A 71,887-nucleotide genomic window follows, 5' to 3' on the forward strand; every position below is an offset into this window, starting at 1 on the left:
CAGGGCAGAACAAGGGGCAGCAGAGGGCACAGCTGCACAGCAGCCAGTGCTTTCAGGAGTCTTTGCAGCCATGGCAGGGCACAGAGGGGCTGCAGGGTGCTCATTTAACACAGCCAGGCTGCTTGGGGCACCTCCAGCACTGAGTCCAGAGACGGCACACTCAGCTGACAGCGCCCTCCTGCCTGGGGCAGGGGCATGGCCCCAGGTGACCAGGGGACATCCTGCTGGGCAAACACCTCTGCCAAGGGTGGCAGCACAGTCCTCGGGGGCAGCAGGGCACACCCCGGGTGGGTCACCCTCACCTGGGGAGTCTCCACAGCTCTGCCTGGTGGCCTCCTGGTGGGCTGTGCCTTCTGCACTCATCCTCTTCCCTCGCTCACCCAGCACAGCATCTGCTCTCCCTGCTGCCTGCCCCAGAACCCTGCTTTCACTGTTAGCCTTGGTGGAGACCCAGTGAATGCCCCAGCTTTCCCCTCTTTGTGACACTGCAGCTGTGGAAGCCCCACGTCCCTCTCTCTCTGACACCACACCAGTGGCTGCTCCAACCTTCCCCTGTCTGTGATACCACAGTGTTGGCAGCCCCAAAGTTCTCCTCTCTATGACATTGCAGAGGTGGCCAGCCAAAGTTCTGCTCTCTATGGCAGCAACAGAGTGGCAGTTCCAACATTCCCCTCTCTGTGACTCCTCAACATTTGCAGCCCCAGTGTTTCCCTGTCAGTGACACCCCAATGGTGGAAGCCGCAGTGTTCCCCTCTCGGTGACATGACAGCAGTGGCAATACCAATGTCCCCCTGTCTATGACACCAAAGCAATTGCAACCCCAGCGTTTTCCTCTCAGTGACACGACAGAGGTGGCAGCGCCAAATACTCTCCTGTCTGTGACACCACAGCAGTGACTCCCCCAACATTCCCCTCTCTGTGATACCACTGCATTGGCATTCCCAACATTGACTTCTCTGTGGCACCACAGCGGTGGCAGCCCCAAGATTACCCTGTCTTTGAGCCCACAAGGATGGCAGCCCAAACATTCCCCTCTCTGTGACACTACAGCAGTGGAAGCCCCAGTGTTCTCCTCTCTATGACAACACTGCACTGGCAGACCCAGTGTTCCTTTTTATGACACCACAGCAGCCGCTACCCCAACATTACCCTCTCTGTGACACCACAGCTGTGGCAGTCCCATTGTCCCAGTCTCTGTGACACCACAGCAGTTGCTGCCCGAACGTTCCCCTCTCTATGACACTTCAGCTGTGGCAGCAGCACCAGAACAGAAGCAGCAGCTGTGGAACAGCAGGAGTGCAGGGGTGGAGCAGAGAAGGAGCAGTGGAACAGTGGTAGATGAGCAGTGTTGGAGCAGCAGAGGAGCAGTGGTGCAGGAGCTGAGGAACCGTGCTGAAACAGCACAGCACAGCTTTTGAGCAGCAGTGGAGTGAGCATGGAAAAGGCGGAACAGTGGTGGCACAGGAGCTACAGCCATGGAACAGTGGTGGCACAGGAGCTACAGCCATGAAACCATGGTGGCACAGGAACTACAGCCATGGAACAGTGGTGGCACAGGAGCTACAGCCATGGAACAGTGGTGGCACAGGAACTACAGCCATGGAGAAGTGGTGGCAGAGGAGCTACAGCCATGGAACAGTGGTGGCACAGGAACTACAGCCCTGGAATAGTGGTGGCACAGGAGCTACAGCCATGGAGAAGTGGTGGCACAGGAACTACAGCCATGGAGCAGTGGTGGCACAGCCCCGCAGCTGTGGAGCGGCGCCTGAGATGCCGAAGCTGTGGGACACAGAGCGGCTCCCAGCGCTGTGTCCTGCAGGAGCCACCCCACACACACCAGAGCGATGCCCCTCAGGCTGAGCCAGAGCTGGGGGCAGAGGCAGGAATTGATGCCGGGCTGTGGAAGGCGTGGATTGAGTGCATTTAATGGTGACCTGGGGGTTGGATTCTGCTCATTGTGGCTGCTTTTGTGCTGTTGCAACCATTCCAGTTCATGTGAAGTTATGAACTCAGGAGAAACTTGGGACAAAAGGAATCAAAGTGCCTTCAGTCCTGCTGTCTTGGTTTGGAAAGACAGGAGTCTACTAAGGAAGGCAGTAGCCTCCCATGAAATGGAGAATGCAAACCTCCCTGCCTAAAAATTGCAACATATTTTAAATTAAGGGGCTCTCAGGCAAAAAATATGGGAGCAGGAAATAACAGTTATTTTATAGGGAAGAAAATAAAAGGATAAAATAAACAATGCAGTAAACTAAAACAACTATGGCAGAGTCAGAACACAACCTGACACCCTGTTGGTAGCAATCCAACTGGAAATGTGGCTGCAGTCCTCCTGGAGTGGCAGGTGTGGTTCTGTTAGAGCAGGGGGTCCTGTAGAAAAGGGTGTAGTCTTTCTCTGAGGATCTAGTGGAAGAAGAGGCAGCTGCTGTTCCTCTGGGAAATCCAGGGGAGAAGCTGTGCTGCTATTCCAGAATCTCCAGATTCTATCTGGCTAGAATGCTTAGCTGTTCCCTCTGGGCGGAGCATCTCCCAATGGGATGCTGTAGTTCTTACCAGCCGTGCAGTGACATTCAATAGCCTGTTATCAGCAGATGTCCCCCCAGGAGGGAGGAGTGGTTGTGGAAGAGATAAGGAAAACTGCCATACAGATGGCAAATACAATCCATCTTGCCTTGCAATCTGGGACATCTGCAGAGAAAGACATCTTGGTAGAAGTTGAATGATTTCTGATTTGGGAACTGAAGTGGGTCAATTATTGGCCTGTGGTTTGTTCTCATCCAGAAAGAATTGCCAAAGTACTGCAATTTGGTATTAAAAACCAGGAATGTGCCTCCTCATCTGGATATTGGCCATGGACTACACAGCTATTTGTGGTCAATATGGTAAGAAACCAACTAGAAATCTTTTCCTGATTTCACTCTTTCTTCTAGTCTCTGGGATTAGGCCTCCAACAGTCCTTGCAGGTCTTCTTTCCATAATCTGCTCCTCTGGAGTTGGGATGTGACAAATCAGCAGTGGGAAAAGGGAGGACAATGGACCATTACAACTGCAAACTCTGATTTTTATTGTGAGAAGCTCCGCCCAGAGGGAGGAGCCAAGCATTCCTACCTGGATACAATCAGAGGGCTGGAAGACCAGAGTCAGCCTTTTCCACTGGATTCCCGAAGGAAGACCAGGCCCAACACCACTACCACTGGATCTTCAGAGGAACACTCCACCCTCCTACAGGATCCCTGCTTCAACAGAGCCACACCTGTCACTGCAGGAGGACTGCAGCCACCGTTTATTGGGACTGCCACCCCCACTGTAACCCACATGGTGTCAGGTCGTATTCTGAATCTGTCAGTATTTTTAATTCGTACTATTGCGTTTATATTTCAATTTTCCTGCTAAATAACTGTTTTTCCCATTCCCATATCTGTTGCCTTAGAGCCCCATAATTTCAAAATTATAACCGTTCCGAGGGAGGTTGTTTACATTTTCCATTTCAAGGGAGGCTCCTGCCTTCCTTAGCAGACACCTGCTGAGACAATGCCCCAGGACACCCAGGCGGGTGAGGAGGAAGTCAGTGCCCCTTTCCCCCTCTCTTCTGCTCCATCTCCCAGCCCAGCACGGCCCCCGGCTGCAGGACAAACACACTGCCAATACCGTCCTGCCGGGGAAGCACTGGGGAGATCTCCTTCCCCTTCCCTCTGGTACAGAGGCACATCTCATCCTCTCTTTGTCCTTCCTCCACCAGAGCAGGAGCTGAGGATGGAGACCAGGAAGGAAAAATCCCCACAGCAGAACCTCATGGAAGAGGCTGTTTTGAGCAGCTCCATGGCACAAGAATCTAACAGAGAGGAAAAGCCCTGGAGATCCCACAGGAGGAGGGGCTCCAAACCCAGCCCAGGTTGCTCTGAGGAGGAAAGACCCACCCTGGGCCAGGAAGGTGGACAGAGCTTCAGCCAGGGCTCGGAGCTGGTGGTGCATGAGCAGCTTCAAGATGGGAAGAAGCCCTACAAGTGCTTGGAGTGTGGGAAGAGCTTCAGCCAGAGCAGCACCCTGATCCGCCACCAGATGATCCACACCGGGCAATGGCCCTATGAGTGTGGGGAATGTGAGAAGGGCTTCAGCTGCAGCTCAGAACTCATCAGGAACCAACGCATCCACACTGGGGAGAGGCCCTACAAGTGTCTCCAGTGTGGGAAGAGATTTCGGATCAGCTCCCATCTCATCCTGCATGAGCAGATTCACACTGAGGAGAGGCCCTTCCGCTGCCCTGACTGCGGGAAGGGATTCCAACGCAACTCCCACCTCATCATCCACCAGCACATCCACACCGGGGAGAGGCCCTACGAGTGTCCCCAGTGTGGGAAAAGCTTCTCACACAGCTCTACCTTGACCCGACACCAACGCAGGCACCGGTAAGGGAAGCCCTGCGTGTGCTCCAACTGCAGGAGGAGCTTTGTGCACTGGTGCAGCTTCATCCCCATGGGAGGACCCACATTGGTCAGAACACTGATGACCCACATTCCCAGTGATCCATGTTGGGAGGACACCTGGCTGGTTATCCTTTTGGCCCTAATTTTCTCTGATTTGTCTTTATCACTTAAAAACACCTGAAATGGGACTAAAATGAAAGTAATTGATCGAGGATGTCTAAAGTCCCGCCATTTAACAGGTATTTGAGGTGGAATTTATTGTTTGTGAACATTTGTTGTGCAGGATTTGTGGGTTTTTGGGGGATTTCAGCAAGTGTTCTCCATATCTTTGCACTCCAGAATTCCAGATAGATTGGTCTGTCACCTCAAAATGATTCAATCCCATTGAAAACACCTCCATTTTACCCCAAAATTGACCAATCCATGTCAAAATGCCTTATTCCCACCTAAGGAAAACTCAGTCCCATGATTGGGACTACTTGAAATCTACTTGATTCCACAATGTCCAGGGTGAGATGGGGTTGGAAGGAGATTGGGAGAAGTGGCATCCAAATTTGAGGGTGTGGGATTGGGATTGTGTGGGGCTGGGCGTGTGGCCTGTATTTTGATAGTAAATAAAACTTTCAGAATTACTGACTTCTGTCCCATGCATTTTTTGTCAGTTCCAGTTTGTTTTTCAGAGTGCCACCTTCGCAGCTGATTGCGTTTGTGCCCTTCTTTCTCTCCTGCCTTTCTTTGCCTGCTCTGTTTCTCTCTCAGTGTCTCTCTTGACCATGGGCAGCTCCCACCAAAGACCCTGACCCTGATTTATTTCCCAATCCAGGAGCTACAACAACCACGGGTGAAGCTATGAAGGCTGGCAGTGAAATGTCACTCTAAGATCTTGCTCCACTTGGCCTTTTTCTCCTTCTTAAGAGCTTTGCCTTCCAGGGCAGGAATATGTTTTCCTGCCTGGGAACTGGAATTCCCGCCCCTGGGAGTGTGTGCCATGGATCCCAGAGGGGCATTCCTGAGCCTCCCAGGGTGCTGCTCCTGCCGTGCCTCCCAAGGATCTGTGCAGGGCCAGGGGACAAGGTCCAGCAGCTCTGTTGGTTCTGCAGTGCCACAACGGCTCCTGGTTCCATGAGTTTCCATACCGCCAACAGCCGTTCCTTGGTTCCCATGATGCCCTGCTGTGTCACCATGGACATTTGGTGTCATGAAGTTCTTCAGTGTCACAATGGCCTTCTTGGATGGGCAGTGCCACCATGGACCATTGGCTCCATGCAGCCCTGCAGGGTCACCATGGACTCTTTGGTTCCATGAGGTTCTGGGGGTGTCTCCATTGTCTCCTTGGATCCACAGTGTATCAATGGACCACTGGATCCACATGGCCCTGCTCTGTCACCATGGCCCCTTGCTTCCATGGGACCCCAGGGTCACAATTGACTCCTTGCTTCCACGTCACCTCCTCAGTGCCAAAATGGCCCCTTCATTCCATGAGGAACACAAAAGTTTTGTAGCAACTTTGAAAAATCATGCTTAATACACCTGGGAACATCTGTTTGCATTCAAGAGAGAGGTAAAAGGTGAGGATGGCACCAGTAGCTTCATCTGCAACACAGATCCAGGGAAAGGACAGGGACAGAGAATTCAGCTGCAAGACTCAGAGAATTCTGCTTCCAGAGATCATGTATGCTCACACTGTCCCTTGTAGAAAGGTGACATCATTCCAGCCAGCCTGGACTGAGCACGTGGTTTCTGAGGTGAGTTTGTTTTTCAGGAAACCCACTCAGGCTTTTCCATTTGCTCTGGTTTGAAAGCAAAACCAGAGAGAGACTCAAAGTCAGAAATACAATTTATTAGGAAAAAAAAATCAAAAATCATGCAATAATACAAAAAAACAAAAAAACAAAAAAAAACCCCACTGATAAAGTCAGAATGTAACCTGTCACTCTACTGGTCAGGGTGTTGGTAGCTGTCCAGTTGGAATGGTGGCTGCAGTCCTCCTGGAGTGGCAGATGTGGTAATGTTGGAGCAGTGATCCTGTAGTAGGGTGTAGCCTACCTCTGAAGATCCAGTGGAAAAGGTAGCTGTTGCTCTGGGGAATCCAGTGGAAACACAGCTTGTTTTGTCCCAAACCCCAGATAATATCCGGGGGGCATGCTTAGCTCTTCCCCCATGGGTGGAGCATCTCACAATGGGCTGATATCATTCTATGAGTCATGAGGTGGTCCATTAAACAGAAATGGCTCCTGGAGGGCATTATCTCTGAGTCATGCAGAAAGGTATTGATGGGTTTATTAAGAGGAGATAAGAAATAAAACAATGCCCCTCCTGTTTCAACAGCTCTTGAGGATGGGAATAGAATACATCTTTATATTGTAACCTAGGACATCTCTCACCAATGGAAGGGTGAGACAGAATAACTTCATATTTGGCGTCATTTCGTGCTCTGCTGGGAGTTTCCTGAGGGCTGGTAGTGCTGTTGGCTTCAAGAACAGTTTGGGTAATGGCTGTGGGACTGAGGGCTGGGTAAAAAACCAGAACAGTTTTTATTCTTGTATTTACAGTCTTTTGCTACATGTCCAGTTTTCCTGCAGTCATAACAGTTTCCACTGCCTTTATTACATTCTGTATTGTGGGGAAGCACATTTGCTGCAACCAGCATTTAAATTGCACCCTGGCTGGTGGCCTTGGCTAGAATGGAGTCACGGTCTGAGACTGCCTGGCAAATGCAAGCATCAACAATCTGAGCAATGGTTGGCTCAGGGTCAAGGGGGAAGCTGTGAAGAACCTTTCTGCAGTCAATACTGGCATTACAGAAAGCTAATTTGCTACTAAGATAATCCTGGACCTTTTGATCAACTACCTGTTTTTCCAGGGCTTTCATAAGGTGCTTTATGAACTTGATATAGCTCTCATCCAAGCCCTGGTGAATCTAAGTGAAGTCAGTGTGGGGTGTAGAAGCATCAGGTGTTTGGAGGAGGGTGGACCATGCAGCGCCTTTGAGATCTTCCAGTATTGACTGGGGGATGACTTCAGCCTGATACTGCAGTCTAGTATAGTCTCCTTCCCTGGTAATGTGGTCCATTGTGAGGTGTTGTCGCCCTTCTTCCTCAACATAACCTTTTGGTAACTCATGAACTTTATTTATCCAAACTCCTTTCCAGAAAATAAATTCATCAGATGACAATATAATTTTCATACACCATTTTAAATTTTGTGGTACCATTGTGTGGGCAGTAAATGGCATGTCCAGCAAATTGTTAAAATAGGGAGAACCCCTCCCATAATCCTTGGCAGCTTTACTAAGTCCTTCATTTCCCTATGGAGGTAGGGAATCCAAGATTCAGGTGGCACCTGTGCAGTATAAGCAGGGGCCAAAACCTAAATGGGAATCTATTCCCTATGGATTCCCAGGAGCCAAAACCTAAATGGGAATCTATTCCCTATGGATTCCCATTTAGGTTTTGGCCCCACTTATACTGCACAGGTGCCACCTGAATCTTGGATACCACCTCCCAGTCCCCCTCCTTTGCAGCTTTTCTCCGCATCCTCTGCCAAGAATCCTTGGGCTCATCCTCACTCTCAGATAAGCTATCACTCTTTTCCTCTGTAGAGGAGGCAGGTCTGCTGGCAGAGGCGCAGGCCTTTGTGCCGACCGGCAATGCCTGGCGTTGAAGGCCTTTGGTAGCCAAAATGGCTTCCTTCTAGTTGGCCCCATGTCCGGTTCCAGTGATGTGGGAACTGGAAGAGGCTGGACTGGAGAAGGGGCCTGGAAGTGGAGAGGTGCAGCCCGCATTGGGGAGAACCTTTCTGATGATAGGGGAGGGACTAATGCGGCAGTGGAATTCAACATTAAGTTGAGACCCGATACAGAGGAGGCACCTGGAGCAAAGGTAAGAAATGGGGATGAAGGTGGGAGGGAATCAAAAATGGCGGTCTCTCTAACAGGAGTATTGCCATCTTGTGATTTATAGGAAGGAGGATTAGAAGTAGGGAATGCAGGAATGTGGTTGAGGGAATATCTCAAGGCAGCATGGCCACTGCCACCCTGAGGAGAGGACAGAAAAGGAGGGGAGACGGCAGACAGCAGATGGCTTGTCTGTGCCGAAGGGCAGGCTCCATCTCCCATCCTGTTCTCAGGGAACCTGGGTTCGGGAATATGAAGGGTGGCTTGAATAAACCAGGGCAAAGGGTTGGAACCATGCACTCATTAAATGATCCTATAAATTGAATGAAACAACAGATAAAATTTCTCAACTTTTAAAACCCCTTGTTTTTGTAAAATATAAAGCTTATCCCCAACAGCATCCCAAAATGATAACTGATAGATAGAATCAACAGAGATATCAGGAAGCTCCTCAAATAACCATGAACAATACCTTTTAAACTCCCTTCAGAAAACTAACTCCCCTCTAAATTTAAAACTCTCCAAAACTTAACAAAAACATCCTTTTCAGCTTGGGAATGAGTATTTCCCATAGCTGCCCCCAGTGGAAGAGGGAATGCCTACCCACAGGAACAGAAAATCAGAAGCCCAAACCGCTGGGAGCTCTTTGCCACTCAGTCTCTCACTCTCAGTCTCACAGGCACAATCTCCAGCCAAAGTGGGGCTTATGGGGCTGTCAGAGAAGCAGGTCCCATAGATGTTGAGGGGATTATCAACTTCTTCTTTAGCGAGATTAGATAAAACTGGAGTCTCACTTCAGTGTTGTGGCTGACCCGAAGGGGTACAGCTTCCAGCGACGTCTGGCTGGCAGGATCACTGCTGGAGACGCTCACAGGGACCTTAAGGAATCTGGTTCCTCTTTGGGCGCCATGTGTAGCATCATGGCTTTACTGAGGCCCTTGGAACGTCCAGCACTCATAAGCCCAAACCTCACTGCTCCCTTAGAAAGCTGACAGAATGAGCAGGATGGGTTTTCATATGATCTCCAGCAAACTGGGTTTATTGGTACAGGAACAGGCTACACAGCTGAACAGGGTCCAGGGACGAAGACAGGGTGTAGGCTGAGGGATCAGGGTCTTATATGGGGTAGTGAGGGTGGAGCTGAGGGTCAGGGTCCAATGGATATGGGGGAAAATGGTGCAGAGGAGGGGGTCAGATCTCAGGTCAGCCAATAGGGAAACAAGGGTTGAGGAATACAGCAAACTAGGGCAAATTGAGGGACAGAGAGAGAACATTCTAGGGCCAAACAAACGTGGGCAATAGGAGTTGAACTAGGGTAATTAGGCCAATGGGCCAATGGGGTAACCTAACATAACATAAATCAGCATGTGTCTGCAAAGGTCAATATGAGAAGAAAGCATCTCACCCTAACCTGAAAGACTATTCCTCTTATCTAGAACCAGTCCTCCATGTCTGGGGGATTGAGAATCTGATGGTAGGCCTCTGGGCCTCCACACATCCTCACAGCTGGCCCAGGGCAAGTCTGGAGGGGTCTTGGTGGCAGCTTGGGCTTGGCACACACTTGAGGAGGGTGTCTGTTTTCAACAGGGAGCTTAGGAGTTTTAGAGCGCTAAAAGAAAAGAAAAAAAAACCCTCTTTGCCTGAGAGCAGCCAGTTCTCCAAGCTAAGCTGATGCCAGGTGAGTGAGGAGAGACAGGATGGGATTTGGAAATGTGGAGCAAGGCTCTCCACACTGTGTCAGATCTCAAGACACAGCTTCTCAGAGCAGGCCAGAGCTCCTTTAGCAAATTCCCTGGGACAATGTCACTCACAGAATTCTGCTAACATTTCTTCTCTAAATAGAACCATACACCCTTAAAACAGGAATGTGGATTTATTAGAAGCTCTTTGAAACATTTCTCCATAACAATAGGAAAAAACTTCCTAGTGAACTGCACTACAGTAGAGGGAAATCAAGGCAAAACCATGGTTTGTCAGGACTTGCTTGATTCTAATGAGCCCCATGGTGCATTTGGAGCTGAGCCCTTGAATCTCAAGGTCTGAGAGGAGATTGCACAAACCTTTCCAGGAGTCAAAGACAGAAGAAAACCCCAGAGTGTCTCAAAGCATGAATGGGTCCCACTGAGGTCCCTCCCCAAACATGGTCCTCATGACTCCTTGGAGGAGAGAATTGGAGGCCAGATGGCACAAAAACCTCTCAGAAGCCTCACTGAGGAAAGGAAATTCCAAAGCACCTTAAAAACCATTATTACCTCAAAGTATTGGAGTTCCACTGAGTGTCAATACAAAGCTCTCAAGGGACTCGTTAAAGCAGATAACTGAGGCCATGATTGCACAAATCTCTCACGGAGTCTCTATCAAAAGGGAAGCACCAAGTACCTTAAAATAACTGAAGTACCTTGAAGCATTAATGAGCTCCACTGAGGGTTGTTACTGACAAAGCCTCTCCATGGACTAATTACAGCAGAAAATTGGAGGCCATGATTGCACAAAGCTCTCAGAGACTGCAAGGCCAAAGCAAAACCCAAAGTCCTTTGAAAAACCTGCAGTCCCTGCAGGGAGCATTCAGGAGCCCCCAGTGCCATTGCTGAGCAAGGCTCCCCAGGGACTCCTTCCAGCAGATCCTTGAGGCCGCTGGGATGTGAGCTAGGGGGGGATGCTGAAGGCAGGACAAGGGGCTGACAGCGCCCAGCCTGGATGGGGCTGTGCCAGGAGGCCCCAGTGTCTCAGGACAAGGTGTCTCCTCACAGCCCTTGGTGGCACAGACCCTGCTGTGCCCCTGGGCAGCAAGACTTGGCTTCTCTTTGTCCCCAGCTGTCATCAGTGCCTCCAGTTCTCTGCTCTGCCTGGGGCCTGGGGACACTTTCTCTGTCATGTCCCTCAGTGAGAGCCATTTAAAGTCAAAGAGATTTTGGAGTTGGATTCTGACTCGAAGTTCTTGAGAGGTTTCTTCAGCTCCCTCTCAGGGACTGATGTTCAGGGCATCAGCACAAAGCCCCAGAGGCTCATTATAGTCTTTGTGCTGTGTCTGTGCTGCTGAGCTGGGCTGGGCTCCTGGCCCAGAGGCAGCTCCTGGCAAGGGCAGCACTGCAGAGAGACAGCTCTGCCCAGGAGCAGCTCCTGTGCACAGCCCAGCAGGGCTGGGGCACTGCCTGCAGCCACCCCAGGCACAGCTCAGAGGCACAGAGAGTTTCAATCAGGCAGGGCTGGGAAGGGGCTGAGAAGTGCCTGGGGCAGAATCACTGCCAGCCTTGGCACAGGAATCTCTGGCTGCAGGAAAATGCAGCTGCAACTCCTGCAGTTATCTCCTAAAGCTGCAACATCCCAATGTCTGCTGACTCTGTGAGTACAACTCTGGGTATTTCTGGTGTAGGGGAGGTGAAATGCTCATGAAGCTCTGATGTACTGAGGGGTTCTGATTGTTGGAAAAGAAATGAAATTTAGCAGAATATTTATTATAGTGAGTCGTGTGTGAACTGGTTTGTTAAAAAGTAGTTTTGTAGCCGTTGAAATTGTGTGTTGGGTTTTGTGTGTTACCTAGCAGGTAGTCTTAGAGATTTAATAAATAATTAAACTAGTGCAAGAAAGTAAAAATGCTAACCTGTCTAGAGGCAGCATACAATGCTCTTAGAACAAGATAAGCAGAGGATTAATGATCTTGTTTGTGAACCAAGGAATGTATCACAAGGGGTCTGTGACCAGGCAAGGGGAACGGAGGACTGTTTCTTGGAGGCTAGGCAAGGGGAACGGGAAACTGTTTCTTGGAGACTTTGTTGTGAATCTCATGTATAAGAGGGAAGCACCCATATGTGAATTTGGGGGCTCGGACTTTGGGACGTGAGTCCCCCAGTTCCCCGGGCCCTTAATAAAGCACCCACAAAACTTATCCGAGTTTTGTGTCATTTGTCAATCGGGCAACAGTTTTCTGGCGACCACGGCAGGACTCCGAGGGATGCTGGGGCGGTTCGCGTCCCGATCCACTCCAAGCCGGCACCGAGCACTTCTCGGGGAGACATCGGTCGTGCCCGACCCCCCGCGCCTGTCGGACAAACTGCATTAAGGTAAGCCCGAAGGTGCTTTATATTGGAAAAAAAGGTGATAATGGGATTTGGATTTGGTGGTTGGTAAAAAGCCTAGGCTCCGGCCATAAGACGTCTAAGGACGCAGGACCGGAACTCGCCTCCTGTTTGTTTTAGGGAAGGACGGCGAGAAGGTATATTGGTTTAAAGGTATATTGGTTTATTGGGATTAATAGTGGAATTAAAGGTTGTAATATGATGTCTTTTAAAACTTTTAAAACCTTAGTGCAAGCCAATGGTAAAATACCTGGAAATACACCATTAGGTTGTATATTGAAACGGTGGAAAAGTGAGGGGTATTATCAAGAATTGGATAAAAGCAAAATGATAGATTATTGTAATCATTGGTGGCCTGAATATGAGATTGGGCAAGCGGGATGGCCGGTGAATGGTACACTGGAATTGGGGATAATGGAATCTTTGATGCAATTTTTAAGGAGAAATGAGAAATGGGATGAAATACCATATTTGGATTTGTTTTTCGTTTTATATCGGAAAGAGGAATGGCAAAAGGAATGCGGTATTTTTGTTTTAGAAGTGAATGATGAAAGGAAGTGTGTGGGATGTAAAGAAAGAAAGGAGCGTAATTTGTATCCTTCAGTCGAGGAAGATTTGTCTTATTGTATAGCACCTCCGAGGGTTCCGGTTGCTCCTAATGTGCCCCCTGCTCCCCCTGCGGATATAGCTATAAAAACGGGATCTAGCGAGACTGATAGTGATGGTGGTGATGGTGAAAAGAATGAGAGTGTTAAACGAACTCCGTTAGCAGGGCGGACTCGCAAGGGAAGGAAGGGGCAGAAGGGGCCACAGTTAATTCGCCGTTGAGGGAAGCTGTGGGACCACAGGGAGAAAGGATACTTATAAAGGTGCCTTTCACCCCCGGGGATTTAGTAATATGGAAGCAATCAGCGGGGAGTTATCAGGAGGATCCTGAAAGGGTGGCAAGGGTGGTTAAAATGGTAATAAAGACTCAGAATCCCGACTGGAATGATTTACAGGTATTATTAGATACTATAATGGATTCCACGGAAAAGGAAATGGTTATTAGAGCCACTAGAGAAAAGGCTCGTGAGGAAATTCGGTTGAGACAACTAAATGAGACAGTTGATGAATTGGTACCAAGTGAGGAACCTAAGTGGGACCCAAACTCTACGGGAGGAATAAGGGCTGTAAAACGATATCAGGAATTGTTGGTGGAAGGAATTCGGACAGGAATACCTAAGACTATGAACTGGTCTAAGTTGTATTCGGTCAAGCAGGACAAGAATGAGTCTCTGTCTGCCTTTTTAGAACGATTAAAAGACATGGCTCGGAAGTTTACTAACTTAGATGTAGAGGATCAATCAGGAAAACTTCAATTGGCATCGTTGTTTATGGGGCAATCACAAGAGGATATTAGGGAAAAGTTACAAAAGCTGGAAGGAGAGGATACTAGAAGTTTGGATAAAATGCTGGAGGTAGCGTGGAAGGTATACAACAACAGGGAAAAAGAAACTGCAAAAAGACAACAAGCTAGTATTCTGGCTGTAATGCAACAGGCAGGGGCAGGAGGAAGACCCATTAGGGGTCGAGGTCGGGGAGGAGCTAATCACGGACAGAGGGGGTTGCCAAGAGGTCGGGGAGGATTTGGGCTTGCACCTAACATGGGGAGGTTGGATCCAAACCAGTGTGCGTTTTGCTGACAATTGGGACACTGGAAAAATGAATGCCCGGTTAGAGGAGGTATGGGCATGGGAAACATGGGATTAAGGACAGGTCCAATGGGGAATGCCCCTGTGGGAGGATTCATGGGACAACCAGCAGAAGTCGCTCAAGCACTAGTTTTGGGAAACTATCAGAATCAAAGCTGACTAGAAAAGGATTTAAGGGTAGTTTTAGAAATAGATGGAAAGGATCAAGAATTTATGGTAGACACTGGAGCTACTTATTCTGTACTCAATAGACGATTGGGACCTTTGAGTGACACAACGGTACAGGTGGTGGGGGCAACAGGGAAGCTAGAGGAACAACCATTTTTACAACATTTAAATCTTAGGTTTGGGGGGAAGGAATTAGATCACCAATTTTTGTATATGCCAAACTGCCCCACACCCCTTCTTGGCAGAGATCTGTTGTCCCGACTTAATGTGAAAATAATATTTGAAGGGAGAAGGGTGAAATTGGAAATACCTGAGGAACAAATAGCAGGCATTTTTGTAATCAAGGAAGTGGATGCCTCTCCTATTCCAGAAGAAATTGAGCAGGCTGTAGTACCCTGGGTATGGGAGTCAGGGGTCCCCGGAAAATCTAAAACTGCACAGCCAGTAAAGGTGGAACTAAAGGAAGGGGCCCGACCAGTGAGGATAAAGCAATACCCCTTGAAGCTTGAGGCAAGGAGGGGAGTAGCCCCATTAATTAAACAATTTTTGGCTCAAGGAATATTACAGGAATGTGAATCGGAGTGTAATACTCCAATTTTTCCAGTAAAGAAACCTAATGGTAAGTACCGTTTGGTACAGGACTTAAGGGCTATTAATGAAATAGTGAAAGACATACATCCAGTTGTTGCTAATCCTTATACCTTGTTAACATCTGTATCGGAGGAGTTTAAATGGTTCTCAGTGATTGACCTTAAAGATGCCTTCTTCTGCATCCCACTGGCAGTAGAGAGTAGGAAATATTTTGCCTTCGAGTGGGAGAGTCCTGATTTTGGGAGAAAGAAGCAGCTTATGTGGATGAGACTCCCACAGGGATTTAAATGCTCCCCTACTATTTTTGGAAACCAACTGGCCAAGGAGCTGGAGGAATGGAAGATAACCCAGGTAACAATATCCCCATCCTTGTATGTAGTCCTGCAGTACGTGGACGACATTTTTCTGGCTACTAAGGAAAGGGAAATGTGCGTGGAATTAACAATTAAATTACTCAACATGCTTGGCCAAGCAGGGTATCGGGTTTCTAAGGAAAAAGCTCAATTGGTCAAAAATAGCGTTATTTACCTCGGTTGTGAGATCACACAAGGGCAGAGACGTTTGGGAGTAAACCGAATAGAGGCAATTTGTGCTATTCCTTTGCCTTGTAACCATCAGGAATTGAGATCTTTTCTAGGAATGGTGGGATGGTGTCGACTGTGGATCATGAATTTCGGTCTCCTAGCCAAGCCATTATATGAGGCCTTGAAGCAGCATCGGTTGGAGTGGACGACACAGCAAAAGAAGGCCTTCCAGGAATTGAAGCAGGCACTAAAGGAGGCCCCAGCCCTAGGGCTCCCTGATGTGACCAAGGAATTCCAGTTGTACGTGAATGAGAGGCAAAAACTGGCATTGGGAGTCCTCACCCAGAAGGTGGGATCCTGGAAGAGGCCAGTGGGATACTTCTCTAAACAACTGGATTCGGTAAGTTCTGGGTGGCCCTCGTGTTTACGAGCCGTGGCGGCAACAATAATTCTTATTCAAGAGGCCTGGAAATTGACTTTGGGGGCAAAAATGAAAGTGTTTGTTCCCCATATGGTCATGGCCGTTTTGGAGCAAAAGGGGGATCGCTGGCTATCATCCAGTCGAATGTTGCAATACCAGGCCATCCTGAGAGAACAGGATGATATTGAAATAAGGACTACTAATCATGTTAATCCAGCAGAGTTTTTACGCAGTGACCAGGAAGCTGGGGGACTGGTGCATGATTGCGTAGAGGTAATTGAACAAGTATATGCCAGCAGACCCGACCTAAAGGATGAACCATTGGAAGAACCTGAATGGGAACTATACACTGATGGATCCAGTTTTGTCGAGAATGGGACTCGCTATGCCGGGTATGCAGTGGTAACATTGGATCAGGTAATAGAGGCAAAGGCTTTGTTACCTGGAACTTCGGCCCAGAAGGCAGAGGTGATTGGACTCACCAGAGCCCTGTATTTGAGCAAGGACAAAAGGGTTAATATCTGGACAGATTCTAAATATGCCTTTGGTGTGGTTTATGTACATGGGGCGTTATGGAAGGAAAGGGGGCTTTTGAATTCACAGGGAACCAACATCAAGCACCGGGAAGAAGTGCTACAGCTACTGGATGCAGTACACAGTCCCAAAGCAGTTGCAGTAATGCGTGTTAGAGGACATCAGAGTGCGGAAGGAGATGTTTACAGAGGAAATAGATTTGCTGATGTTACAGCACGGCAAGTGGCACGGGAAGTATGGACTCAAATGGCATTGGTACCGGTAAGAACAAATCCAGCTACCCCATACCTGAATCAGGAGCCCAAATATTCAATAGAAGATGGAAAACTAATAAACTTGCTAGGGGCACAGAAGAATCAACTTGGGTGGTACGTTACACCAATGGGACAAATAGTGGTACCTACCCGCATAATGAAATTTATTTTGGAATCAGAACATAATAAATGTCATTGGGGGGCAGAAGTATTGGTAAAATTTTTGAAGAATGAGATAATCTCTAATCAGATGTTAACAATGGCAAAAAGAGTTAATGCAATGTGCCCAGTATGTTTGAAAAATAATCCAGTAGTTAGGAGACAAATACAAATGGGAAAGTTGCAAGTCGGGCCACAACCAGGAGATTACTGGCAAGTTGATTTTTCTGAATTGCCTAGGGCACAGGGATACAGATACTTGTTAGTGTACGTATGTACATTCTCAGGGTGGCTGGAAGCTTTTCCATATAGAACTAATCAGGCTAAGGAGGTGGTAAAAACCTTGTTAAAAGAAATAATACCAAGATTTGGAGTACCTTTAGGATTGTCATCAGATAGGTGTCCGCATTTTATAGCCGGGGTAGTGCAGGAATTAGCACGAATGTTAGATATAACCTGGAATTTGCATACCCCCTGGAGACCTCAGTCTAGTGGGCAGGTGGAAAGGATGAATCAAACCCTGAAAGGACAAATCAAAAAGATTTGCCAGGAAGCTAAACTGCACTGGCCTCAAGCTTTGCCTTTGGCCCTACTCAGGATTCGAATTAAACCAAGGGAAAAGGTAGGCGTAAGTCCATATGAGATATTATATGGCAAACCATATCATGCAACTGTATTAAAAGGGGAGGTACATGTGAGTGGGGACCAGGCGATTGCAGAGTATGTTATGTCACTTAATAAGATCTTGAATTCTTTAAGAAATACGTTACAGTGGAATAGACCGCTCACGCTGGAGAATTCTGTCCACAACATCCAGCCTGGGGACCAGGTGTACGTCAAGAAGTGGATCACGGATCCACTACGGGAATCATGGAGCGGACCCCACCAGGTGATGATGATGACCTACACGGCAGTGAAGGTCCAGGGGATGGATGCTTGGATCCATTACACCAGGGTAAAGAAGGCACCGTTCCAGTGGGAAACCCAGATAGTGTCTCCAACCCAGATGATCTTCCGCGCAAAGCCGCCTTCTTAATTATATTACTGCTAGTGATCATGAGACTATTACCCGTTCAAGGGTCTACTCTAGTATAGGTTGAAGAAACAAAGGTTACAGTCATGGAAGGGATGGATGTTCAATTAACTTGTGTTATCTTTGACAGCCAGAAAGTTGAGGCCGGCGAAGTTATTGCAATATGGCAACGGGGGGCTGAAAGAAGCCGAGGCAAGATAGGAGTCGGTTGGGATCAGGATAAACAGCAAGGAAACACGGTACTGAATCTTACCAAGGTAACCACAAACGATACGGGAGAATATACATGTTTGGTCAAAATATGGGATAGTTTTCATTACAAAAAGTGAGTATGAGGGTTTTGCCATGGACAGGGGATCGTGCTGAAAACATAAAGGTTAATCCAGTATCAACGGCAGTGGACATGTGGGATGGGCCACCTCTCAGAATAAATTGTTCCTTCCTAGTAAGATCAAGATATCAAAGGAACCTTTGGGTCAAATGGTGGAAGCAAAATAGGGAACTGACCTGGGACAGAATAGAGGACAGGACCAGTTGGTGGGGGAAGGAAGGCAAAGGTTGTGGGTGGTCGAGTGTCACTAATCCTAGAATAGGAAATGCATGGTGGAGGCATGACAGAATGATGTTATCCTTACAGAGACACGGTAGGAGTAGACGGGAAGTTAATGATACAATAGAACGAAATACTGAGCAGGAAAATTTAGTGGTAGGATTAATCAGAGATTTTGGGATCATGCAGGATGTGACTAAAATAACAGCTTGCCTGCCATTACCACAGGCTGCAGGTGAACCAATTCCCTGGGGAATAATACCAGTAACCAAAATGCCTGAAACATTCAAGAATGTTTCATGGTCCTGCCAGTCAGTTCCCAAACCAGTAGATGTATGGAGGGATTTGTGTATGACCACTCGGGCTATGACTAGAGAGGAATGTGAAAAGAAATCCAATCATTATGGTTGGATTCAAAATACCAGGAGGTGTTTAATTGCAACCCCAATAGATGAGCCATGCAATACAGTACGAATAAGAACGAAATCCGAACAAAATGAGATGAGTTGTCAGAATGTCACACAGAATTTTGACACCTGGAATAGTTGGAAGACATTATGGGGACCTAGTGTTTTGGAACACTATAATTACCTTGGGGAAGTACAGCGGTGCATCCAATGGTCAGGAGTAAACAATCAGTCACATTATAGGGCCCTTATCACGTCTACATCTTCCTGAGAGTTCAGACCGCGGAAAGAAGATTGGAATTGTACTGAGGTTTTTACATGTGATACACCGGGAGACCGAATCGGATTGGTACCGGTGAAAATGGCATTAAAGTGGGGATGCGAGTGTAGGGGGTATGATCACACGGTTAGCAGAGAGTCCATGGATGGGCCTATAGATCGCAGATATACTACTGTGCATAGCCCTGGAAATCTAGTCTGGGTGTTGGGACACGGACAATGGACCACACATTTACCTCTAGATGGATCAGTAACACAAATCACCCTAGAGGTTCCCACATTGTGTCCATACTGGAAACAAAATAGATTGATCCAAAGGAAAGGACTCAGAAAGAGGGAAGAATCCCTAGAGGAGCAGTGGCATGAACCTGGCTCAGGAGTGCAATTTGGATAGATATTGGAGTCATTATTCCCTCCGGTAGCGACATATCGAAACAGGGAAATGCTCAACAATTTGTTAGGACAGACAGAAAGGTTGGCAGCAGCTACTAAGAAGGGATTTAAAGATCTAAATTTGCAATTGCAAGCTACATCAAGAATGACCCTACAAAACAGAATGGCATTGAATTTGCTACTGTTAAAGGAACATGGACTTTGTGGTTACCTGAGTAGGAGAATAGATCATTGCTGTGTACACATTCCAAATGTTACACTTGAAGTTGAGAAAGATATTTCTCAACTGGCAGAAGTGGAAACAAAAACCAAGGAAATTGAAAGGGAAGCACAGCATAATTGGATAGGAGCAGTATTTGATTCTTTGGGGCTTCACCTGTCTGGCTGGATTACGTCTGCTATACAGTATGTACTAATGTTTTTAGTATTTTTAGTGACTATATGGATTGTATATAGATGCCTCTTAGGTGTGATCGAAAAGGAAAAGAGGCGATCTCTCCGGTTGCTGAAGGCGATGACCTGCGGGCGGCAGAATGAAGAACACTCCCCACCTCGTTATGAAGATGTCACTGTTGATTGAGCATCCTTGCAGCAGGACTGAAGGATGCTCAAAAGGGGGGAAATGTTGGAAAAGAAATGAAATTTAGCAAAATATTTAATTATAGTGAGTAGTGTGTGAACTGGTTTGTTAAAAAGTAGTTTTGTAGTCGTTGAAAGTGTGTGTTGGGTTTTGTGTGTTACCTAGCAGGTAGTCTTAGAGATTTAATAAATAATTAAACTAGTGCAAGAAAGTAAAAATGCTAACCTGTCTAGAGGCAGCATACAATGCTCTTAGAATAAGATAAGCAGAGGATTAATGATCTTGTTTGTGAACCAAGGAATGTATCACAAGGGGTCTGTGACCAGGCAAAGGAACGGAGGACTGTTTCTTGGAGGCTAGGCAAGGGGAACGGGAAACTGTTTCTTGGAGACTTTGTTGTGAATCTCATGTATAAGAGGGAAGCACCCATATGTGAATTTGGGGGCTCGGACTTTGGGACGTGAGTCCCCCAGTTCCCCGGGCCCTTAATAAAGCACCCACAAAACTTATCCAAGTTTTGTGTCATTTATCAATCGGGCAACATGATCAGTCACAGAATATTCCAAGACATAGATTTTGATAAAAATGAGGCAATTTCCTAAGAGTTTGTGCTCAGATTCCTACTACTGGAGAGTGTCAGGGAGGGCGGATAAATATTAAAGGATTAATATTAATTATTAATTATGAATTTTGGTAAGTGGTGCCTGAGACAACCAAACTGTTCCTTTTAGTGACCAGTAGGTTCACAGGAGATCCCTAATGTGCCTTCAGCCACTCTGTCCATGGTCAGCAGCAGCAGCAGCAGCACCTTTGCTGGAGCCATCAGGCTCAGTCTGAGCTGTCCTTTCTCCAAGCTGCAAACAGAACCTGCCCCCAGACAGTGCCCTGCAAACAGGCAGGGTTCTGTCAGGCCAGGGAGAATGCAGAGATTTGGGGTCTGTGAGTGCTGGCAGGGACAGATCAGGCACAGGGAAACCCCTGCAGGAGGAAAATCTTCAGGAAGCAGAGAGAAGATCAGGCAATGAGAGAAAACAAAACCCAGCAATGCTGTGGCAGGGCGAGTTGAGAGATGTCCACAGGATCCCCTCCAGTGCAGCCCCTCCCTCTGAACAAGCCCCCTCCCTCCTGTGCCCCAGCCAAGCCTCTGCCCTCAGGGCCGGGGCTCCAAGGCGTGCAGCTCCTCCTGTGCAGGCAGAGCTGCAGCAGAGCCATGGGGCTGCTCTGCAGCCCCGGGCCCAGTTCCCTCTGCAGAGCACAGGGCTGGGAGCAACTGCCTGGCACTGGGGGCTCTGGAGGGGGCACAGCTGGCTCAGGGTGACGCTGTCCCCAGTGCCCAGCTCTGGGCAATGCTGTCAGTGCAGCCAGGGAAGGAGCTGCATCTTCCTTCATCCAATGCCATCATAAGGACACTTGGAAGTCCCTCTGAGATTTCACCCCAAGCTGGGAGCTTCAACCCAGCTTGCAAACCTGTCCTAGATCATCTCTGAGTGATAAGATCCATGGGGAAAGGCAGAGGTTTGTGACACTGAAAATGCTGCTGGGTTGTTGGAATGAGTGATGTTAGTCCTTGGCTACAAATGTGGAGCTGGGCTGTGGTGGATCCCTCTGCTCCCAGCAGTGCCTGGTCACATTTTAGGGGAAATGTGGGAAGGTGATCACCCTCTACCTGAGAAGGGTTCCAGTCCAGAGAAACACTGAACAGGTCAGAACAACAGATCATCTCCCCTCACTCTCCACTCATCACTTGGCCTCAGAGAACTTGCTTAGTTCTCCCTGGGGGCAGAGAAATGCTGAGAGTTTCTGATATCCAAGAATACCAGCAGAGATATGGGGCAGCTGATAAAAAATTTCTGCAACTCTTGCACACAAAAGGGTGTGTTCCAGGGCAGGGTGGGTGGGAAATGGCTTTGATTTTGGTTACAGGTATCTCGTCTAATCCTTCACTGTCCTTTTCTCCATGAACAGGTGCCCAAGTGCAGCCACAGCAAATGTCCAACAGCAGCTCCATCAGCCATTTCCTCCTGCTGCCATTGGCAGGCACGGGGCAGCTGCAGCTCCTGCACTTCTGCCTCTTGCTGGGCATCTCCCTGGCTGCCCTCCTGGGCAACAGCCTCATCATCAGCGCCGTAGCCTGCGGCCACCACCTGCACACGCCCATGTTCTTCTGCCTGCTCAACCTGGCCCTCAGCGACCTGGGCTCCATCTGTACCACTGTCCCCAAAGCCATGCACAATTCCCTCTGGGACACCAGCACCATCTCCTACAAAGGGTGTGCAGTCCAACTCATTTGTTTTATCTTTTTCATTTCAGCAGAGTTTTCCCTCCTGACCATCATGTGCTGTGACCACTACGTGTCCATCTGCAAACCCCTGCACTACGGGACCCTCCTAGGCAGCAGAGCTTGTGCCCACATGGCAGCAGCTGCCTGGACCAGTGCCTTTCTCAACGCTCTCATGCACACAGCCAATACATTTTCCCTGCCCCTGTGGCAGGCCAATGCCCTGGACCAGTTCTTCTGTGAAATCCCCCAGATCCTCAAGGTCTACTGCTCACACTAAAACCACAGGGAACTTGGGCTCATTGAAGTTTGTGCCTGTTTAGGACTTGGCTGGTTTGTGTTCATTGTTTTCTCCTATGTGCAGATCTTTAGGGCCGTGCTGAGGATCCCCTCTGAGCAGGGATGGCACAAAGCCTTTTCCACCTGCCTCCCTCACCTGCCCGTGCTCTCCCTGTTCCTCAGCACTGTCATGATTGCTCACCTGAAGGCCCCCTTGATCTCCTCCCTATCCCTGGATCTGACCCTGTCAGTTTTGTACTCAGTGGGGCCTCCAGCCCTGAACCCCCTCATCTACAGCCTAAGAAACCAGGAGCTCAAGGCTGCAGTGTGGACACTGATGACTGGATGGTTTCTGGAACATTAAACTGCTGGCCAGTTTCTGCAAATCACTTGTAATAACCTTTGATACTTTTTGATAGTTTCATTTTGGAGGTTCTTTTTCTTTGTTTTAGTTTTTTCATATTGGCCACAAAGAAAAGCCACTCCTTGTGCCATTTCTCATTTTATTTCTCTCCACCTTCCCTGTGGCCACACACTGTGTCAATCAGAGACTGCGCTCTCGGTGGCATTAAAGGAACTAAAGGATCTCCCAGCAAAGTTTTCACTGAAGCTCCCCCTTTTGTTGCCTTCCCTGGAGCTGCAGCGGCAATGTCTGTGTGCAGAGCTGGGGCAGATCAGTGCTGGCCCAGCAGCTGTGCCCAGCAGCAGCAGCAGCATCACTTGGTGTTGCCAGTGCTGCTGCCATGGCCCTGCCCTGCTGCCCTGGTGGCCCTGGTGTTGCTGCAGGGCCTGAGTGCTCTCGGGGCCGGGCGCAGCCCTGGGGTGGCAGTGCCGGGGCTGCAGCAGGGACAGACCATGGGCACTGCTGGCACAGCATTGAGGCCTCAGGCCAGGGCCTGGGGGCTCCAGGCTCGTTGCCCAGGCTCTCTCAAGAACATGCCCAGGCCAATGCTCAGCACAGAAAAGCCCCGTGAGCAGCCCCAGGCTGGCCGTGGGCAGGCTGGGGGCAAACAGCATGGCTGGGGCTCTGCAAGGGCCCTGGGGCAGACGGGAAGGAGCAGCAGTGCAGGGGCTGATCCATCCCCAGTGCACTGGACAGCACATGGCAGAGTCCCAGAGCGTCCTGATGGAGCTGCCAACAACATCCCCCCTCTGCAGCCCTGGCCTCTCCCCCAGCTCACACAGGTGCCCCATCCTTGCAGGCACAGACATGGCAGCCCTGGCTAAGCAGCCCCTGTTTGCATTGCACAGAGCAGGGGGAGCACCCCCATGCTGTTGTTGTGGGGACATGAACCGGAGGGAGCACAAATGCCATCAGCCCCTGGGGCCAGCAAGGGCTGCGGGACAGCAGGGAAACAACTCAGCTTTGTCCTGGCCTCTGCAGTCAGCCAGAAAGTTTGTTCCCATCAGCTGGGAGTTTCCTGTCCCACTGCAGACACTGTTGCTCAGAGCCAGGGCTCCCTGGCAGCCACGCCCAAACTGCCCTGAGCATTTCCTTGGCTTCACCTTTGCTTTCTTTACTCTTCCTGATACAAATGTCTTCCCCTTGCCCACCCCTGTTCCCTCCCCTGCAAACAGCCCATCCCTGTTTGCCCTTTCCTCTCTGGACCCACTCCCCATTGCAGTTCCTGACTTGGCACCATGGGAACGTCCCTTGGGCAGCAGGATCATCCTACAAGTGCTGCAGGAATTGTCTGCAGGCTCCTGCAGTGCCTGGTGCTGCTCCCTTGCCAGAGGCACCCCAGGCCAGGGGGGCACATCTGGGCTGCTGTGTCTGGCTCTGGGGCTCCCTGTGCTGGGAAGTGAGGAGGAGCTGCAGAGGCTCTGCAGGACTGACAGGATGGGCTTTGGGGCTGGCAGGAGAAGCTGAGGGACCTGGGCTGCTGGAGCTCCTGAAGAGGAGGCCCAGGGCTCATCCTTCAACTGCTCCAAGGGTGCTTTCAGAGAATCACAGAATCAGCAAGGTTGGAAAAGACCTTGGAGATCATCAAGTCCAACCTGTGCCCTGACACTGCCTTGTCTCCCCTGAGCCTCCTCATCCCCAGGATAAACAGCCCCAGCTCTCTCAGCCACTCTTCACAGGACTTGTGTTCCAGACCCCTCCCTAGCCTTGTTACCCTTCTCTGGACATGCTCCAGCCCTTCCATGTCCTTCGTAAATTGGGGGACCCAGAACTACAAACAGCACTCAAGGTGCTGCCCAAGTAGTGTCGAGCACAGGGGAAGAATCCCTGCCCTGCTCTTGCTGGCCACACCATTCCTGATCCATAGGGGTGCCAAGGGTTGGATGAGGGAAATGCTGGGGATGGGGACAAAATGATATTGTTTGTCAGCCTTGATTTTCATATCTGTTCAGACTGAATTTGAAGGTGCTGGCGGTCAGTATCAATTAGACATTGCTGATATCAATCTATAAACAGGAAACGAAAGCAGGCAAAACAATTCTGTCTTTGTTGAGTTTTTGAGGGTTCCCAGGATGAGGTGAGAGATGAGAATCTGACTCCATGTTCTCAGAAGACTGATATATTATATTATATTATATTATATTATATTATATTATATTATATTATATTATATTATATTATATTATATTATATTATATTATATTATATTATATTATATTATATTATATTATATTATATTATATTATATTATATTATATTACATTACATTACATTACATTATATTACATTACATTACATTATGCTGTACTAAAAGTATACTAAAGAATAAGAAAGGATACAGACAGAAGGCTTAACAAGAATGATAATGAAAACTCGTGACTGACTCCTCAGAGTCCGACAGAGCTGATGGTGATTGGTCATTAAGTAAAAACAATTCCCAGGAAACCAATCAAATATGCACATGTTGTTAAACAATCTCCAGACCACATTCCAAAGCAGCAAACACAGGAGAAGCAATCAGATAATTATGTCTTTTCATTCTTTTCTGATGCTTCTCAGCTTCCCAGAGGAAGAAATCCTGACAAAGGGATTTTTCAGAAAATATGATAGTGGAATGTCTGCATTGTTTTCAAAATAGTTTATTCACTGTTGTGGTGTGCTGTGATGTCCCATTTTGGCCTTCCAGGTCACTTTCCCAGGTGTGCCTATACATCTAATCCCTTCCCCCTTGCCCCCATGCTGAGTGAGTCCTGTCAATCAGGCTAAAGGTTCCAGCAAGGCGTCGTGTGGTTGGTCAAGTTTAAAGGATGCCCCTATGCTTAGAGGTCATTGGCCTGTCTGGGTGTCATCTTCCCCTGAGACCCTGCCCCTCTCACCTGGTTGGTGGCTCACCTGTACCTCCCCTCCCCCGGTCCCTGAGCTTAAAAGGTGAATCAGACCATGCGGTCTTGATTCTGTTGGAGCAGTTGCTCACGTTCAGACCTCTGTAACCATGGAATAAACCTCTGGACGTTAAACCCTCCAGCAGAATCCATCTACTTTTTCTCTTCACCATCGCCTGAAGCTATCCCTCCTGAGGTAACGGGGTCCCTTACAAGCCTGGACTTGTTCAGTGCCCAGCTGCAACCACCAGCAAGCTAAGGTATCTCTGGGGTGATACACCGCAGTTGCTGCCTTTGGCCCAGCAGCGAGGGTCAGACTGGCCCAGGCACAATCTAACTGATAATATTGGGAGCTTTTTTTTCCAATATTTGGCATCCCTGAGGTGGGCAAAGCGACTCTGCAGCCCGAGACGGACCACAGCACCTCGGAGAACCTTCTGGCAGCCGTGCATCCAGCTGAAAAGGGCTTTGGTTGCAACGCCCTCAGCTAGAGACTTAGGGAATATTCCCAGAAGAAGTTTCGTGGACTGTTCGGCGCCTCTGGAAAGCCCAGCTCCTTTCTGGTGAGCAGATTTTCCAGAGGGAGGACAGGGGAGCCTCTCTCGCCCAAGAGAGGTCCTGTTCTGGTGAAGAGACCTGCCCGTACCCAGCCAGCTACAGCTTCCATTTTGGGTGAGTATCTCTGCTCTCGGTAGGGCAGGATCTCAAAAAGAGACTCTGCCGTGAGTTCTGTTCCTTTTTGCATTTGCATTTTTGGCTGCACAGCCCCACAGACGGGAATTCATTGATTTCTAGCTATTAGCTTTCTGCCGCGTGTTTTACTGTCTTTTAGAATTCGCGCCGGAGCTCTCTGCCCTTCCCCCCCGGCTCTGCAGGCTCGGCTCTCTCCACGTGGTCGGGAGATCTTTCTTTCTCTCTCTCTCTCTCTCTGTGCCGGGGAGGGGGGGCTCTCGGCTCTCTTGCCGCGGGGGATCCCTCTCTCTCTCTCTCTGTGGGGGAAGGGGGTGTTCTCTGCACACGCGGCGCGGGGGGCCCCGGTTTTGGCTTGCCACGTGGCGCGGCTGCTCTCTCTGCTCAGCGGGGGGGTGCATTCCACGGCAGGGGAGGCTTTGTTTCTGCCTCTGCTCGGCAGGGCGTGCCCTGCTGCTGCTGCCCGGGAATTTGAAAAGCAGTATATACAGCTGCATTGTTAAGCTTTTGTCGGCTCGTTATCGCTTTCCTATCTGTGGGTTTTTTTTAGAAATCGGTAGCTGATTTTGGCTTTGTTTTTGGTCAGGCGGGATTTAGTACTTTGCTTTTTACATCTAACATGGGTTTGAAACTCAGCATTGTACAAAAAGGAGTGTTTTATAATATTGTTAGCATTTTAAATAGTGGTAATGTGAAGTTCTCAAAGGGAAAATTGAAACAGTTTGTAAGATGGCTTTTCCTCCACTTCCCACAAATCTCCCCTGAAGAAATCCACAATATTCAATTCTGGGATAAAGTTGGAAATGAATTGATAACCTTAGGACAATCTGGCAATGCCCCCTCAGCTAAATTTGTGTTTTGGAGTTTACAAATTCGTACAGCATTGCTCAAACAAAAGGAAATGGAGAAAAAGCCAAATGTAAAGCCATGTACCTCTGCTCTCCCTGTTTCTCCCTCTCCTAGTTCTAAAACCCCTAAACCTCTTTCCCCAAAACTTAGTATTTTAAACAGATCAAACTCATTGGGAAGTCGACGCCCAAAGTCTGTTGAAATGCCTGAGTTGCCCTGTCCACAAGGCCCTGGCCAGGCTGTGTGGAACCTTTCCCAATCCCCTGTGTCCCCTCCTCTGAAACCCACAGCACGTGTCAGCTTTGCAGAGAGTAGTGTTACCCAAAATGGCCCCCAGCCCCTAGGGGGTCCACAAGATGGTGGATGCCACGTGGCATCTTCCCAAACCTGGTCTTCTTCTTCCCAAAATCCCCTTAAGCATCCCAAAACCCCAGCCCCATCCCCCTCGCCTCCTGTTCCTCATGATACCTTCCCTCCTCCCACTCCCACTCCTGCAATACCCTCAGCTCCACCCCTCTACTCCTCCCAGGGGGCGTCTGCTGACGTGATGTCACCAGGCATCCCCGCCCCCTGCTTGCCCCCTGACCCCGCCCCCTGTTCCCACAGTTTCCCCGCCCCTTGCCGGCCCCCTGTCCCCGCCCCCTGTGCCCATTGCGTCCCCGCCCTCTCCCCAGGTTCCCACGGTGGGGACACACCCACTGTCTGTCCCCAAACCTGTAGCTGTGATCCCAATTCTTCTGTTTCAAGGGATACAGAGCAGGGAACAGCAGACCCAATGCATAGTCCCATGTTGTCACTGGCTCCTGTTACCTTTCAGCCTGCAGCTCAGGGGGGAGCAGCTCCAACTGCTAATTGGAGTTCTTTTGGACGACAATTGATTAAAGAGATCTGTAAATCTCATAAAGAATATGGTCCACACAGTCCATATTTCCGTGGCCTTTTAAATTCTGAACTGAGTAGGACTGTAGTGATTCCACAGGATTTAAAACAGCTTTTTTCCTGTCTCATGACCGCCACGGAATTTAAATTATGGGAAATAGCATGGAAACAACTGCTGAATGATGCTCTCCCAGGCTTGCATTCTGATCCAAACACAGCCAAAGACAACAGTGGTAACCCTATCACCATTGAGCACCTCTGTGGTGAGGGCCAATGGTCTTCTCCCTCGATCCAAGATACTGCAATTCCTGCAGAAACACTCGAGAAAGTAAAGGAAGCAGCAGAAAAAGCATTCTTTTCCCTACAACCTGAGGGGCCTTTTGAGCCCTATAGTAAAATTAAACAGCTACCATCAGAGCCTTTTTTGAAATTTGTAGAAAGGTTAACTAGAGCTATTGAAATACAAGTTAAAAAAGAGAATGCTAGGGAAGCAATTTTAGAAGAAATGGCGTTTACAAATGCAAATGAACAGTGTCAAGCGGCAATCCTGAGCCTTCCTATCGAACCGCCTCCTATGTTAAAAGATATGCTCCTAGTGTGTAACAGGAAAGTGCCTCTGATGAGTGTGGCTGAAGACACCAGACCAAGGCTGCTGCCAAGACCACCTCAGCGTGTCGCCGTTGCCAGCCCTGCGCCTTTCCCCTCAGCACAGCAGTACCCTGGGCAGCAGCGGAGACCAGCAATGGTTGAGCCCACAAAACCATGCCTGCTTTGTAACAACCTAGGGCACTGGAGTAACCAGTGCCCCCTGAAAAGGGAATTTGATGAATTTAAGAATAGCAGGGGAGGAGAACTACAAGCCCTCCCTGGGGGTCAACAACAACAAAAAAACTGAAGAGACAGCACCGGCCTGCCAGGCGCGCAGACACAAAAAGAGCAGGCCAAGGGAATAAGGGTAGCAAAACAAATCAAGCGCGCGATAATATTAATGTTTGTGTAAGTGAAGCAGGTGCTTCAAAGACTGTGTATGATTTAGGTGATCCTGTGTTAACCACGTCTTCTGTCAATGAGCCTTACAGGTTGCAGCTGACTGAGTCACTCCATCTGGAGGACACTGATTGGCATTTTGTGTCTGTAAATCCTGAACAGAAAGGTACTTGGAACCGGATTCGTTGTAAGTACATCGTCATTGGGGACACCAAACACACACCACAAGAGATCAGAATTGCTCCGGGAATGACAACATCAGATCCTGAGCAATTCGTTCTTGGCCTGCATTGTTTCCACCCACCCCTGTTTCTTCCCAAGGGACAAATTGTTGCACAAGCTATCCCTGTGCCATCTTTACCTGAAAATATCAAAAAACAAGGGCCCACAGTCACCCGAGTACAAGTTATTGGGAAAGACAAACCCAAATTATGGTGTAATATCAGTGGGGGTGGGGAGTCTAAACGCATTGAGATGCTTGTAGACACAGGTGCAGACTGCACAGTGATTCCAGTACAAGACTGGCCAGCACATTGGCCTTTGCAAAATGTTGCCGGTCACCTTCAAGGTGTAGGAGGTCTGCAATTGGCAAGACAATCCAAAAGCATTATTCAATTTGAGGGACCAAACGGACAATTGGCAAATATCCATCCATTTGTGTTGGATTATTCAGAACTTTTGTTAGGGAGAGATTTAATGGCCCAGTGGGGTGTCACAATTGATATTCCAGACTCTCCACAGCATATTTGTACAGCAGTCATTGAACAACAGCGCCCCACCCAAAACCTGAAGTGGAAAACAGACAAACCAGTTCAGGTGAAACAGTGGCCGCTCAGTAAACAAAAAATAAAGGTGCTTGAGGAACTAGTGGAAGAGCAACTAAAAAAGGGCCACATTGTGGAGACCATGTCCCCATGGAACTCTCCAGTGTTTGTCATCCAAAAAGCTGACAAAAAGAGATGGCGGCTCCTCTGCGACCTCCGACAAATTAATAATGTAATTGAAGATATGGGTTCTCCCCAACCTGGTATGCCATCCCCAACAATGTTTCCCCAAGATTGGAAATTAGCTGTTATTGATATTAAGGATTGTTTTTTCCAAATCCCCTTGCACCCTGACGATGCACCGCGTTTTGCATTCTCAGTTCCTTCTATTAATATGGAATCCCCTATGAAAAGGTACCATTGGACCGTTCTTCCTCAGGGATTAAAGGTATCTCCAGCTATCTGCCAGTGGTATGTCTCTTCCCTGCTTTCCCCAGTACGTGCAGCCGCAGAGAAGGCCATCATGTATCATTATATGGATGATATCCTTGTGTGTGCCCCCAATGATGATTTACTCACACATGCGCTTGACCTAACGATTGATGCATTGATTGTTGCAGGGTTCAAGCTCCAGGAAAAGAAAATTCAAAAGATGCCACCTTGGAAGTATTTGGGCTTAGAAATTGGAAATAGGACCATTGTTCCTCAAAAACTAGAAATCAATCCAAAGATCAAGACCCTTGCGGATGTCCACAAGTTGTGTGGGTCTTTGAATTGGGTAAGACCATGGCTCGGTCTGACTAATGAAGACCTTGCCCCTCTTTTCAATTTATTGAAAGGGGGAGAGGACCCAGGTGCTCCTAGGTCTGTTATCCCAGAGGCACGGAAAGCTCTAGAAAAGGTTCAGATTGCAATGTCCACCAGACAGGCCAACCGATGCCGGCCTGACCTGCCATTCAAATTTACCATCCTAGGTAAGTTGCCACACCTCCATGGAATTATTTTCCAGTGGGAGGAAAAACAAACACCTAAGGCAAAGAACATAACAAAAAAGGACCGGGACCAGAGGGACCCTCTCTTGATCATAGAATGGGTTTTCCTCAGTCACAAAAGGTCCAAGAGACTGACAAAGCCTCAGGAGCTGGTAGCAGAACTGATCCGAAAAGCAAGGACCCGGATCAGGGAGTTATCAGGATGTGATTTTAAGTGCATTCACATTCCAGTTGAGTTAAAATCAGGTCAAAATACTGTGAAAATACTGGAACAATTGTTTCAAGAAAATGAAGTGTTGCAGTTTGCTCTGGATTCCTACTCAGGACAAATTTCAGTAGCGCGGCCCGCTCACAAATTGTTCGAACAAGATGTTCAATTTACCTTAAAACTGAGAAGTGCTCTAAGTAGGAGACCTTTAAAAAGGGCTCTAACTGTCTTCACAGATGCATCCGGGAGGTCCCACAAGTCCGTTATGACTTGGAAGGATCCTCAAACCCAGCAGTGGGAGACAGACATTGCTGAGGTGGAGGGTTCACCTCAGGTTGCTGAATTGGCTGCAGTTGTTAGGGCCTTTGAAAGGTTCTCAGAACCATTTAATCTGATTACAGACTCTGCATACGTGGCAGGAGTAGTATCCAGGGCAGATCAAGCAATACTGCAAGATGTGTCTAACATCACACTTTTCGAATTGCTCTCAAAACTGGTGAAGTTAGTCACTCACCGAGAGCAACCATTTTATGTGATGCATGTCAGGTCACACACTGACTTGCCAGGGTTTATCGCTAAAGGCAACAGAAGGGCAGATGCTCTTGCTGCACCTGCAGTGATGGCCACTCTCCCAAATGTTTTTGAACAGGCAAAAATCAGCCACCAGCTTTTCCACCAAAATGCACCTGGCCTGGTTCATCAGTTTAACATCACTCGAGAACAGGCCAAAGCGATTGTGGCCACATGCCCAAATTGCCAACAACATGCACTCCCTACAGTGAGTACGGGAGCAAACCCAAGGGGACTGAACAGTTGTGAACTGTGGCAAACAGATGTAACACACATACAGTCTTTTGGACGGCAGAAATATGTTCATGTTAGTGTAGATACCTCTTCTGGAGCGGTCTATGCTTCTGCCCACACAGGAGAATCATCTATTAATGCCATTAAGCACCTCTTACAGGCTTTTTCTTTCATGGGCATCCCCAAGGAGCTGAAAACTGATAATGGGCCTGCTTACAAATCCAAGGAATTTGGGAGCTTCCTGCAGCAATGGGGAGTAGAGCACAAAACTGGCATCCCCTACTCCCCTACACGTCAAGCCATTGTAGAAAGAACTCACCGTGATATTAAAAGGGTCCTGGACCAGCAACAACAGGTTCTGAAGGTGGAACCTCCCCACATCTGGTTATCCAGGGCGCTATTCACAATAAATTTTCTGAATTGTTCTTTTGACAGCCTGAACCCACCCATCCTACGCCACTTTGGGGGGAGCAATCATAAGTTAATGAAAGAAAAACCTCCAGTTTTAGTAAAGGACCCTGAGACTTGGAAAATGGTGGGACCCTACAAATTGGTTACTTGGGGACGTGGATACGCCTGTGTGTCCACCCCCTCTGGTTTAAGGTGGGTTCCTTCCAAATGGGTAAAGCTCTATGTTCCCAAGGTCTCAGAGAAATCTACAGAAGCACCCCAGGTTGCTCATGCTGCCTGGAGAAGAAAACGCCACACGCGTTCTCTGGAGGAATTACCACTTAAACCTTCTATCTGGAATAGTTTATAATATATGTTTGTTTCAAGTTTTTGTACCAGTTTAGATCCCACTGTTCGTGTGTAGCCTCGAGATGCCATGAGACCAAGCCTGCTTCTCGTCCTATTCGTGATCATCCCACCTGCGATCTCCTGCATAGTGCCTCAGCCCAAACCACATATGGACAACCTTGACAACGGCTCTCAGACATCAACAGAGAAACTGACAACTGGCTGAATGGACTGTTCAAAGGCTGGGGACTCTCGGGCTGGTTGGGATCTATTCTGAAAACTGTGTTTTTAGTGCTGTTCATTTGAGTTATAGTTATTGTAGTTGTTAGCATTGATTGGACTAATCAAACGCATGGTTCTCAAGTTAATTTCAAGCTCATCTCCCCCTCCTGAGGTCTACCATTTGGAAGCCCTCAGTGCTCCAATGGATGACCTGGAAGCCTCAGTAGAAAACACTGACCCTCCTGTAGAGGAAGAACTGATTTACCAACCATGGTTTGGCAATCATTCTGCACCACAAACACAGTCCTCTTCTTTTTAAACGAAACTAGGGGGAGATGTTGTGGTGTGCTGTGATGTCCCATTTTGGCCTTCCAGGTCACTTTCCCAGGTGTGCCTATACATCTAATCCCTTCCCCCTTGCCCCCATGCTGAGTGAGTCCTGTCAATCAGGCTAAAGGTTCCAGCAAGGCGTCGTGTGGTTGGTCAAGTTTAAAGGATGCCCCTATGCTTAGAGGTCATTGGCCTGTCTGGGTGTCATCTTCCCCTGAGACCCTGCCCCTCTCACCTGGTTGGTGGCTCACCTGTACCTCCCCTCCCCCGGTCCCTGAGCTTAAAAGGTGAATCAGACCATGCGGTCTTGATTCTGTTGGAGCAGTTGCTCACGTTCAGACCTCTGTAACCATGGAATAAACCTCTGGACATTAAACCCTCCAGCAGAATCCTCTCCTTTTTCTCTTCACCATCGCCTGAAGCTATCCTCCTGAGGTAAACCGGGTTCCTTACAAGCCTGGACTTGTTCAGTGCCCAGCTGCAACCACCAGCAAGCCAAGGTATCTCTGGGGTGAGACACCGCAGTTGCTGCCTTTGGCCCGGCAGCGAGAGTCAGACTGGCCCAGGCACAATCTAACTGATAATATTGGGAGCTTTTTTTTCCAATAATTCACTTTGAATACATTTCTGAAATATTCCTAATTACCACAGAAGAATTGAAAAATTTAAGATATTTCCAGGGCCTTTTGAACAAATGCTTATGAGCCTTTTTCAGTGAATTCCTGAACTGTAGAGCTCAAGAAAGAAGAGGCCTCTGGAGTAATAAAATTCATCAGCAACATCCAAGAGGCTGACGATCCATCCCCATGACAGCAGCAATGAACAGAAATGGGCACAGCTTTGTGGCTGCCCCAGCTTTGGCATGGGCCCTGGGCCTGGAGCAGGAGCAGCTCTTGAGGGCCCCAAGGCCGGGGCTCTTGTGCTGCCCTGGGCAGATGGGATGGCAGCAGGGGCTGCAGAGCTCTCAGCACCTCAGCCCGAGGGGAGCAGGGCAGCCAGGGAGCTTCCTTTGGCCTTGGCCAAGCACCTTCCCCCATGGTGGGGCTGCGTCCTGTGGCAGCTGCAGCTGCTGCTGTGCCCTTGCCAGGGGCTGAGGCTGTGGGGCACTCCCCAGAGCAGCCCGGCCTGAGCAGAGCTGTGGGGCCAGAGCCAGCCGGGCTGGGCTGGGGAGAGGCCCTTGGTGCTGCCCAGAGCTCAGGGCAGCTGGCAGAGCTTGCAGGGAGCTGGGCTGGGCTCCAAGAGCCTGGCCCAGAAACCATCAGTGTCCATCTCAGCCTGGCTGAGCGTGCAGGGGCCAAGAAGAGCAGCCAGGGTCTGCACATTCTCTGTGTGGGAGCTGAGCTTGTGAGCCCTTGAGCCTTCCCAAGTGCTGGGGCTGCACCTCCAGCTTGAGAGGAAATGGGACAGATGGGAACAGATACAAATAATTCCTGCTGGATTTTTTATTGTGTTTGCTTATACAGGTGACCTGGATCCATTAACAGAGGAGGAGTTTTGTGCCAGATAACATTGGTAGAGTGGTAAGAATAATATTTTTTTTAGCTGAAAATAATATTTCATGTATAATACACAATGAGAAAAAAACCCCACATATGATTAGAAGAGCATCTGAGTTTTTCAGAGGAACAGAGACTCATTGATGTTCCAACAGTCAAACCTGTTCAAATACTTTCCTCAGGGCTTCCATGAGATGAGACGTGACCACCAGAGGCCAAGGCCAGCCAGAGCTCTCTGTCCTGGCAGGTTTTGTCTGGGAGAACCCTTGCATATAGGGAATTTTTCAGAGGGAGTGTCAATTTTAGCCGTGGGCACCTGGAAAGACGGAGGATTCTTTTTCATAGGAAGGAAAGCATGGAGCCCCAGTTCTCCAGGGGCTGATAAGAGGCAGCCCTCAACATTCCAAGATCAGCTGGACCTGTCACCTGGCTGGCCAAGCCAGCAAGATCTGTTCCATGTTCTCTTGGTTTCACAGTGATCTGCAGTGTCCCAATGTTCTCCTTGCTTCTGAAGTGTCACAATGGCCCCGTGCTTCCATGGGGCCCCACAGTGTCACAATGGTCTCCATGATTCCATGGGGCCTTGCAATGCCACAATGATCTCCATGGATCCACGGTGCCTCTCAGGATCACACCGGCCCTTTGGTTCCATGAGGCCCTGAAATGCAGCAATGGCCTCTTGGTTCTACAAAGCCCTGCTGCTTCACACTGGCCCCGTGGGACCATACAGTCCAACAGAGCCACAAAGATGTTGTTGGTTCCATGAGGCCCCACGGTGTCACCAATGTCTCCACAGAAAGGAAAGCACAGAGCCCCTGTGTTTGAGGGGCTGATGAACTGCAGTCACCAGAGGCCAAAGCCAGGCCTGTCTGTCTGTCCTGGCAAGTTTTTCCTGGAGCAATCCTTGGATATTTGAAGCTTTGAATGTTGAATCCCAATTTCAGCCCTTTTTGCCTGGAGGAGAAGGGCAGTTCTTTTTCATAGGAAGGAAAGCATGGAGCCCCTGTGTTTGGAAGGCAGATGAGAGCTGGCCCTAAGGAGGCCAAGGCCAGACAGACTGGTCTGTAATGGCAGCTTTTGTGTAGGAGCAATCTTTGGATATAGGACTTTTGGAGGTGGAATCCCAATTTTGGCCATGGGCACCTGGAGAAGAAGGATGGTTCTTTTCCATGGGAAGGAAAGGGCCAGTGTTTCAGGGCAGAACAGAGGTGACCACCAGAGGCCAAGGCCAGCTAGAGCAGTCTGTCCTGGCAGCTTTTGTCTGAGTGAAACCCTTGCATATAGGGAATTTTGGAGGAAAAGTACTCATTTTGGCCAGGGGTGCCTGTTCAGGAGGGAGGGCTCTTTTCCATAGGAAGGAAAGCACTGAGCCTTACAGTGTTTGAAGGCAGGTGAGCGACAGCTCTCAGGAAGTAAAGGTCAGACAGACTTTTTGGTAATGGCAGCTTTATCTGGGAGCAATCCCTGGATGTTGAGAATTTTGAAGGGGAAATCCCATTTTGGCCATGGATGTTTGAATGAGATGGATAGTTCTTTTCTATCTGAAGGGAAGTCCAGAGCCCCAGTGTCTCAGGGGTCCAGGAGAAGAGACCCTCAACATACCAAGGGCAGTTGGACCAGTCAGGCCAAGCCAACCAGAGCTGTTACCCATTCCCTTGGATCCATGGGGCCCTGCAGTGTCACAATGGTCCCTTGCTTCCATGAGGCCTTGCAGTGTCACTGGGGTCTCCTTGGTTCCATGGTGTCACAATGGACCCTTGGTTCCATGCAGACTCACAGTGTCAGAAGGGTGTCCTTGGTTCCATGAGGCCCTGCAGAGCCCCTTGATTCAGCAAGGCCTCCAAGTGTCATCATAGCCTCCAGGATTCCATGAGGCCCCACAATGTCACAATGGACCTTTGGTCCCATGGGGTCCCACACTGTTCCATGAATCCTTAGTTCCATGGGCCCTCTAGTGTCACAATGGACTCCTTGGTTCCATGATGCCACACAGTGTGACAACTGCCCCTTGGCCTGCCAACACTCCATAGTATCACAATGGTTCCTTGCTTCCATGAGGTCTTGTAGTGTCACAATGGCCCCTTGGTTCAATGATGCCTTCAGTGTCACAATGGTCTCCATGATTCCCTAAGGCCTTGCAGTGTCACAACAGGCCATTGGTTTCACTGAGCCCCACAGTGTCACTGTGGTCCCCTTGGCTCCACAAGGCTCTGGAGTGTCACAATGGCCCTTTGGTTTCACAAGGCCTCAAAGTGTAAAAATGGCCTCCATGATTTCATGAGGCCTTGCTGTGTCACAATGGACCTTTGGTTCCATGATGCCCCGGTGTGTCACAACGGCCTCCTTGGTTCTGTTGGACCCTTCATCCCATGGAGACCCATGGTGTTCACTGGAGTCCCCTTGATTCCATGAGGCCCTGCCATGCTGTAATGGCCCCTTGGTTCCAGTGGGTCCCAAAGTGTCAGCACAGTCTCCATTGTTCCATGAGGCCCCACAATGTCACTGTCATCCCCTTGATTCCACAGGGCCCCACAGTGGAACAATGGACTCTTGGTTCCATGAGGCTCCTGAGTCATAATGGTCTCCTTGGATCCACAGTGTCACAGTGGCCCCTTGGCTCCATGTGGCCACACTGTTTAACAACAGACCCTTAGTTCCACAAGGCCTTGCTGTGTCACAATGGACTTCTGGTTCCATGAGCTCTCACACTGCCAGCAGCATTCTCCTTGGTTCTGCAGTGTCAGCATGGCCCCTTTGTTCCATGAGGTTCCATAGTAGAATACGGTCACCTTGGTTCCGTGAGGTTCTGAAATGTCACAATGGACGCATGGTTCCACCAGGCCTTGCTGTGTCAGAATGGACCCTTTTTTCCAAGAGGTTTCTCAGAGTCACAATGGTCTCCTTGGAGCCGCAGTATCACATTGGTTCAATGTGGCTCCAATGTGCCAGAATGGATTTTGGTTCCATGGAGTTCTGTTCTGCTGTGTCACCATGGACCCTTTGTTCCATGAGTTTGCACCGTGTCACAGCTGAGTCCTTGGTTCTGTGAGGCCTCGCCAACACCAAATCTCAAAATATCAGAATAAGACTCATTAACACTAATTTGCATGTTGCCTCCGCTTGAGGTGTGATGACCTGATTCAGGAACAGCACGGTGACAATCCCCCTGCTGCTCAGGCCACACAGACACCAATGTGATAGATGGCAAATGGCGTTTATTAATGGGTACACAGGGTATATAATGGCGGTTAACGGTCAACAAAACGGGGGGCTAAATAACTTTAACAGTAAAGTTATGGGGGTTCTGTCTACCCATAACATTGCGAGATCTTCTGATCGGTCCCTAATCTCCCAGATTTGCCCCCCCCCGCCCCTTTATGATTAATTAAAACCACAGAAAGTGTAAAGGTTATAAAAATACAAAGGCTATCAAACTGATACATGGCAAAACTGACAACTGGTAAAAAACAATACAACATGTCTGCAATTAACACGCTTCAAAGGAACTGTTGGTGGTCAACAAATAAAATGTTAACTTTTTCTAACTGGTTTTTAACAAACAGTACTAACTTGTTTAAAATGCAAGGTCTAAAAATCAATGTGAGGAGTATCATAGCAACTGGGCCTAATAAGGAGGAAACAAGGGTGGTCAGCTATGGGGACTAGTCAAACTATGACTCAAACTATCTTTGCTGGGCTTTTCTTTCAGTCTTTCTCTGTGCTAGCCTTTCTTTCAGTTTGCCTATGGAGTCTCTTACGACTTCGGTATGGTCTGCGTAAAAACAACATTGTTCTTTCAAGGCAGCACACAGGCTTCTTTGTTGCATGAACAGGAGGTTCAGTTCTTGTCTGTTCTGCAGGATGGTCACAAGCTTTTTGCAGCTCTTGTTGTGTTGGTACTTTTGTAGAGGCTTTTCTTTGTTGATGTTTGGGATGTAGAATGCAACTGGAGGAGCATCATCTGGATGGAGGAGGAAGCTGAAGAAACAGTTTTTGAGATCAATGATCACAAGTGGCTAATCATTGAGAGTGAAGGAAGTCTTTGCTGAAGCAGTTCTATGTCCTCAATGACTTCATTGATCTTCTTGAGGTTGTGCAGCAGTCTCTATGAGCCTGAAGTTTTCTTCTGAATGATGAACACTGGAGAATTCTATGGACGTGGTCTCTAGAGGGAAAGTCTTGCTGATCAAAAACTAGCATGACTTGTTCTGCTGCATGTGGTGGCAAAGCAGTAGCATTGGCTACTCGGGTGTTCTCTGGAACAGTCAGTAGTGGTTGAAGAGTTTTGGCTAAGTCTGTCAGCTCTTCATTCTGATTTGCTGAAACAATCGAAGGATAAATGACAAGTCTAAGGATGCTGCTTCTGTCTTTACTAATTATTAAAACGTCTTGTCTTTTGGGCAAAGTCCTAGTGACACTAGTAGGTATCACTGCGTGGCTCTCATCTATGAAGCAATGTAAAGTCTACAATCTTCTGTGGGTGAAGCACAAGGGTTGGAATCTCTGTGCAGTCAACATCAACATCTGTGCTTCTTCTTTTTTTTTTTTTTTTTTTTTTTTGCTTGTGGAATGGTCTGCATTTTCTTGCCCATGCTTCTTGTCAGCATTCTCATGCACTTGATCAAGTTTCACATTATTTACTGAGGTCCACCTGGAATTTTGCACCTGCTAAAACACAAACAAATCCATGTCCCTGCAGGGACTGGAGGATTATCTCAAAATCTTGGAGGTGAAGAATGGGTCCTGATGTGAAAATAAAACATTGATCTGTTCTGTTTCAGTCTCTATGCAATATTGCATAGGGAAATGTAAGATAACAACAATTAGCAATCAATCAGATAATACACATAACCAATAACACATCTGAAATCATACAATTATCAGTCACTACAACACTGAACTGTCATCCCAGAGTCTGCGACAGCTGATGAACCTTGAAACAACAGAGAACTGGAGAACTCATGTCCAGATTCATGTTTCTCCAAACTCCCTTTGAAATCAGGCTCAGCTATCATATATGGTCAAATTGCCAAGCCAAAAGGACTTGAATACTTCTTGTTGCAGAAAACATCTGGGCTGATTCTCAATCATTCCATTCAAGTAGAGCTAGAACTTGGCAAGACTTCAAACTCTAATTGATGGGCATTACTTAATATATTTTAAAACAAGACTCTTAAAAACAGCAATTATGAATAGGAAACCTTACGATTAAAGATCAATCAAACTATTAAAGAATTGAATCCCTCCGAAACTTCTGTCAGGAGAGAAATTCTTCAAACACAGCAAACCTCTTGAATTCTCAGCTGAGGTACTGTATAATAACTGAAGAAATAATAAATGAAGAAAAACACGAAACTGGCAATCTGGATTTAAAAGAAACCTAAAAAACATGAGTAGTTAAGAAACAAAAAGACAAGATTCTGAGGAGACACATGTCTTGTAGATGATCACACAAAGAGATAGTGAAACACATGGAAGCTGGCTGTTGGGGTTGGCTGCGTGCCCACTGCCGCGGGACCGGAGCAGGGCTGGTACCTCGGGCACCCTCTGCACCTTGACCATGCCCCGTCTCTGCCTGTGCCATCACGGGAGTGCAGGCGCTTCTGCCCTGACCGCGCCTCCCGTGCACCCGTCTCGGCGCAGGCGCGGTCTTGGGAATGTCCTCTCTGCCTGTGACCAACACCTGCGCTGTCCCAATCCCGATCTGGCTCCGTTCCCACTTGGCGGTCTCCGTGCCGCATCTGAGAACTGGGGAAAAACCCTCCCCTCTTTCCCGCCTGCGTGTGCGGTGTCCTGCAAACCCTCTCTGTTCCCGCCAACCACGTCCACGTCCCCCCACCCCGGGGTTCGCCACCCTGTGGCGCGGAAGGCGGAGGCTCCGCCCAGGCTCTCAGACTCTGAGTTAATGACGGTGCCTTGCGCCTCCGAGTTAAACGGTGGTGCCTCGCGCTTTCTCTAACAGCCCGTCCCAAAATGACTGCGCCTGGTCTTTTCCGTCAGCCGGCGCGCCTGCGCTTGGGAGCCGCATAGATCGTCCCTGCGGCTGTGAATCCCTGCACTCAACAAAATCGCAATCACCTACAGTCTGCGTAGCCGCCCCAGCACCCAGCCAGGGCACCACCAGCAAACACTCCTGCGTGGCTTTCCAAGTTTCTTGCTCCTGCCATGTTTTCCGTAGAGCCCGCACAACTCTCCCCCGTAATTTGAGATTCCGCCCCGAGCCTGAGGACATGGCCTCCTCGGCTAGGGCCTTGGTAGACCTATATCACATTTCTGTGTGGAGAATATCCACCGGCTGCCCAATAACTCCAATCCGCAATAGCCTTGATACTACGAGGGCAAAATCCCCTGGCTTGCAGTCAATACCCCACTGCCTGTGAACCTGAAAAATGACCTTCGCAAGGGCCTCCATTCCTCTCGCTGGTCCGGGAGTATCCTCCCTGCCGAGCTGGGCCAGCTGCTGCGGCCGTTGTTCAGCCGACCAGGCGATCCCCGTCCCCCGGGCAAAGTCCCAGGTTTTGGCACCACTTTGTTGCCTCCGCTTGAGGCGTGACGACCTGATTTGGGAATGGCACAGTGACAATGCCCCTGCCACTCGGGCCATGTACTCACAGACACCAATGTGGTGGACAGCAAATGGCATTTATTAACGGTTACACGGGGTTATATATAACGGGGGTTAACGGCCAACAAAATGGGGGGCTAAGTAACTTTAACAGTAAAGGAGAGGGGTTCTGTCTACCCGTAACATCACGAGATCTTCCGATCGGTCCCTAATCTCCCACATTTGCAGTTTAAGAGGGCATCATTTATTCAGGCCTGAGGTCTAGCAAGGGATAACTCCTCACATTATGTGAACATGTAATTCTACCAATGTCACTAAATGTGTATTAGAATTTATCCATTACTGTAAAACCCACCCCAAGTTCCCAGATTTAGTCCTTTTTTCTATCACTGCATTCTTGAGCCAGATGTCTTCTTGTCTTCCAACCATTCCTGCTGGGAAGGCAGCCCCTGCATGCCTTGTTCCTGTGCTAAAAGCTCACAGGCACAGTAAAAATGAATTAACCCTTTTGATAATGAGCCAAAGGCTTTGTGTGGGCAGGCAGAGGGAGGCAGGAGGCAGAGCTGTCAGCAAAGGAAGGGCCCAGCCAGGTGGGGCAGCCGGGGGATGCCGACAGCCTGCAGGGACAGAGGCACAGGGCAGGGACTCCGTGGGACAGCCTGGGCTGCACAGGGCACAGGGATGGGCAGCAGCTGCAAGACCGCCCTGCCAGAGCCAACTTGGGCAGCACTTTGGCCATGGCTGCTGGCCCTGGGGCCAGGAGGGGACAAGTGACCCTTGCAGGCCTGGGGCCTCATTGTCTCCTTGTCCCTGCTCAGCAGCCTGGCAGACGCCGCCCCATGCTCCTGCCCTTGCCATAGCACATCCCCGCATGCCAGTGCCCATCCCGGGAAGAGCCCTGAGCAAGGAGGGAGGGACAGGACCTGCCTGGCCAGGGGCTGGGGCTCAGGCCTTGGCCCATTGCATTCCTCAAATTCCAGCTTTGCTCAACACCAGAAAGACCTTTCCCTTGCTTGTCCCCACGTGTCATCACTGCCTCCAATGTTCTGCTCTGCCTGGAGAACTTCCTCAGTTGTGTCCCTCAGTGGGACCCATTAAAACTTGTAGAAACTTTGGAGTTTAAATTTAATTTTTAGTTCCTGAGAAGTTCTTTGAACACTCTCTGGGACTGAGTCTTATGTAAACAGCAGCAAAGCCCTGAGAGGGTCATTAAAGCCCTTGTGCTGTGTCTGTGCTGCTGAGCTGGGCTGGGCTTCTGCCACAGGAGCTCTTGGAAACCAAGAAGAACACAAAAAGTCATTTGTCCTGATGAGCAGCTTTTCTCTCAGTCCAGCAGGGCTGAGGGCACTGCTTGCAGGTACCTGAGAGCAGTACAGCAGAGAGAGACTTAAAGGAACTGGAACTGCTCATTCATGGAGAAATCTTCCCAGTTTTTGACACAGTCAGTTTCTGGCTGCAGGGATCTCCTAAAGCTGGAGATGGCAGGACTGATGTGACTGTAAGGATGGCTCTGCTGCCCTTTCTGCTTTGGGGGAGGATGTGCTGCAGAGTGGGGTTGCCCTGGGCACTGTCAGAGGGACAGGGCAGGACGGCTCCTGCTGCCAGGGACGGCTGCAGGGGTGAAGCTGGGGCTGCAGCCAGGGCTGCCCAGGGCTGTCCTGCAGAGCAGCTCCTGCAGCCCTCAGGACTCTTGGCCAGCCCAGGGCATGTGCCACCTGCCAGGGGCAGCTCTCAGCCTGCCTGGCAGCTCCCCATGGACGCTGCAGGTGAGCTGTGGGTGCACGGAGTGACTCCTGCCAGGGCAGGTCCTGCTGCTGTGAAGAGGGTGCTGTGTGGGCCAGGGCTGCTCAGAGCTCCAGCTCATGCCCAGCTCATTCCTGAGGGGACTTTTCATGGGGTCATTCAGGGCAGGGGTTTCCTGCTTGGGTCTCTGCTTTCCTGAATCTGTGCTCCCACTTTTCCCTGCTCAGCTTGGTGGCAATGGAAACTCAGCTGTGCAGGCCAGAGCAGGGGCTGAGGTTCTTCAGCCATCACACTGAGTTTTCCTGGGAACCTCAGCAAGAGCCTACACCTGCCCAGCCTCCAGATCCATGCAGCATCACCTTTCCCTGGTGCGCAGGCTGGGGGAGCTGTTCTTTAATCCCTGCAGGGCCAAGCAGCTGCAGGGCAGGGCTGGCCCAGGGGCTGGGCTGGGCTTTGGCAGCTCTAGCAGGGAAGGAGCCCGGGGCCACAAGAGCAGCTGGGGCTGGGGCAGCTCCAGCAGCAGAGCCGTGGGCAGGGAGGGAGGGAGGGAGGCAGTGCTGAGGGCAGCCCTGCTGCAGGGCAGATGTGGCACCTGCTGGGCCTGCCCTGCAGGGCAGACACTACCCTGAGCAGCACAGCTTTTATGTCCCCTCGCAGCCAGCACAGCCCTCAGCCCGGGGGCTCAGGGCCCTCAGTCCCTCCTGGGCCAGCAGAGCAGCCCCAGAGATGAAGGGCATCTCTGCGGCCATGTGCCCATTCCCTGCTGACCAGGGCCTGAGGGCCACTGTCCTGCCCTGCTGCTGCCTGGCAGGGGCTGGGCAGGGCTGGGCAGGGAAAGGCTTTTCCTCAGGCCCAACTCTCTCTCTCTCCTTGCCTTGCCCAGGTGCTGCTGGCATTGCTGAGGGGCTCTCTGCAATGGCAGTTCCAGCTGCAGGGCCAGGCCCAGCCCTTGGGCTCCTCCTGTGCAGGCTGAGCACAGCAATGGGGTGTCCCAGCTCCCTGTGCCCGGGGAGCTCTGAGCAGGGCAGCCTGGGACCCTGGCAATGAGCCCACTCTCCTCAAGCACTGCCATGGACAGGACCCTTGGTGTGTCCTCAGGATGCCATCCAAGCTGTCAGCTGCCTCCAGGGTACACTGGGGGACAGGAGCGTCCTTGGCCAGAGTGGGGCTGGGACTCTGAGAAAGGCTAAACCAGTTTGCTTTGCTGTGGGTCCCTCTGCTCTCAGTTGTGTCAGGCTGATTTCCAGGGGAACACAGGGACTGCCCTGGATTGCAGAAAAGGGCAGCTGGGGACAGACGGAGTGACAGAGCAGCTCCCCTAGCCCTTCACTGAGTTCCAGCCACTGCTCTTGCCTTGCACAGCTGTCTCTGCTCTCCCTGGGTGAAGCAGGAAAGCAAGAAACCCTCTCAAACTGCCTTTGGCCATCACCCTCCCTTAGTCCTGGGACAGGAGATGCTGCTGAGCTCCTCAGCCTCAGGAGCTGTTTGAGCTGATGGAATCTAACCCCAGGACTTGCCCCTGTCCCCATTCCATGACCCCACTGCTTCAGAGCAGAGCTGACCCCTTGGTGTCCATGGGCAGAGCCCCTGCTCATCACAGCAATGGGGCCAGATCCCAGCAAAATTCCAGGCACGGGGCTGAAGGAAGAGCTCTGAGAAAAGGAAAACTGGGGGGCACAGAGCAACAGGGGCAGGGCTGGGAGAAAGGGCTTGCACAGAGCTCAGCAAAGTCTGCCCTGACTTGTCACTGTCTCCCCTTTGAACATCTCCCCATGACCCACTGTCTCTCAGCCAGTATCGGCATTAATTGTTGCAGTAAAGGTGGTGTATTGAGATGGCCCCAGATTTGCCAGGCTCCACAACATTTGCCCTGTGCACCCGACCTTGTTGGGGTCATTATCATGCTGTCCATCCCTCCCAAAGAGTACCTCCAATACTGTCACTTCTCTCAGCTGTTGGATCCCATCCTCAAGAGTCTTCCAGCACATTCTATGGTGCTGCTCCTGCATTCTCTCCCTATGAACAAACCTCTCTCTGACACTTATTAAAAGCCCTTGCTCCCTTACAAAAATCGGATTGATACCTGAGTCCTGGGTCAAGCGTCCCAAATTCCTTGCCTCACCACCATCCAGCTGGACACCTGTACCCATAAGATCCCAGACCCATAGTAACCAGGTTGTATAAGCCTCACGTCCCTGTCCGTACAATGTCTGTGTGCAGATTACAGAGACTGTTGTACATCAGGGACTCAGTGATGATCTCAACCATTGGCTCCCCTGTGAGTTGCGAGGGCCCTCCATTCTTATCCTTGTCTGGGTGCTCTGATTTCATCTTAGACCTCCTCGTTTCCACGGGGCAACTGCTGCTGGCTGTGACTGCCTCTGCAGTTCAGCTGGAACTTGGACAGTTGTAACATCTGTGGGTTCCGCTGCTGCACCATCAGACTCTCCCTCTTTGAGGCAGGGGGAGGTTTCCTCACCAGCTGGGGAAGTGTATTCCTTCAGCATCTGGCCCATCTCACACATCTCCTTCATCAGACCCCCCACCCAATCTGGGTGGTTCATTTCTGAGGTGGGCTGTGGGGCGTGGTCAGGCTCTGGGGTGTTGAGGATTTTTTGTAGGTTGAGGAGTTCTTGCTAGACAATGGCCATATTCAGCCGATGCACAATCCAGCCTGCTTGTACTAATGGACAATGAACACATTCACAAACAATGGATAATGGACATATTCAGAAATGGGGTCAGTATATCCTTGAGAAAGATACAAGAAGAAGAGTCATCAGGACTCAGCAAGTTTGTCAGCAAGCTTGGGAGAGTGAGAAAAAAGAGAAAGCAATGGGTGGGCCAGACATCCACAGCAAGATGCACGAAAAATTAGATGATCCAATCAGCATTTAATTTAGATGTGTTAACAGCTAGGATTAACCAATCATGTATTAGCTAGAGCAGCGTGGGCAGTAGAAACTTATTATAAATCTGGTCTTTTTAGGGATAATAAATTTGGCTTCACTTGATCATATTGGTCATGGTGTGATGTCCCTGAACATCCGCACTTCGCAACTGGGCTCCTGGAAGTCTTCATCTATGTCACGTTCCGTGGGTTTTTATTTACTCCCTATTTGTCCATCCTGTAGAAAAGGATTGGTGTCAGTGGGAAACTGACATTGCTTGTTTGAAGGGCAGCCCACCCATCCTGCCTGAGGATGATGAACTCCTCTGTTTTAAAGTCTCTTTTTGAGGGTCTCTTCTTGGGTCTTCTACAGGTTGGTTTTTTGTTTCCTCTCCTCCAGGCTGTCCTGGCCTGTGCTGGGAAAAGCCCACTGCAGGGACATCTGTGCACCCTGGGATCCCAGGGTCCTGGGCATCTGCATGGGGATGGGCAACATAACAAAGGACTGTCTGGAGGCCTTTGGAAATGGGAATTTATGGACAGGTGGGACTGCTCAATCTGACTGCACCAGGCCCTCACCTCTGGATCTCCTTCCTGCTTGGCAGGGTTCCGTTTCCAGGGAGTGTGGGCAAGGACTGGCACTCACCTGCACAGAAAGGCTTCTGCCTTTTGTCCCTGTAGCTAAACCCAGGGTGAGATTCCTCCTTTAGTGCTCAAAGGAAAGGAAATCCCAGAAGGGATGTGCTCTGTCTTTGAAATCATTACCAATTGTGAGGAAGACCCCTGCTAAAGTAGGATGTGTCCCTTATCAAAGAAGGTCACCCTTCTGACCAAACTGATCCCAGCCCAAAGGCCAGGCCTTCTGCTGGGCTCCGGACGGGGTTCTGCAGGCAATGTGCTCAGGGGAGAGACCTCCACTGGCCTCACTTCTCTCAGGGATAACACATCCCATCCCATCCCAAGGGTTCCCAAGATGGCCACAGACAAGAGCAATGGGATCCAGCACACTTAACGACTGTGTCGAATATCAGGTTTAGGACTTTCCCAACCAGACAGTCATGAACCACATATCCTGAACATGAAGTAGCTATGAAAATAAAATAAAAAAGAAAACCAGGACATTTAACAAGGACCTTTTCCCCAGGACCTCCAGGACTGCACTGAGCAGGTTCTGGGGCAGAACACATCCCACAGCTGGCCCAGGAGCCCCATGCAGTGCTGGGGGGTTCCTGACCCTCGGGCCCACTGAGGCTCTCCTGGGCCAGGGAGCTGCCTCAATTGCCACAGCACTCGGGCATCACACAGGTGCCTCAGTCCCACCAGAGCACAGCCACCCACAAGAGGGTGAGACTCTTCTGCCACACACCAGGAGTGGAGAGGAACCTCCCAGGCCCCTTCACTGTCCCTTGGCACATTCATTTCAGCCTGACCCTCAAAGCCCTGCTCAGCAACATCCCCCGCTAGAGTAGGATGTGTCCCTGGTCAAAGGAGGTCACCCCTCTGACCAAACTGATCCCAGCCCAAAGGCCAGGCCTTCAGCTGGGCTCTGGAAGGGGTTCTGCAGGCAATGTGTTCAGGGGAGAGATCTCCATTGGCCTCACTTCTCTCAGGGATAACACATCCCATCCCATCCCAAGGGTTCCCAGGATTATTATTGCAACAGCACATCATCAGAAGGGTAAAACTAACCTGTCTCATGACGGTCTAAACCAAGCTCAGATTCCCTATTAGTGGGTGAACAATCCAACGCTTGGTGAATTCTGCTTCACAATGATAGGAAGAGCTGACATCGAAGGATCAAAAAGCGATGTCGCTATGAACGCTTGGCCGCCACAAGCCAGTTATCCCTGTGGTAACTTTTCTGACACCTCCTGCTTAAAACCCAAAAAGGCCAGAAGGATCATGAGGCCCCGCTTTCATGATCTGTATTCGTACTGAAAATAAAGATCAAGCGAGCTTTTGCCCTTCTGCTCCACCGGAGGTTTCCGTCCTCCCTGAGCTTGCCTTAGGACACCTGCATTACGCTTTGACAGCTGTACCGGCCCAGTCAAACTCCCCACCTGCCGCTGTCCCCGGAGTGGGTCGCGGCCGGCGCACGCCGGCTGCTTGGCGCCAGAAGCGAGAGCCCCCCTCGGGGTTGGCCGCCCCGCCCCCGCCTCACTGGGTAAGTGAAAAAACAATCAGAGTAGTGGTATTTCACTGATGGCCGGGACGCCGGCGGGCGGGTCGCCCCGCACCGCCGAGCGCGTGCCCGGCTTCCCACTTATTCTACACCTCTCATGTCTCTTCACAGCGCCAGACTAGAGTCAAGCTCAACAGGGTCTTCTTTCCCCGCTGATTCCGCCAAGCCCGTTCCCTTGGCTGTGGTTTCGCTGGATAGTAGGTAGGGACAGTGGGAATCTCGTTCATCCATTCATGCACGTCACTAATTAGATGACGAGGCATTTGGCTATTTATTAAACACATACAAACTGTATATGTTCCTTTTCCAGGTTAAGTAAGGTGGCCCGTCCACCTGATGTCCAAATCAGAATTTTTAACCCAAATATGGGCTAAGACGCGGATATGAGGGATGAACCCCTCCCACCCAAAACCGATTCCACTGTCCAGTGGAGCCAGCCAAGGGGAGGGGCCTTGTTTATTTACAATGTATTTACAGATACAGTCGATCTAGCTTTGCTTACAAAAATATGTGCAATATCGACAGAGGCGAAGAGTACTTTAGATGCTAGGGCCCTCGCGGTTCTCTCTAGCCTCGTTTTAGAGAGACCAAGGGCGGTCAGCAACTCAGTATTCTTGCCTAACCATTTGCCACAGGCTCCCATGGGGAAGCCAACATATTCAATTTCCTTTGCATTCGTCAATTGTTCGATCTGCTTATGAAGGCGCTGATATTTCTTGGCCTTTTCCGAGGCGGCTTCACTCAATGAGATTTCAGAGTGCTCGTACCTCACTGTCACATCAACCACGACTGCTTTAGACCCTTTAACAAAGATCAAATCCGGTTTAAACAATTCGTTTGCCTCATCCCAAATGTGTGGCTCCTTGTCTACTGCCCAACACTCCCTCTTAGCCTCTTCGCTAAGAGTTTCACAGATGGCGTTATGTCTCTTAATCCTGGCTTCCTGAGTGATGGCGCAGTTGCCGACAACGTGGGCCACGGTCTCATATCTAGCTCCACAATGTCGGCAGGATTGAACAACATTCTCCTGTCTACCCCTAGCAAGGAATTCCCTTGTCGGGTAGACATTGGCTCTTAATTGTAGGGCCGTGATTAATTTTCGGTGAGGTATGCCCCCAAACCACCTTATCCAGGCATTACTGATCTCATCATTTTCAAAATTTTCAATTCCATGACCCTGGGATACCAGGTGGATCCACTTTTGAAATTCTAATTTCCTCCAATTACACGGTTTTGGATAGCAAATTTTAGGAGCAGGTGCTTCCCATTCAAACCGGGCTTCATCATCACCCCCCAACTCTACCGCCGGTAGAGGCTCCCAAATTGATGGGACGGACTCTTGTGTCCCCCCTGCTTTTAGCCACAATCTTTCAAATAACCGTTCCAGATGGATTTCCTTCAAATAATTCACAAGAGTCTCATCCAAAGACTGTGCCAATCTATGCAGTCTTCTCGCCTGTATACTTGGAATGAGCGTCACCAATCTGATGAGACCTAAACCACCATCTTTGAAACTCGAGTACAAGATCGCATCACACGTACTTTGTGGAAGATGAAGCCATTCCTTGCCCGTATTACAAATCAACTGGTCAAGGGATTCGAGGAGGCCCACCTTAACCTCAGTATGGTCAGCCAAATATATCAGTCTCGGAATAGTATAAGTCCTGAGTATATCGACTTTCTGGAGAGGTTTTAAAGGCGAACGACCAATTCGATGGAGCCAATCAGTTAGCTTCTCTGATAATCTAGGGTCTGCGAAGCCAGTCCAGGGGTCTACCCATGTGCCAAGATATCTTTCTGAGGAACCTGGGTCGATCATGTTAAGAGGGGATCCGTTTATTACCCATGCGGGACAATCATTGATAGTATATGAGTCCCTTGTTGGCTTGATGTAAAAGCCAAAGTGTAAAAGTGACATTTTTCACCCTTCGTACTGAGGCCAGTAAGATTACAAAAGGCCTCCAGAATTTTGATGTTACAACACATGCCTTCCCAGGAATCACTCAGGAGCACTAGGTCATTGGCAAATGCCATGGCCGTAGTTTTCCAACCCCCATGATGGAAACCTTCACCTTCACGTTCAAGTTTACATAGAAGGGGGTCCATCGCTAAATTAAACAGCAGAGGTGACATAGGGTTGCCCTGTTTGACACCTGAGCGAATGTATATGGGGTCTGTTCTTCCCCTTCCAATGGAAATGTACGTCCTGACATCACGATACATTTCCCTCACTAAATCAATCACGTGTGAATCCACACCTCTCTGGACCAGACCCTCAAATACATGCTCATGACACACGGTGTCAAATGCCTTAGCGATGTCCACGAACACGACCCCCAGATGTTTGTGCTCTCCTTTTGCTGTTTTTACCACAAGTTGTAACAACTTGAGGTTCTCGGCACACCCTGATGCGCAAATAAAACCCCGTTGACGGGGGTTAATGGGACAAGCTTTGGACAGCCTCGCCGTGGCGATCCTGGAAAATAGCCTAATCACCATTGAACCAATAGTGATAGGCCTCCAGTTATTGATATCACCAAGCTTCTCTACATCTGAAGACTTGGGTATCAAGACTGTCCTGCAGTCCTGCAGCACATCTGGAATTGTACCGGTAATAAGCCAGAGGTTGAAGATCTCAGTCAACCGGGAAAATCTCGGGTCTTTTGCAATAATTTGACCCAGAGTAATCCCATCTGGCCCGGGAGCGGAGGTTTTACACATCTCTTTCAAGTTCTTATCCACCTCTTTCTCTGTAATTAGGGCCTCGAACACCACATTGTTCGCCTCCTTGTAAGGAGGGAAACCTAAGAGGCCACCAAATGTACCAGATGTATCCCATCTATTCTTAAAGTGATCGTGGACAACGCTCGATGGTACCTGGCACTGAATGGCTTCAGTGCTGTCCAAGATGATACGCGCAAGGCGCCTTCTATGTGACTCGAACAACAACTGAAATCGCAAGAATTTGCCCCTCTTGATAGCTCTTTTACACATCCAATTTGGTGTAGTCTTGGATGTTTTTTCGCCACGGGGTGCCTGCTTTTTTTGACCCTTACAGATAGATTTGCTCTGGCTAGGCTCCCCCAGAATACCAAGAAACTCGTTATATACGTCATTCACCACACGACGTGGATCTTGCCCATCAACAATTTTCTCAAAGGCCTCCCGATACATGGTGAACTTTCCAACCGATAGTCCCGCTTTGATCATCTTGCGGTATTGGAGCTTTAACTGTCCCTCCTTCGGCAATTTAGCAGACTCGGGTGGATGTTCGATCCCCACAGCGCCTACTAGGCCTTCATGTTCTTCTGCGGAGGGACCTTTCACTAGACGGCGCCTTTTATCGCTTATCTGCTTTGCTGTCTTCATTGGAATATGCTCCGCTAAAGGTTGATTAATGTTCCTTTTACCGGTGTACTTGTCCACCAGTTGTATCAGGAGAGCCTCTTCCTCTTCAGTCCATACTCGTTTGTGGGCCCCTCGGGCCGATGACTCTTTAGGATGGGAAGCAATAATCCGCTCCTCATTCCGCACAAGAGGATGTCTTATCCTCTTGTGCTAACCCAGGCCAGTCTTGGTGGCAAACCCTCGATGGCACACCTCACAGACCCAGTCACCTGTGGGAGCCACACACACCATTCCCTTGCAACGTGGGATGTGACACGAGATACTGTGGTATTTTAGATTTTGTTTACCACACTTCGCACATCTGAAAATGATCTTTCTCTGCCCGTGCACCCTTTTAAGATGATCAATCAGCCCCAGCATCCTAGTAAACCGGGTCTCACATTGAGGACAAGATGGCTGTTTGTCCGGCATCGATACGACCGGTGTTTTTGGCGTACTACCAATAGCTTTGGACCCGTAAGGAGCCTCGGGTGTTTTGGGCTCTTCAGTATCCCCCCTCCTACTTTCGGCCTCAGGTGTTCTGGGCTCTTCGAAACTTCCCTCTGCACTCACAGCCTCTTCCTGGGCCAGCCCCATAGGGGAGATCTCATATGGCTCAGGGAGTTGCCCCAGAAACTCCCAGACATCTGCATGATGTATCCTTTGACAATTCCAGAGTTAACAAACTCTAGACTTACAAGATTGAACCCCTCTTCCCTGGGCAGAGAGGGCACAGATTTGGCATCATTGACCCTTAGATCTAATGGGTCAGTCTGAGTTGCAGTAGAGATGTAACGCAAAGCTAGAGATTGCACCATTATGTCAGTCCGCTAAGTTAAAGAAATGACCAGTCCAAGTGAGGGTAGAAATAGTCAGTAGTCGACCCTCTCTCGAGCTACCAACTTTTGTCCAACATCAACGGCCCGTGGACAAGGCACTGTGCAACAGCGAACAGGCTGCAGCAAACTCTTTGTTTCAGCAGATCGTGATACTACCATTGGGTGGCGAGCCCAACAATAGGGAGGGCTGGTAAATGCCCTCACTCACACTGGGGCAAAAGTCGACTTAGTTACCACAAGGGCATCCAGCGGGACCGCGAGGAGGTGCGACTTCTGCAGCTGAGCCCAGTTAGTAACTATTCTTAAGAGAGTCATAGTTACTCCCGCCGTTTACCCGCGCTTCATTGAATTTCTTCACTTTGACATTCAGAGCACTGGGCAGAAATCACATCGCGTCAACACCCGCCTCGGGCCTTCGCGATGCTTTGTTTTAATTAAACAGTCGGATTCCCCTGGTCCGCACCAGTTCTAAGCCGGCTGCTAGGCGCCGGCCGAGGCGGGGCGCCGGCCCGGGGACCCCCCCCGGGGACCCTCCCCCGCGCGAACCGCTCAGCCGACGCCGGCCGCGGCAAGGCGGGGGGCGGGTGGGGGGGGGTGGGCGGCGCCCGCCGCAGCTGGGACGATCCACGGGAAGGGCCCGGCGCGCGTCCAGCCGCGGCGCGCGCCCAGCCCCGCTTCGCGCCCCAGCCCGACCGACCCAGCCCTTAGAGCCAATCCTTATCCCGAAATTACGGATCCGGCCTGCCGACTTCCCTTACCTACATTGTTCCAACATGCCAGAGGCTGTTCACCTTGGAGACCTGCTGTGGATATGGGTACGGCCCGGCGCGAGACTTACACCCTCTCCCCCGGATTTTCACGGGCCAGCGAGAACTCACCGGACGCCGCCGGAACCGCAACGCTTTCCAAGGCGCGGGCCCCTCTATCGGGGCGAACCCATTCCAGGGCGCCCGGCCCTTCACAAAGAAAAGAGAACTCTCCCCGGGGTTCCCGCCGGCTTCTCCGGGATCGGTTGCGTCACCACACTGGGTGCCTCGTGGCGCCCGTCTCTGCCACTCCGGATTCGGGGATCTGAACCCGACTCCCTTTCGATCGGCTGAGGGCAACGGAGGCCATCGCCCGCCCTTTCGGAACGGCGCTCGCCTATCGCTTAGGACTGACTGACCCATGTTCAACTGCTGTTCACAAGGAACCCTGCTCCACTTTGGCTTTCAAAGCTCTCGTTTGAATATTTGCTACTACCACCAAGATCTGCACCTGCGGCGGCTCCACCCGGGCCCACGCCCCAGGCTTCGAGGCGCACTGCCGTGGCCCTCCTACTCGTCACGGCCTAGCCCCTGCGGGCATCGCACTGCCACCGACGGCCGGGTATGGGCCCGACGCTCCAGCGCCATCCATTTTCAGGGCCAGTTGATTCGGCAGGTGAGTTGTTACACACTCCTTAGCGGATTCCGATTTTCATGGCCACTGTCCTGCTGTCTACATCAACCAACACCTTTGCTGGGCTCTGATGAGTGTCAACATTGGGCGCCTTAACTCGGTGTTCGGTTCATCCCGCAGCGCCAGTTCTGCTTACCAAAAGTGGCCCACTGAGCATTCGCATTCCATGGCGCGGCTCCACGCCAGCGAGCCGGCCCCCTTACCCATTGAAAGTTTGAGAATAGGTTGAGATTGTTTCAGCTCCAAGGCCTCTAATCATTTGCTTTACCAGGTAAAACTGCCCATTGCCAAGTGCCAGCTATCCTGAGGAAAACTTCAGAGGGAACCAGCTACTAGATGGTTTGATTTGTCTTTCGCCCCTAGACCCGCGTCGGACGACGGATTTGCACGTCAGGACCACTACGGACCTCCACCAGAGTTTCCTCTGGCTTCGCCCTGCCCAGGCATAGCTCACCATCTTTCGGGTCCTAGCACGGACGCTCACGCTCCACCTTCCCGGCCCCGCGAAGGGGCGGTGGGTGAGACGGACCGGTGGTGCGCCTGGGACTACCAGGCGCAACATGCGCCACGGGATCCCACCTCAGCCGGCGCGTGCCGGCCCTTACCTTCATTGTGCCGCGGGCTTTCGACAACGGCTCCTGACTCGCACACGTGCCGCCTGTCAAGCTCATTCCTTGGTCTGTGTTTCAAGATGGGTCAGGTGGGTAGCCAACATCGCTGCGGACCCCGGGCACCCCAGCGCGGCCTGTGAGCCCAGCCCAGTGGCGCCGCGCGGTCGGGGCGCACTGAGCGCAGTCCGCCCCGGTTGACAGCAGGGCCGGGGGCCAGCGGGCCCAGCCCCTGCACCCCTGCGAGAAACGCTGTGCTTTGAGGACGCTTACCCCCCGCGAGGGGAGAAGCGACGCCCCCCGCCACGGCGCTACCACGGATGGGGTTTGCCCAGGCGACGGAGGGGAGGCGGAGGCGAGGACCTGCCAAACCTGCGCCAGACGAATGAAACTCGCCGGGTTGAATCCTCCAGGCAGACTGCGCAGGCCCCACCCGTTTACCTCTTAACGGTTTCACACCCTCTTGAACTCTCTCTTCAAAGTTCTTTTCGACTTTCTCTTACGATTCTTGTTGGCTATCGGTCTCGTGCCAGTATTTAACCTTAGATGAAGTTTACCATCCGGTTTAGGCTGCATTCCCAAGCAACCTGACTCTGAGAAGCCCCGGGCCCGGCGTGCTGGGGGGCCGCTACCGGCCTCACACCGTCTGCGGGCTGCGGCCTTGATCACAAGGATTTGGGTCCCCCAAGAGCGCCGCCCAGGAGGGGGGCTTCTGTACGTCACATGTCCCGTGCCCCACTGCGGGGGGAGATTCAGCCCTGGGCTTTTCCCTCTTTGCTCACCGTTACTGATGGAATCCTTGTTAGTTTCTTTTCCCTTGCTGACTAATTTGCTTAAATTCAGCGGCTCGCCATGTCTGATCTGAGGTTGCAAGGCCAAAGCTTGGCCACACCTCCCGGCCCATGCTGCTCCTAAAGAAGTGGCATGCCAACAGGCCAACAGCCAGCCAGCTTCTCCCACCTACTACTCTCACCTCCCTCCCCACTGTCTCCCATGCACCAGGGGAAAACAAAGCCAGAGGTAGAGAAGCAGAGACGGAGTGCCCCATCCCAGAGACAAGAACCAAAAAGGGAGTGTGGCAGAGACAGCCCTGATGGGGGACCAGCCAAGTGGCAGCACGTGATGGCCTTGGTGGAGAGAGAGAAAAGCCATGGTGCTATTTGCACCCCGAGACCGCAACAGAAGAGGAGCGGGGCAGGCGAAGGGAGGAGGGGGTCAGAACCCCTGTCCCTGGCGCTCTCGCCTCACATGCACACGCAGCAGCACAGCACAGTACCCCCGTGGTACCCACCTGCAGACAGCCGCCTGCGTGGCTGGGAGGCTACGGGTGAGGCCTGCACCTCATCTCCCTCTTGCCCCCTCTGTTCTCCCAGCCCACGGTGATGTTTTCAACGCTGTCTCTCACTCTCCTCATCTCCCACCACCACCATACCGCGGCATGGGTGCCCCAAGGACAAACTCTGCCCCAGTGGCTCACTCCAGGAGTGGGGAGCTATGGATCAGTCCCTGAGTCTGCATATAGGGGGATGAAGGCCCTGCGCGGCAACAATGACGATGACAGCCATGACGATGATGACGCCTGCTGGGTCACAGGGAAAAAATTGAGGCCGCCAAGGGAAAAGCATCCCTTGCAAACCCCTGACCGCCTTCCCTCTGGGCACCAGCGAGCCAGCATCATCTCCGCTGCTGACCACAGTCAACTGGCCTGTGAGGCGACGCCAGCCGCACCACTGTGGTGGCCCCCGGACGGCGACTGATCGTCAAGAAATGCTCAGACGGGCGTAGCCCCGGGAAGAACCCAGGGCCGCAAGTGCATTCAAAGTGTGGATGACCAATGTGTCCTGCAATTCATACTAATTCTTGCAGCTAGCTGCATTCTCCATTAACGCACGAGCCGTGTGATCCACCGCTAAGTGTTGTCTGGCTTTTGGCACCGATCCCGCACGCGTGGAGGGGCTGGGACCGCTCACATGAAGCGGCCCCTTTCTCTTGTGCTGAGGACGTGCAGGCGCGTACCTGGCTTTGACCATCCTTACTTGATAGTCAGGATTGCAGACATAGGAGATCCAGCCACACTGAACTGGAATTCTTCCTCAAACCTCCACACTATGGTGGCACTGAAGGAGATCTGAGCAGTCTGGGTCCCACCTGGTGCAACGATGCCCTCCTTGGGCGCAAACTTGAAGCAGAAGCCCACGTTTGCAGTTGAAGGGCTATAGGTGAAGGGAGCATCAATAGCTCCTAGGTTAATCAGTTTCACCTGCAGCAGCAAGAAAGCAAAATGGAAATACATGTGGAATCTTCCCTTCTTGTGAGTTATTGTCTAATGACGCAATTAATACCCAGAAATAGCAGACGATGCTTTGAATGGCAAAAAAATACAACAGGACAAGTTCTGCCTTGAAGTTTTCATGCAAAGCAGCGGCAACTCCACAGAACTGGAGTCCACAACCCTGGGGTTATCCCATGGACACAGAGTTGTGCACCTCTGATCAACATCACCAAGTTCATTCAGACCTGGCCCTGAGAGCAACGTGGGCTGATTGCAGCTGCGTAGGGAATCACCCCAGAGCTGCTGCTGCCCCAGTGAGCACAGCTCCAACAGCACCATCTACTCATTCACCTTTTCCCATGTCATGAAAACAATACATTGATTATGAGGCATCAGCATCAAAATGTATAGACAGCATCATCTTTTGGTAAGAAAACTCAGCATGTCTTTGCCTCCCACAGCCAAGCTTTTGGAAGTGTCTGGCATGATGTAGTGCCTCATCTTCTACCTCTTTCAGCTGCTCTCTCTTTGGATTTTGTTGCAAACTTGACACTATTGGGGAGGAGACAAATAGGTAGAAAAATGCTTTGCTTTATTCCCAGGAAAACTTTTCTCTTTCTAGAGCCAGAGATGCACCAAGGCTGAAGTGTGGTGAGGGACTAGTCAGCAAGGGAAAGAACTCCCAAGCCCTTTGCAAGGGCCAGCACTGAGCCAGGAGGCTGGATGGCTTTCCTGTGACCTGCAGCAATAAGCAGGAGACACTCTACTGGAAGCTGTCTGCAGTTGACAGAAGCTCAAAGGCAGCCAGTTTGTTCCAGCTGCTTCTGAACAGCCCAGTCCAAAGGTGCCTTGTGTCTGGCACGACCACAAAAGCCTCTGAACATCCCTTTTTGACCCAGGCTTCGTTTCATATGCCAAGGGGTTGTTTTGCAGCAAGCCTCCCAGCTGATTCCCAAAGAAGGAACTGGGGCTTCATGAACAACAGACACACCTTTCAGACCCTCCCAGATTTCACCAGTAGATCAAATATTCCCTGCTCACAACTGCCCAGGTCGGCAGCAATTCCACACTTCCACCAGGCTTGCTCTGCCTCAGGAGCCATCAGGATCCACCCCAAGCCTTCTGCTCACGTCATAGATGTGGGGGGTGTCGATAGAAATGTTCCCAAGGTTCAGAGTAGGAGAGCTGAATTCTACCAAGGGTTCTTGGCCTTCCCCTCTGAGCTGCAGGGGCAGCCTGCTCTCACAGCCTGGGGAGAGATGTCTATTGCACTACAATCATTCTCTCTGTTATACTGGATTTTCCAGGCTGCCTCAGTGCTAGACCCTGACTCTGAGCTGGATGCAACCACCTCCTGATGCTGCAGGAGAGGATATGGACCCTCCTCTTCCCTCAGCCTTGGGGCTGACTTCTAATTTCTAACCCATTCCTTGGGCTGCTTTCCAATTTCAGCCACCAGTCTGCTGAGTTTAAAACATCTCTGCTGCCTTGTAGTGACAGGCCAAGGAGTTACAGGTATAAATTGAAAGAAAGGAAATTTAGCTTAGATATTAGGAAGAAATTTTTTACTCTGAGGGTGGTGAGACACTGGAGCAGGTTCCCCAGGGCTGTTGTGGAGGTTCCAGCCCTGAAAGTGTTCCAAGCCAGGCTGGATGGGGCTTGGAGCTACCTGCTCTAGGGGGAGGTGTCCCTGCCCAAAGGCCTTTAAGGTCCATTCCATCCTTAACATACTGTGATTCTGTGGTTTTCTTCCCATGCACTTAGAGAAGCTTTGAAATCATTCAGTGAAGGCACAGAGCTCCTACAGAGTTTGGCAATTACCAAACTACCTGGCCCAGGAACACAGGACTTTGTTGCTAAAGTCCCCAACTCCTGACACTCAGCACTGTGTTCTATTTCCACAGACAGAGCTGAAAGGGCTCAATTCCCACAAAGGGAGAGAGGCAGGTGCTGGCCAAGGCTGCTCCTTCTACCAACACCCTGGGCTCAGGGGGGCTCAAACACCTCTGCTCTGCTGCTGTCTGGGCACTGGGAGGTGATCCAGGCTCAGGGAACACATTTGTAACTCAGCTCCTGCTGCCTGATGATGGATCCATGTCAAATGGACCCATCCTGGAGGCCAGGGGCCTGCAGGGGCTGAGTGCTTGTTCACTAAAGCTGTTCTGCTCTGCAGCTCTCTGGCCTTTGGGGGAATGCTGGCAAAGCCATGGCATGAAAACCTCTCCCTGCACTGCCTGAGCTGTTCTGGGATCAGTCAGGCACACACAGCATTCTGAGCCCTGGCCTGGCACAGGAGACTCCCTGGGAGATGCAGGGCCAGGGAGGATGTGCCAGCACTGCCCTGCTGACCAGGGACTCTTCCCAGCACTTCCATGGGAGCCCCGTGGGCTCAGGCTGGCACCATGGCTTCACTGAGGGGGAGAGAAGCAGGGCAAAGGAGCTGTACCTGAGATGCTGCAGTAAGCCACACTTCCATACTCCAGTGCTTCCAGGGGTTTGAAGGTCACCTTGAATTTGGCCAAACAATTTGGCCCAATTTCTCCCTCCTACAGCAGAAAGAGACAGCAAAACATTGCTCTGCAAACTTCACATTTCTTGTTTTCAACCACACTTCTGTAAGCCTCTGTTTAGAGCATTAGTAATGAGTGAACAACACAAGGAGCCCAAGGAAACACTCCAAACCCAGCTCAACACAGCGCTGGAAACTCTCAATGCTCAGCTGTTCAGCTCCCACTCTCCACACTATTCCTGCTGCTCTGACAAAGGCTCTTGGTCACATCATGCTGCTGTCAGCTACAGTGGGATGCAACTGCCACTGTGCACTGGTGGCTCTTCACAAGAAGAAGAGAACATGATCCCTGTCTTGGGTCGACTATATGATGCTTTTATCCCAAATCGTCTTGTTCTGTTTATGCTGAATAATAAGTTTTGCACCTTTAAGACTTGTTGCAGAGAGTGAAGGGGGGAGAGAAGAAGCAGCAGTTTGTTTTCAGACACTGCACTCACTCCTCCACATTCCTGCTCCTGGACTGCATTGTCTGTGGATGGACAGACAGCGGGACAGAGCTCTCCTTTGCTTTTAGTTAATTTAGCTTGCTGAGGCAAAGAAGTTCCCTGGACTGTGGGGTTTTTTTCCCTTTTCTTTGGACCTGTTCAAAACTGCTCTGGACTGAACACCAGAAGAGCACCGACAGCTCCACCTGTGGCCACTGGGCTGGGCCTGGCCTGCGACATTTCCAGCACTAGAGGGACTGATCAGAGACTGAGTGAGCTGAGCTGCAACCCAGGGAGGGACTTTCCCAGTTTGTCATCTCTTTTGGAGCAGCAAGGGGTTTTATTGATTAATACTGTTTAGGGTTTATTGTTTAATAAACAGGTTTTTTCCACTTCAAGGAGGTCTTTTCTCCAGGACCGGTTGGGGGTAGGGGCCGATTGAATCTGCTTTCCGAGAGGAGCCCCTTTGGGGGGTTCTCTCCCAAATTTGCCCAGAACCAGAACCTTAGAAATAAAAATATTAGTTTAACCTGTATTGAAAGAAAGCAGAGGCTGGCATTATTCTAGGGTTTACTCCAAGATGAGAAGGGATGTTGCACTGTGCAGACATCAGGCATTCATTGTCTCTCACAATGCCAGTACTCAGAATCAGGACTCTGGTTGATACGAGGACGTGGTGGTTTGCTTGCAGAAACAGAAAAGGAAAAGATTTTCTGTCCCTGTGTGCAGGACAACTCCAAAGGCCCATTTCAACCTTCCACCCTTGTGTCCAGGCTACAGAGGACACTGGAAGGGACACTCAGAAATAGTGCAAGGCGTGGTTACAGGAGGGGATTGGTATTTCTATGATTAGCCTTAGGCTGAATTTGGCCTCACTTTCCCAGCAAACCATTGCAAGCTTCAGGTCAGAATGTGGCCTGGCAGTGCTCCAACAGCCTCTGCTGAACCTCATGTGTGGGGGGAGCCCCTACCTGTAAGAACTGCTCCCTGTGGACACTGCAAGGACACGCACAGAGTGCCCTTGAGCGTAAGCCCTGGCACCACAGCTTGGCCTTGTCAGGCACCCAACCCTGCCATGAGCCTCCAGGGCAGAAATGCTTTTAGCATTTGGCATTTTTAGGCGAGCTCTGGAGGGGCACCAGAAACTCAATGTCCTCCCTCCCAGCACTTCGAGCCAGCTGACGATCTCCCCAGTGACGCCAGCCAGGGGTAGAGTGGGTGGGAGAAGGAAGAGGGGGAGTAGGATGAGGAGGAGGAGGATGAGGAGGAAGAAGAGGAGGAAAATGAGGTTTTCACCTATCACTTACCATTGGCTCAATGAAAAAAATGTCATCAGAGAACAGCATGGGGTCTTCGTGCAACTTTGCCTTCTCCCCCGGGAGCCTCAGGAGGGCAGTGTGATCTTCACAAGAGCCCTTCTTCTTCCCTGTTTCTTTCCCCTCCATTAACTTTTCCAGCCACAGCTCTCTCGTGTCCGCAGGAATCGACGCTGCCTGCAGCCACAGGAGAGACAAAGCCAGCAGACTGTTTAATAAGCCACAGATTGGCAGAGAGAAGTGTGAGTGCAGGAGAGCAAAGCACCTGGGGAGGAGCTGCAGTGTGAGAGATGAGTAATGCGATGATTTATCAAAAAGCAGGATGCCCCATTGCAGGGAATGATTGGCAGCTGACTCCATTGATTCACAAGGCTGAACAGTTGCTTTATTAAACTATATTATATTACATTGTACTACACTATATTAAAGAAGCATACTATACTACAAAGAATACTAGAGAATACTAAAGAATACTAAAGAAAACTTGTGACTGTCTCCAGACAGCCAGGACAAAGCGTTTTCCAATTGGCCAAGGAAACAAAACAATCCTCAGCAGAATCCAACTGACAAATCACTTCAGGTAAATAATCTTCCTAACACTTTCCACATGATGGAGATACGAATTTTTTTCTTGCTTTTCCCTGTGCTTCTCCAGGAAAAGAAACCTTGAGAGAGAATTATGTCTCTCCATTCAGAGAACATGAATGCCACAATGATTGACTCTCACAATTAACAGACAAATACCATGTATAGAAGTTAAGAAAAATTTCTTTTACCCCCTCAGTTGTTATCAAGGGACACCTGGGGTTGGGTATGTGGGAGGGTCACCTTGTCACTACAGTGACATTTGACCTCCAATCAAGATTTGAGGAAGTAAACTCTACCACTGGACACTGAAGAAGGAGTCAATGGACAGAATTTTGGGAGGGGCTAAAGGGTTAAAAGGCAAAAACTCCATTGTGTGGGTGAGCACATGGTGGGGAAAATCCTTTGCTCCTGGCGCCATAACATTTTCTCTATTCAGTCTTCTGTTGTATTTTTGATAAGGTTTAATAAACCTTTCTAAACTTATGAAAAGGGAGTGGCTATTTCTCCCAAGCAGCAGCTCCCCAGCAAGGGCTGACCCCAAGCCATGGGGGTCCCAGATGGATCAGAGGATAACTTGTTGTTCACTGGCCCAGCAGGGAGTTTTACTCCACACCTGCAAGCTCAGGAGAGGTTTCCAAAGCCAGCGTCCCTCCAGGGAACCTCCTGGCTCAAAGCCTCTGGCAAAAAACTGAGGGAGAATCCATCAGCCACTTCAAGTGGCTTTTCCTACCACTGAGCTGCTGGGGAGGCAGATAAAGGTCATGGAGCAGGACTTCCCTGGGAAGGGGAGACAAAGCTGGGTCGCAGCTACGTGCTACCAGCACTGTGAAAAAGTCACATTATATGATTGACTTTTCGCATATATGAAAATAAAACATTGGTCTGTTCTGTTTCAGTCTCTATGCAATATTGCATAGGGAAATGTAAGATAACAACAATTAGAAATCAATCAGATAATGCACATAATCAATGACACATCTGCAATCATACCATTATCAGTCACTACAACACTGAACTGTCATCCCAGAGTCTGTGACAGCTGATGAACCTTAAAACAACAGAGAACTGGAGAACTCATGTCTGGATTCATGTTTCTCCAAACTCCCTTTGAAAACAGGCTCAGCTATCATACATGGTCAAATTGCCAAGTGAAAAGGACTTGAATACTTTGTGATGCAGAAAACATCTGGGCTGATTGTCAATCACTCCATTCAAGCAGAGCTACAACTTGGCAAGAGTTCAAACTCTAATTGATGGACATCACTTAATACATTTTAAAACAACACTCTTAAAACAGCAATTATGAATAGGAAACCTTAGGATTAAAGATCAATCAAACCATTAAATAATTGAATCCCTCCAAAACTTCTGTCAGGACAGAAATTCTTCAAACACAGCAAACCTCTTGAATTCTCGGCTGAAGTACTCTATAATAACTGAAGAAATAATAGCTGAAGAAAACCACAAAACTGGCAATCTGGATTTAAAGGAAACCTAAAAAACATGAGTAGTTAAAAAACAAAAAGACAAGATTCTGAAGAGACACGTGTCTTGTAGATGATCACGCAAAGAGACAGTGAAACACATGAAAGCTGGCTGTAAATATTACAACAATATCTTGATCATAATTCTTATAATAAATTCTGAAAATTCTCACTATATAATCAACTTATCAACAGGAAGTATTTGAAGGGGTTATGACAACTTTTTTAAAGTATTCATATAGCATTAATAACAATCCTTATTTATCAGTATCACCTATAAAATCCAAAAATAACAAAGGTTACAAACTCAATACCAACAAAACTGTGAATCATTGGAGAATCAGCTGGTGACCCCACAGATAGGATCTGATTGATATTTCTCAAATGCTCTGTCTTCAGAGACATTTCATGTAATTGAATCATTGCTAATAATTCTATCTTTCTACAATGGTTTCCCTCCCTAAGAGGCATTTTGCCCAACAGAAGATTTCCATTTATATCATATTTGGAATACCACTGATTTGCACTGGTTTCCCCTTTTTCTGTATCTTGGGAAAAAGTCTGTGTGCTTTCTCACTTTACTCTGATTTTGGACACCTTTTTTACATGTCCATCTTTTGCATCTGAAGCCTGATCATCTGGTAAATGCTGTTTCCGTCACTTCTGTGGGACCGGGCTGTTGAGGAATTCGGTGTGCCTCACACAACATGCGCTGCACCCGCGAAAAATCTCCAGCTTGAGATTTTGATGGAGGCTGAAACTGTGTGCTGGCTGCCGGGGCCGGCTGCGTGCCCGCTGCCGTGGGACCGGAGCAGGGCCGGTCCCTCGGGCACCCTCTGCACCCAGACCGCGCCCGCTCTCTGCCGGTGCCCTCACGGGAGTGCGGATGCCCCCGCCCCGACCGCGCCTCCCCGGCGCTTCTCTCGGCGCAGGCGCGGTCTGGGGAACGCCCCCTGTGCCCGTGACCGACACCGGCGCTGCCCCGGTCCCGTTCTGGCTCCGGTCCCCGCTCGGCCGCGTCCGTGCCGCGTCTGCGCACTGGGGAAAAACCCGCCCCGCTCCGGCTGCCGGGTTTGTGCGTCATCAGCGGGCGCCTGCCGCGCTCCGTGGCGGTCGCAGGGACGCTGCAGCCGTCCCGTCCCGTCCGCCTCAGTCCCGCCCGGCGCGGCTGCCGCGGCCCGTGCGCGTTCCCCGGGTGCCGCCGCCATCGCAGTCGCGCGGGTTCTGCCCTTCGCGCGCGGCTTTGGCACCCCCTGCGTGAAACCGCCGCCGCCGCCATGGCGCATGCGCCCGCCGCCAGCGCAGCCAGCCCCGCGCCTCCCGCTCCCGCGCTCCGCCCGGCCCGGCCCCGCTCGGCGCTGCCCCCGCAGCCGCCGGCCGTGCCCTGCACGCTGCCGACCGCCCGCTGCTGCGATCCGGGCACCGCCGTGCGCGCTATCGCCTCCGCCGCTGCTGTGCCTGCGACTGCCCCGCTGCCCCCGTGGGCCCCCGCCGGCCTCCGCAGCCCCCACGGCCGCGTCTGCGGCCCCCCCGGGCTGCTGCCGGCCGGCGCCGCCGTGGCACGGGTTCGCCAGTCGCCGAGAAGCGGCTCTGCCCCGGGTTCCCCGACCCCCTCCGCCCTCCTCCCCCTGAGAGTTCTGGGCGTTCTGGGGACCCATGGGACCCTGGGCACTGTGGAGATGATGCCAATTCCTCCCACACCTGTTTGCTGGGGATTACCTTTGCCCCTCCCTGGTCGGTGAGGGCAACTGCCGCCTGCTGATGGCAGGATGACTTCCCCCATCCTCGAGAGAATACTGCTGCCTGCTGATAGCTGGCAGCCCCCGCGGAATTCCACGAAATTGCCTCTAACATTACCCTTGCTGGGGATAAAAGCTTCAAGGTCGTTTATCTTTTTTCAGAGATTTTCACAGGGTGTGTGGCTGCCATGCCCTGTAGGGCTGACAAGATGCTGGGTTGTTCCTGGGAACATGTCTCCCCCATGTTCTCAATTTTGACTTTTCTTACCAAAAGCTGAATCATCTGCAAGGTCAGTCCGGAGTTTGCCCTGGTCACCGTCCAGCAGCTCGCCAGGTGAGGGTTTCCAGGCGTGCTTCTGGTCCTCCTCTTTCCAGGTCGAGCTTGAAATGAATCTTCTCAGCAGAGGTCGAGATGCTCTTTCTGGATTTTTCCCTTGAGAGTGCCTGTTTCCTTTCCTTCTCGGGCTGGGTTTCAACAGCTGATGGCTGTGGTGTGGCTGCTTGCCAAGAGCCCACCTGGGTGCCCTCTTGGAGCCCACCAGGGACGCCAATGTCTCAGGGTCTCTTGCTGCTCAGAGTGACCCCAAGAAAAGTTCAAAGTCTCTTTTCCCAGCCCGGCACTTGAAGAACGAGTCAGGGCTCTTCATTTCTCAGCCTCAAGGTTGTTTATTTTATCTTATCTATAAAAAAATTTTCTCCTGCCCTGCCGAGGTCAGCTCAGCAGGACAGTCTGAGGCACTCTGCCTGCCCCCGGGGCGGTGTTATGTCTTTATACTAAAAACTGCGTGTACAATGTTTACAATTACTTTCCAATACCTATCACCTATGTTAGACAGTGAACTTCTACTCTAAACCAATCAGTAAGTGCCAACATCACAGCAGAAGATGAAGGCCAAGAAGAAGAAGGAGAAAGGCTGGACACACCCAGTTCCCTCCATCTTGCCTCCTGAACCCCCATACCAAAAACCCCAAAATCTACTTTTCCACCCTGTGATAACTTCACTAATATTCTGCCTAAACTGTTGTGGCCTGCTGATCTTCATATAAGGTTTGTAATTTGCTCTACGGGTCATAATCAAACCCACTGGTGTTTTGGGCTCTGTGCCAGGGCTTCTGAGCCCCCGGCATGGGTCCTGGCCATCCTGGACTGCCAGAGGGATGTTCTGGGTTCCCACAGGTCTCTTCTTAGGTCTTCTACAGGTTGGTTTTTTGTTTCTCTCCTTCTGCTTGTGCTGGGAAAAACCCCCTCCTGGGACATCTCTGCACCCTGGCATCTTGGGCATCTGCATGGGGATGGGCAATGTAACAAAGGACTGGCTGGAGGCTTTTGGAAATGGGAATTTATGGACAGGTGGGATTGCTCAATCTGACTGCACTGAGCCCTCATGCAGGACAGAGCTCTGGATCTCCTTCCTGCTTGGCAGGGTTCAGTTTCCAGGGAGTGTGGGCAAGGACTGGCACTCACCTGCACAGAAAGGCTTCTGCCTTTTGTACCTGTAGCTAAGCCCAGGGTAAGATTCCTCCTTTAGTGCTCAAAGAAAGGAAAGGAAATCCCAGAAGGGATGTGCTGTGTCTTTGAAACCATTACCAACTGTGAGGAACACCTCTGCTAGAGTAGAACATGTCTCTGGGCAAAGAAGGTCACCCCTCTGACCAAACTGATCCCAGCCCAGAGGCCAGGCCTTCTGCTGGGCTCTGGAAGGGGTTCTGCAGGCAATGTGCTCAGGGGAGAGATCTCCACTGGCCTCACTTCTCCCAGGGATAACACATCCCATCCCACCCCAAGGGTTCCCAGGATGGCCACGACAAGAGCAATGGGATCCAGCACACTTACTTAGCTCTTTGAATAGTGCTTCTACACCTTTCTGAGTCAGACAGCCAGCAGCCACAGACACTGGACATCAGGTGCACATGAAAATAAAATCAAAGACAGGATATTTAACAAGGACCTTTCCCCAAGGAACTCCAGGGCTGCACTGAGCAGGTTCTGGGGCAGAACACATCCCACAGCTGACCCAGGAGCCCCATGCAGTGCTGGGGGGTTCCTGACCCTCAGGCCCACTGAGGCTCTCCTGGGCCAGGGAGCTGCCTCAGCTGCCACAGCACTCGGGCACCACACAGGTGCCTCAGTCCCACCAGAGCACAGCCACCCACGAGAGGGTGAGACCCTTCTGCCACACACCAGGAGTGGAGAGGAACCTCCCAGGCCCCTTCACTGTCCCTTGGCACATTCATTTCAGCCTGACCCTCAAAGCCCTGCTCAGCAACATCCCCCACTAGAGTAGGATGTGTCCCTGGTCAAAGGAGGTCACCCCTCTGACCAAACTGATCCCAGCCCAAAGGCCAGGCCTTCAGCTGGGCTCTGGAAGGGGTTCTGCAGGCAACGTGCTCAGGGGAGAGATCTCCATTGGCCTCACTTCTCTCAGGGATAACACATCCCATCCAAGGTTCCCAAGGATGGGCACAGGCAAGAGCAATGGGAGCCATGAGTCCACATTTACTTATGAACTCAAATTGGCCTCCTTGGTCATGCTGCCCTGAACTCCCTTTTTTTGTGGCCATTAGGTTCACCTGAAAACAAAAAGAAAAATGAAAAAGAGGAAGCTTAACTATGATATTTCCCCTTAGGTTTTAAAAAATGCATTTAAGAGCTTTTTTGTGACACATATATCCCTCAAAATATACTACTCAAACCTCTGATTTACTCAGGGTTTTTTAATTTACTGATTTTCCTTTCCATCACTGTCCAAACAGAATACAGCTCTTTCCAAGATATTCAGTCCTTGCTTGTGGTCTCCCGTATCATTTTCTCTAGGTTCACTCTGCAATGCAAGGGAAAAGAGGGGCAAAATCTCTGTGGTGAGCAACATCTCAGCACTAGAGAAGATAAGGCAGTTGATAAGATGTTCTGTTCCACTCCCAGCTGGTCCCTAACCCATCTTGTCTGCCCTGGAGCTCTGAGAATTCTCACAGACACACACTTCATCTTCCTTGGTAAAAATTAAGACCTGCTTTTGCAGAGTGCAGAACCTGGTGTTCAACCCCAGTCATATTTTCCTCAGAGGCAAGGGACCATTTTCCATTCTTTCAGACTCAAATCCTGGAGGTTATCCTGACCAGCTATGAAGAAATCTATGGTGAAAGGACAAGTGACCTTGGCTGGAGTCGACGCAGGAAGTGTCCTGACCAGAGAGTAATTACCACTCATTCCGTGATGCAGAACGCATGAAAGACACTTTATTATTCGTGTATAGTATTAAGAAATATACAGTTCCTCTAGGAACAGTAGTGGACCTACGACCTGATTGGTCTTAAGGTGAAAACCTCTCACACTATTGATGCACTATGAATAGTACACTCTAGCAAACCATTTTTATAAACAATGGTTATAGAAAGAGAGATAATAATTGTTTGATTTTTTTTTTTCTAGGATTGTTAGGTTCAGTTTGTGAGAAATTGTCTCTGTTCATTCTTTGACTGAACTGAGAATATTTTCCTCAGAGGCAAGGGACCATTTTCCATTCTTTCAGACTCAAATCCTGGAGGTTATCCTGACCAGCTATGAAGAAATCTATGGTGAAAGGACAAGTGACCTTGGCTGGAGTCGACGCAGGAAGTGTCCCGACCAGAGAGTAATTACCACTCATTCCGTGATGCAGAACGCATGAAAGACACTTTATTTTTCGTGTATAGTATTAAGAAATATACAGTTCCTCTAGGAACAGTAGTGGACCTAAGACCTGATTGGTCTTAAGGTGAAAACCTCTCACACTATTGATGCACTATGAATAGTACACTCTAGCAAACCATTTTTATAAACAATGGTTATAGAAAGAGAGATAATAATTGTTTGATTTTTTTTTTTTCTAGGATTGTTAGGTTCAGTTTTTGAGAAATTGTCTCTGTTCATTCTTTGACTGAACTGAGAATATTTACAGGCTGGCTGCCAAATGCCCATCAAACTTCTCTCACTCCCCCTCCTCAACTGGACCGGAGGAAAAAATACAACTGAAGAGCTCACATAAAGCTTGGGACATCCCTCTCCAGCTGCCACCATGGGCAAACCAGACTCCACTTGGGGACGATTGCTTTGCTTTTTCAGCAATTCCCAATAGAGCAGCAAGCTGAGTAACAAAGAAAAAACTGAAATCACCTCACTCCCACTCTCCCCTCTCGTGCCTGTGAACACACCTGGTGCAGGTGGCTGGGGCAGCTGCAGTGCCTGATGCAAGCTGAGCTCCAGGTGGGAGCCCGAGACAGGAGCTCATGAATGGCCAACAGAGCCCAACAAAGGGCACCAAGAGTGGTGGCACCGCTGGGGAAGGGACACCAAGAGACCCAGCAGGAGCTGAGGGCCCGGGAGGAAGAGCCAGACTTGAGCCTTGGGCATCCAGACTGAGGGGATAAAACTGAGGGGCTCCCTTGCTGGGGGAACAGCTCAGGCTGTTCCTGTGTCACTGCACTGGGAATAAATGGCTTTATGGAATCAGACAGCTGAGACTGCTCTGGGAAGCCTGGGCTGGAACCAGGGAGGACACAGGGGCTGGGTGTGGGGAGTCCAGCAGGGCCCATTGGGGCACTGCAGCCACTGCTGTGGAGGGGCTCCTCCCAACATTGAACACCTCTGGTGGCTGGAGTGTGATGGCCAGAGAGCCTTGGGAAGGGTCAGACTGGGAAGTTTCCTAAATATCCTCTTCTGCACAGCTAGCTGCAGAAAGCAGGGCCCTGCTGACCCTTCCAACAAAGCTGCCTGTCCCTTCTGAGCACATCCATCAGAGCAGCAGGGACGAGGTGAAGGCAGAAACAGGGACTGCTCAACAGTGAGGAAAGGTCTGCTCAGGGCACAACTCACTGCTGTGCTCTGCTCTCCCTCTTTCTTGCACTCCATTTCCCTGGGCTGTCTGCTCCTTGGGACTTTCTGTTTTCTTTGGCCACGTTCCAGAGAAGGAGGACCTGGACTGAATTAAGGGACCCCTTGCCAAAAGCTGCTGCATGTAAGAAAGCTTTCCTGGTGCTCAAGGAGAGGATAGACCCAGGTGAGGAAAAGAGGGGAGGATTAGAAATAGAGAAATGCCAGCAGGGAACCACGAGAAGTCACAGCCCCAGGGCCCATGGCTGTCCCACGGGTCTAACTGAAGGCATCAGACAGGAAATGCCAGGGGTGATTTCCCAGGAATGAACCCTGCTCCATCTCCTCCCACTACATTTTACTGTTTTGCTCTGGTCTGAAAGGAGGGAAAGCATATAAATGGCAAAAAATGCTCAGAGTTTGAGGAGTTTTCTCCTGAAAGCAGAGCAATAGCGTGATGGCTTCTCAAACAGTAACAATGAGTAGATGATGTGCACGTGGAGCTGTCCTGGATGTACCTCTGCCATTGATCACTGATGAGCACAGACATTAGCTCAGATTACCGCTCATGGAAAGATGGTTGTGCTTCCAGGGATGGGTCACCCCACTTCTCACAGACAGAGACACATTGTCCTCTGTGTCTCTCATATTTGGAAGGAGCCCTGACAACTGCTTTAGACAGGAGAATTATTTTATGCAGGGCCACATCTGCACTCTTGAGCCAAAGCTGAAGCTTTGAGGGGGAAAAAGAAAAGGAAGGGGGAAAGACAGGAGAAGGGAGGAGAATAAAAAAGAAAAGGGGGGCGGGGCAGGGGTAAGAGAAGACAGAAAAAATATGGAATAAAAAAAAGAAATAAAAGAAACAAAAAAAGAAGAAACTCTCTCTGCCACATTGTCAGTGATGGCTTTGTTGCCCAGAGACCAAGAGAGTCTGGTCTGCCAACAGATGCCCAATAAATTAGACATTTTGAATTATGCATTGAGTGCAATAAAACTTTATTACCAGCATGTGAGTTAAATCCAGGAGGATTGTATGAGTGGTGGTGAAATCTCATTATGCTTTTTCTGGTGTGCTAAGGTGAGCTAATAATATTAAATATAAAAATTAAATTAAGTTCTAGTCACTCCATGAAATAATTATTCATTCTATATTCAGACTAAAAATTTTTCCAATCAGCCAAGATCAAAGCAACAAACAATTATCCATAATGTATTCATGGCAACCAGGCTGTGTCTAATCAATATGCTACTTACTTTTCACTTTTTTCCCATTTAATGTGTAGCAAGAGTCATGGTAACAATTTTTGCTATCAGAAAAAAACCCATGAAATAAATAAGTAAAGTCTGAATTGACCATTTTTTCTCTACGTAGGAATGAATTAGGAACTGGATTAGTGTCTGTAGACTGAGGGCAGGAAGGGACAATCGACTTTGAATGGGAATTCTATGGAATATTAACTTTGTGGTCTCCCTCCAACCCTTCCTGACTGGTCCCCCACCCTCTGCAGCACAGCTGGGCCTTGATGAGGCAAAGACACTGAAAGCCCTGGGGGCCCTGGAGGGCAGCAGGGCTCCTTCAGGTCTCAGCAAAACCCAGTGAAGGCCCCAGGATGGTCCAGGGAGCTTTTCCCACTCAATCCCCTCTGGCAGAACTGGACTCAGCACTTGAGCCCTTTCCCTGGCTGGGCTCCTGCTCACACAGCCCCGGGTGCTGCTGCCTTGTTTGGCTGCTGGCCCGTGTGCTCCCTCTCCCAAGCGCTGCCTTTTCACCTGGAGCTTGCTCAGTTCAGCTGAGAGCCTCAGGAGAGGAGTGCTTTACTCCTGGCTCTTGGAGAGACCATTCCTGCCCTCAGAAGAGGCTGCCCTGGAAAGCTCGGCATATTTCCTGATAGGCATTTATGGGAAATCAGTGTCAAACGGAGAAAGGAGGTGCTGGGGGGGAGGGAGGAGCCCGTGGGGGTGGGAACCCTCCGCAGCTGCTGGTTCAGCCCATCAAACCTTCTCCTCTGCAGCCCCAGCTGTGTGCTCTGCTGCTGGCCTCAGTCCCTGCCCCTCGGTGCCTGGACCCCGCTATTTCCCGGCTGTGACAGCCCAGGCTGGCACTGAGGAGCTCATCCCTGTGTGGGGCAGGAGCAGCTCCCCGTGAGCACCCCCCATCCACGCACCAGGCAGCTCTGCTGAGCCATCGCTCCCGGATCCCCCATGCTG

General features: G+C 50.2%; 2 pseudogenes; both read right to left on the reverse strand.

The window, feature by feature from the left end:
* Window positions 1–47,640: 47,640 nt before the first annotated feature.
* LOC134426171 (28S ribosomal RNA) lies at window positions 47,641–55,307 on the reverse strand (annotated as a pseudogene).
* Window positions 55,308–56,202: 895 nt separating this feature from the next.
* Window positions 56,203–56,355, reverse strand: LOC134426070 (5.8S ribosomal RNA; annotated as a pseudogene).
* Between the last annotated feature and the right edge of the window lie 15,532 nt (window positions 56,356–71,887).

This window comes from Melospiza melodia, chromosome 17 (assembly GCF_035770615.1).
Source record: "Melospiza melodia melodia isolate bMelMel2 chromosome 17, bMelMel2.pri, whole genome shotgun sequence".
Taxonomy (NCBI): domain Eukaryota; kingdom Metazoa; phylum Chordata; class Aves; order Passeriformes; family Passerellidae; genus Melospiza; species Melospiza melodia.